The 72,089-nt window shown below is 38.6% G+C and overlaps 1 protein-coding gene across 1 annotated transcript; it reads right to left on the bottom strand.

Annotated features, from left to right (window-relative positions):
* Positions 1-34,449: 34,449 nt before the first annotated feature.
* On the bottom strand, positions 34,450-71,771 carry aldh1a2 (aldehyde dehydrogenase 1 family, member A2). Its single transcript, XM_084717775.1, has 13 exons — positions 71,491-71,771; positions 58,324-58,428; positions 56,681-56,821; positions 56,159-56,288; positions 53,125-53,186; positions 51,157-51,285; positions 48,136-48,249; positions 41,433-41,535; positions 40,058-40,242; positions 39,774-39,938; positions 38,169-38,326; positions 35,632-35,706; positions 34,450-35,412 (listed from the first exon to the last, which is right to left on the bottom strand). Exons 1-13 carry the CDS (start codon positions 71,605-71,607, stop codon positions 35,340-35,342), a joined length of 1,557 nt encoding a protein of 518 aa, XP_084573901.1. The 5' UTR covers positions 71,608-71,771; the 3' UTR covers positions 34,450-35,339.
* Between the last annotated feature and the right edge of the window lie 318 nt (positions 71,772-72,089).

The raw sequence follows: 72,089 nt of genomic DNA, 5'->3' as shown, positions 1-72,089 counted from the left end.
GAACCAGAACTGGGAATGTCGAGCCAGAATCAAAACCTGCTACGGACATCATGGCAGAGGTGAAGAGGCTGAGGAGGACACTGACGGAGGAATCTAAGAAGAGAAAAAGAGAGAGTGACTGAGCCGGAGGATGCTGGACAAAAGCAAACGTCGGACTGGATTTTAGTCATTGGTGAGAGCTCTGTGAAATAAAAGACTGCCAGACGGACGCCAAACTTGCTGTTGGACAAGTAAATAATATTAGCTGGCTTGCTGAGTCTTCTGTTATTGCAGTTGCTTGATGTTTGGCTGTGTTAGCAAAGTTGTCGCCTCGCTAGTTTTTCGTCATCAGTAATGTAGGCTAATCATAATAAATATACGTGTACAGCTGTCCGTGGCAGCTGTCCAGGGTTTAAGTAAATTTCACACTGAAACTGTAGGGGCGCACAATCGCAAAACTTCCAAATCTTACATAATGTTGCTTTAAATAAATAAAGAGCACTTTGTTCAGAGGGGGCCCATTGTGAGGAATGTATACTGTTGGAAACCTCAAACTCACCCTATCTAATCCTAGTGTGTATCCAGTTTCTCTTTGGCCTTGCAGCAGTGGCCCTCATCACTGCTCACCAGCCTCATATAATGCCTCATCGTGGGTTTGGACATAAGGTGCAAGGTAATTTTCATTATGACTATGTTGCCCGAGCATGATAAAACTAGGGCAGCCATTCTAAACACTCATTCTACGTCAAACTTGCATGTGAAGTGCGGCGAGTACGTGTTTGGAACAGCTCTACTCTGTATACAAGTGGTCCAGCAAACTGCACTCAGCAGTCTGATCTGCACAGTCTCACTTCAGTGGCACACCTAAATACTCACCCAAACTCCCTCAACAAATTATTATATTTCCTTTGGTGTGAGAGACATTGTGAAGGAAATGTTCCTTCAAGTCTCATTGATTAACAGTGATTGTGTTTTTACTTTATCCTTCAGAGAGCTCATAATGTAATCAAACGTAATTCTTTGTTTTGACAGGCAAATGGCATTTAAGATTGCAGTGATATTACAAATGAGGTGAACACATATGGGATGCACTACATTCAGTTACTAATATTTTTAATGGATGTTTCTCACAGCACTACAAATTGTCAAACAGAGGTGTAGTGAATAACATTAAACGATGGCTGCGTTCCATTTAGCTGCTCCAGTGCCAGAGTCTTGCTATTGTGCGTGCTGGCTCACTGGCATGGCTTACTGGGGCACCTAAATGGACCCGAGCCATCGTTAATGTTATTAGTTACACCTGACAATCAGATTGTCTGCTGTGAGAAAGATCTTTATTAGTGGTTGTGATCATTTTCAGTCTGAGCTGAGTGCTCACTTTTGTTTCGGGTGGAATTTACGTCATAATGATCAAAACTGACGTATTTCTCATTTGGACAAATGTGCTACTTCTTCTATAGCTGACAGCAATCCAAAGAAAATAAAACAACAACAACAACAACAATATAACATTGTACTCACTCAAAGTGGCCAAAAACATTGCAGTTATTATCTACCTAACCCTCAGTTCTATGAAGTAGTTTAGTCTTATTCAGCTGTTTGTTTTGTTTTTTCACCCACAACTTTACTGTTTTGGTCCCTTCACTGTTCCCATCAGTGCAGTTTTAGGTCCTAAACTTGAAAAAAAATCAACAACTACACACTACCTGCTTAGCATCAAACTGCAGACGGATGAGATAGTGAAAACAGTGAAGTAGCAGCTAAAGAAACAGAGGCAGTCATTTACCTTCATGAGCTAAAAGAAGAGTAAATATTGGCCAAACTCTGAATGCTCTGTATCGGCTGGATGTGTAAACAATGCAAATCAATTTAAAAGGTGACAGCATGTCACAATAGGTGTTATGTTCACGGCTTGATCAAAAAACTCAAAGAAACAATTATTATACAGCTTTGGAGTCTTAAATGTTTTTGATTGGGATGAAATGATAAATTCCTTTTTAACTCTTTTAGGTCTCATCCCTGGTCATTCAGTATTGTGCTTCCATGTCAAAAGAAATATTTCAAAAGAAATACAAAAACAATTTGTTTGTATCTAAAAATCTAATCTGCTTGTTTCCTGTAGAACAAAATATGATGTGTGTTTACTTAGGCTTGAACCAGCCAGTGTGAACCAATAATATCATGACATCCGTTCATCAATCAATCATCATGTTTTAGTGGCCAGAGATGAGATTCATTAGGTAGCTAGCTACCAGCAGCATCGTACATCAAGCATGCCCACTTTTCAATGTTTAAATCAAATTCCTCCCAATGTTGAACCAGTGAACCAGTGAAATGTCACTGCGCTTCGGCGTCTGATACTGAGGCAGAAGGTATCTTTCGGCTGCTGTATCTGATGTGGTCAGACAGCCGTATTTAACATGTGATTAATGCCGTGAAATGGCCTTTTAACATGTCATTAGCAAAGTGAAAAGGTTGCAGTTTGGGTTAGTGGGACCATGGCTATGAAAATCACTAAAATGACACACAACAGAAAGGCCACGTGTTGGGCGGTGAAATTTAGACAGTATCTGACGAGTAGGAAGAAAGACCGGGCTGGTCAGACAATCAGACATGTTGTAAACAAGAGAAAAGCTTCCTGAGATTAGCGTTACTTAGATATAAATCTGAAAGTGAGCACTCCCATTATTTCGTTAATAATCTCTCATCGCATTGGAAAACCATGAGTGTGCACAAGCATGGCTAATAGGGTTGGTCAAAGATGAACCAGGAAGTTGGTCTGTAAACTACAGCGGATGTTGAATCTGTATTATCCTCTGACAGTGTTCTGTCTGAATTATTTTTAGAGGTGCTGCTACTTTTCAAGATCTCAACAACTAGTTTGGCGAGTACAGTTTTATCATAAATGATAGGACTGTTCGCCCAGGGTACGAAAATAAAACCAAAGTTGTAATGAACGATATATTCCCTTTAAGAAACTGTCATTGGAAGAAACAGTTGAGCTTTTGGGGAGACGTTCTGATACATCGAAAACACATGGTTCAGTCTCAACGATGCCAGCCAGCGCATTGGGCACCATAATCACATAAAGACAACAATGATCCACTCTTAATTTTGTCGTCTCTCTGCTGAGAAGTGGCAGGTATTTATTGGTTCCAGAAATACTGGCACAGGGTAATTCTGGTTCTCAGAAAAATTAAAGTTACATACTGTTCACTGACAGCAGGCAGATATGCTAAACACCCTGGGATGTTTTTTTATTCATGAGCTTAAAGGACTCTATAGAATACAGTATGTCAAAGCAGTTATGGCAGCGCTCCATGTACTGTAGTCTCAACTCTCTGGAGGTCGGCCATTCGTCCAACCCCAGCACTGGTACTACACTACAAGACCATCACACTAAACAGAAAACAAATGGTAATAAAGGAGCTGGCAAAAGGAGAGAAGCAGCTGTGACTGTGTCTGTGGCCCAAAGTCCTCTGAGAGTATTCTTTAATCCTGACACCTGCAAGCCATTTCATCATGATTTACAGTGGGGAAAATGCAGGCTGGGGGCAGGGAGGCCACCAGAGGGACTGTTTTCACAACAAATGATGAGGAACACACTGTTGTTTCTGCAGCCCAGGCATTTGTAGTTTGTTGTTCACAAACATGTGGATAGCTTAATCTCACAATGAAAGCACTGACAGAAAATAGGCCTCTCAAGAGACCGAATGAATGCTTGGTGTATTTGTGTATGCACGCGCTGTCTCATGTTTGAGAGACGAGATCGTAACTGAATGTGTGTGTGTGTGTGTGTGTGTGTGTGTGTGTGAGACCACCTAAAGATAAATAGGCTGGAGGTTTTGGGACAGGATATGGAGTTCACATGAATGATCATTAGCTGAATCTCTGCAGACCAGAGCAGCACCGTTTAGTCGCCCAGCTGCTCACCCAGAATGTCCTGATATCACAGTATTGTTTACATCCTCTCACTTTCTCATGTCATTACGTGTGTGAGCTTGCCACATGTTGGATTACTTTAGGTTTGGACATATTGAACGTGTTGTATTGTGTAATGTAGCAGCAGTAATTATCTGTGACAAACACTGTTCACATGTGGTGTGAGGATTTAGCTGAGTTGTCCTACCTAGACACATTCTGGAGTTTGTGTCTGCACATTACAAACAAAGTTATTTCCTTCGTCTGTAATGACTGCATGAGGCAGTGGGTGGGGGGGCCCAGTCATATGACTTGACTAGAGTTGTAAATTTGGGGATTTGAGATTTGCTCAACTAACACTGATAAAAGACTCAACTATTTGACTATTTTCATCAAATATCGGTATTTTTCTAGATACTAATAGAAGTTTGTTTGTTTTTGAAACATGATTGAATGCAATGTGTGCAGACATGGCAACCCAGTAGGATGCTGCAGACCGGTGAAGGCCAAAGGGTGTGCCTGATGCACGTTCTTGACACAGGCTTTGCGTTGTCTCGTCACTTATGATTTTGGTGAGACGATCACCACACCATCCGGCCTTGTCCGTCACTAAAAACCACACAAAGAAAGGTAGGTAAATATCTCTTTTAAGCTTACTTTCAGACATTAGCTAGAAAGCTAACTGTAAGTTTAAGCTATGTTACATTAACAATATATCTTCCTAATGAAGGGCACAGTTGGGGGACTGATTTTGGACAACATATCATAAACTATGCAGGCATGTTACTAGCTAAAACAGCTGCATTTGATTTTAATGTGGAAACTGGAGTAGATCATCAGAATTCTGTACGACATGACTTATGACTCGTTTGACCTCAGCAATGACTTGACCTGACTTATAGCGGGGACTCGACTTAACTTACTCAATTCTCACAACAAGAATTTAGGATTTTCTTGAGACTTGAATATTAAGACTTGCTTGTGACTTGCACATGTGTGACTTACGGCCACCTCTGTTTATAAGTGAAGAATTTATTGTGGAATTAAGCTGTTATCAACATACACTATTAATCTTAATCACTGTCTCATTCATTGAAGCAATACAATAAGTTGAAATACTTGTTATTAATGTATCATTATTATTATTCCTGCTCTGTTATGAAAGCTACTGTTCAGTGTACTCTTAAAATTACCATTTTTCACTCACATACTCCCTCACAGGTTTTCAGCCTCTCTGTCCATTAGAACAGAAAAAAGATAACAATAAGGGAAACAAAAACACACTAAGAAACTGAATTAAGAGTTTTTCTCTCTCAGCAGAGTGCCATTTAATAGAAATCCCCAACTGTTACATTGACTCCTCCAAGTCTGCCCAGAAAAACACATCATGTGCAGAATCTTTTCTTTGCCCCTCAGCTCTCTCGATCCAGGGAGGTGTGGAGGAAAGAATTATGCTGAAAGTGAGATCCTCAGGTTCCAGTGGCATCACCACCTGTGGAGTACACTGAGTGTGCGCGGCTCATTGTGCGTCCTGCATGCTGCCAACTTCTTCAAACTCATCTGCCCCAAAAACCACCACCTCTAAAGTTATAAAAAAAAAACACACACACACACACACTCGCAAACAATGGCTATGACAAACCCATTTTCATTTATCAAGACCTTCTGACATGTGCAAATCAGTGCAACGAGCACCAGAAATGGGATTCAGTTTACCTCCACTGGCATGGCACACGTAAGTGATGAAAGATGTGTTGTTGCTTTTTTTCCTTTGGACTAACTCTTCTTGTTGTTGCTTTTTTCCTTTGGACTAACTCTTCTTGCATAGGCACAAGTGGGATTACACTGCAGTCTCATAAAAAATACTTATATTGTTTTATCAAACTTTAATTTTCTTCCATCCTTGCATTGTCTTTACATGTGCAAGTATCCTGGTTGTGATCAAGTTTGTGGAGCATCCTGTTTATGTTTTACACATGTAAATATTACACTACCCTGGTTTCAGAAAACTTTATACGCTACATGAAGTTTTAAATTCTTTTTGTTTTTAATTTGGATTCCAGGATAGCAACTACTCTTCTTGGAGTCCACACAAATCCACAGACATAACATAATATAAAGCAATTAAAAATCCAAAGCAAAGGGAAACAACAGAATAACAACAACAATGACAAAACTTGAAAAAAACAAAACAACAACAAATCAGTATAAAACTGCTAATGATGATAATGATAACAAGAACACCAATAATAAGGTCCTATATATCTCAAAATAGTCAGTAAAACATTTGATACTACCCAAAAATAACAAAACAATGTATACAGTGACTGAGAAAATGAAATGAAATAAAATCATATATGACCAAGAAATTTCCCCATTAATGATCATTAGCCTGAAATTAGGTCACAAAACATGTCCTATTTGGAGAGCTGCTAGATAGATCTTAAATAAAACTAGATATTTCTTTACTTTACTGGTACTCTGACAGAACCAGGATACTGTGGCATGTAAACACCTTATCGTGGTTTCTGTACATTATTTGATTGGTTGAGACGGTGACAGATCAAGATACAGCTGCACACAGGATACTGAAGTGCATGTAAATGCAGTGACAGATGATCAGAGGCCTGGATACTGTTCAAGTCAAGTACACAGAGATGTGAATAACCATGTAAACATAATATCATGAATAATATCAAAACCAGGCTGCACATGTAATTCTGGCTGTCAGAAAGGATGCAGTCACTTCTTTGTGTTAACTGATCTTTAAGCCTGTAACCTCCTCTAACTCATAACAGAAGTTAGATGCATCTGTGGCATAAATATCAGTTAGATAGAAAACAAGAATATTGTTGTATGCAGATGATGTTTCTTTTTCTGTGTTTGTGCAGTGTACCACTAGAAAATTTTGCCAAAGCTGTGAGATTTAAAATTGAAACATAAATGTCAAGTAAGGCGTCTTAGATAAGATTAAAATACTGTAGCTTTCAGGGCTGTAATATTGGCTACATCTCATCAGATATTTTCCTTTTGTTCAGCTCAGTTTAATTCACATGCAGTTGAGATATTGCACAAGATCACATTTCCTGTCCTTATTAATACATTTGATTTAAAAGCATAATTACTGTGTTGCAATCCAAAATCGCACAGATTTATAGTTCCAGACACTGCCCCAAAAATACTTAAAAAAAAGTATCCTCTGCCATATGTTGTATGTAACAGACATTGAATTTAGCTCATGTAGTGTTTTTTTTCACTGGTGTAAATATATCTATAAATTGCACAATACTTTAGTGTAAGATGATTTCACCACGAAAACAAAGGGTTTTACAATATAGGCCTGTTTCTACAACAAGTTACTGTAAGCTGTTTGATCACTACAGCAGACTACATCTTTTTTTCATTATCTGTTTGTCAGACAAATTATTAATTACATTGTGTTTTGCAGCTGATCCAGTTAGTGGTGTGAAGTTAAAGCCAGTGCAGTCAGTTATTAATTGTAGCATTGTCCCTGACCCTCCTATTTGCACATTATTTTTATTAAGTCATTGTTCATTTCTCTTGGAATAGTAACTGCATCTGACTGCACTGCAGTCAGTGTGCCAGGTAAATGGGTGTGCTCTTGGCTTCCAGTTACAACTATTATGTTTGGATGTCAAGATTTAAAGTCTTCAGAGTGAGGAGAAGATAAGAACGGTAGGAGTAGAACTACATTGTCTTTTGGTATGAAAGGTATTGGTGCAGTATTGGCATTAGGTCCAGGGTCATATGGAAATGCACTGTTTTGTGCAAAAAAATCTAAAGGCAAAAGTGTTCTGATAGCAGTTCTGAATGGCTGAATGAAGACAGAGTAAGACAGCCTGCTGTGGTAGATGCAGTGAACTGTACAAATGTGAACTGTGGCACACACTGTTGAACAGTCTTTCCTCAAAGGCATTCGTGGTGTTGCACTTGTTTCAGAAGTTGTATTACAAATTAAAAAGAGTTGGTATGAAAGTAATGGTTGTGCTTGTAAGATTATGGTTTCTGGAGAGTCACAAAGTTGGGGCACCCTAATTCTGACATCGGAGCAGTGCGAGAGGAGACATGTTTAGCTGCTGTTCACTCATCTGATGGTTTTGTTTGGTCCAAAATGATACTGATATCCTCCACAGAGTGGCTATTACCTATCATGAGTTTTTTTAAAGGTGTACCAACACAGAGTATGTTACTACAAATCACAAAAACTCCAGGACATTAACTTTTAAAGCAATTAAAATGCCTTTTTTGTCAGGGTATTAGACCTTGAGATAAACTGCGAAGTATTTTGGCATCAGGCCTTCGTAAGGGAGTCAAAACAGAGAAGACTTGATGCCAAAATGCATTGGAGTTTGTTTTAAGGCCTAACATGGCCATGCCATGTCAAGAAAGACATTTTAATTGTTTTTAAAGAGAATGCCTTGGAGTTTTTGTGATTTTTGTGTGTACACGTGTCCTTTTTCAAAACAACCTCAAACAAACTCAATTTGATTCCAGGAAGCGCTCCTACCAAAACATTTTTTGATTTCTACAAGCACAGAGTATCTGTTGTCTATTTCCTCTGACCTCTGGATTACAGGTGAGGAGTCAGTCTGTTATATACCTCGTTCCCACATCTGAAATTCCATACCCGATTTTGTCTTTCATCTTTGGCAAGAAAATATTCCCCTGAGACAGATAAACTGTGCCAAAAATCAAAACTTTATACATCTTATTCCCCTCAATGCTGCCATTTTGGCCCATTGTTTTGGATCAAATTCCTCAAAATCTGTGTTTTATAAAAGATCAATTTATTGTATTGAAGTGCTCACAAACACTGAACAAAAAAGGACCCACTTCAAATTAATTCACATTATTTTTTTTTTAAAACATATTCCCAAGGATTTTACATGAACCAACAAGAAGATTCAGTAGAGTGTAGATCCGCTTCACACAAGAGATGGTGAAGCACCTATTGCAATGCTACCACAACTGTCACATACAACCAGTGGAGTTTTTTGTGTAGTATAGGGTTAGTTTTCTTATCTAGATGTATGCAAAGTTTTTAATTCAGTGTCTCATTTCCTGTAAGTTGCATAGAATAGTGTAATGGTAAGTAGGAAACAATAAGTCCCAACTGCTCAGACTAAACCTCGTTTTTTATTTAAAACTGATGGAGATAAATATCAAACAAAATATGAAAATGACAAGGCTGCAAACAAATGCTCACATGGTATCATAAAGCCAAATGAGTCACTGAGGACTGGTAATAGTTATGAGTGTGATGTGTACACTTCACAGACGTACAATGCAACTTCAGCTGTAAAAATGAGAGAAAAGCCTTTCAACGCAACACTGGAGCTCAGATGGCGAGTCGCCCTGCAGATCATGTGTTTCCACCACTCTTATCTTTCCATGCCATAACGCAGTGTTACGTAAATCACAGAGGTGGGCTGGTATCAATCAGTCCAAAAAAACGTTTATCTAACACAAAACACGTTCAGGACACTGGATATCTATCTTATAAAATGGAGATCTTTATCTTGCAAATTATAAATGAGCCTGATGGCAGTGAAGGTTATTTAATATCCATCAATTGGCAAATAAATCATCCAAAAACAACCACAAAGGAGCACAAAACACACTGGAATCACTACAAAAATAATAAATTGCAAAAATGTGTGACAGAGCACCACAAATTTTACATATTGAGCTCACATCACTCTCTGTTTTATGTCTTTCTGACAATTTGTGATTGTAAATCTGTTATATAATATACTCTTAGTATTCTGATCTAAACTTTTAGAGGATTCTTTGTTGTTCTCTGGCGTAGAATCAATAATAAATTCATGATGAATTACACTTGCATAGAAAAATTGGTTGCAAAACTGTTTTTGGCATTTAGCAATGAGTCATGTTTCATATCTTCATTGGCAGTTGCTCGTGTTTGTTTTGAAAGCAAAATGTGATTATCTCACCCACACATATTAGTTAATGCTTCTTTTCTTGGTGTCTTTTCAATACTTTGCTTTATTTATTGAAGCAACCAAATAAGAAACAACATGACCTTCTCTGGTCATAAATAAGTAATAAATAAAAGTGAAATACATTAAATTTAACATCTTCTTGATGGATTCTCTACTTTGCTCTTAAATGCAAATACTGCTGCGTCTTTCACATCAAAACAATAACAAAAGATGTATTTTGATGAAATCATAAAATAGCATGGGATCATGGGGGATGTTGTCTTCATTGTTTAGCAGGCACCATTTTATTTTACCGTTTTATTCACCTCATGATAAATTTCGTTTGTAGACGTCCTTCCTCACTCTCTGATGTATCCTGTGTGTCCCTGGCACAGCTAGTAGAAAACGCACCATAAACTTGAATAAAATAGGAATTCCTCTGCATTTGTCCATTGTTAGAAACATTTGAGATAATGTAAGTACACAATTCAACAAAATATGTAATGTAACCCTCTTTTCTTGGTTGTTAGTGTTTATCAGTTCTTCCAGGCTGTGTGTAACAAGCGAGCTCCAACTTCTGTTTCTTTGTCTTCTTTTATTCTTTTTAATCAACAGCAAAACGGTAAGACAGTACAACACACTCAACGTCGGGGTTTAAAGCAAACTGCTTCCTCTACTGTTTGCACTATAATCTGTCTATAGTCTCATACCTGTCCCCACAAAACAATGGCAGGTGGGAACTAATTAATTCATAGTCAAGGAGACATGACAAATTTTCTTAAATACTGCACATGAAAATATATAAAAGAAGTAATATTTAAGATGCTATAACTGACAACGAACTAATAAGATAACTCAAAATGTAAATGGTTATGATAACATTAGTCTATTGTTTGTGGACATTTTAATGCTGAAATGTTACATATTATAGCTTTATATATGTGTTTAAAGGGACAGTTCACCCCAAAACCAAGCATACACATTTTTCGTTTGGCCTGCAGTGCTGTTTATGTGTCTGCACTGTTTTGGTGTGAATTGCCTGGTTTGGGAGATATCACCATAGAGTTATCTCTTTTCTCTCCTTTCTGTGGTGTTGTTAGCATTTTAATGTAGGATCTATTTTCTTTTTACAGTAAAATCAATGGGAACTACTTTAGAATCTACCAATATACCACATTTTTCCTTTAAAAAGAAAGTAGTTCCAACATGAAACAGCTCACAACAAGGTCTGTAGATTATCTTGAGTAACTGGGTCATGATTTTTGGAAAGAGACACTGGTTTTGAATTTTTCAGATGTATCTTTTGGTGCACTGAGCAGCACAAGCCGAGTGACGTCTAGTTCCATTATACTGGAGAGGAGGCAGACATCTCTATAGTCGATATCTCCAAAACTCGGCAACTCACACCAAAAAACTCTAGATGGATAAGTAGCACTAAATACCTGGGGGAAAATATGTATTTTTGATTTTGGAGTGAACTATCCCTTTGATATTTTCATTTCATTACTTAAAAGGTTGAAATTCGCCTTCCAGCAGCACTGAACTTACCTCAGGCTCTGCTTGGTTTATTGCTTTTCTTCACACACTTTTTTCCCCTCCACTTTGTTTCCCTTTTCTCTCCTCTGCTGCGCTCCCTTCCCAGAGATGACACTGTCATATTTTGAAACATCTCTCTCTTGGTTGGCAGTGCTGTGCTTCCCTCTGTCTCTCTGTTTCTCTTTTGTTAAGGACCACACAGAGGGATGACATGTTGGAGGCACATCCAGGCTGGGTGGCCCGGCTGCAGGAAAGATGTGGGTGACAGGATCAGCCTTCAACAGACTATGGGAGTAATGCGTGTAGACAGTGTAAAACCAGTCTTTTGGAGACCTGTAGAAAGAGCAACGCTGGCAATTCTGAATAAATGCACTTTGAAAAAAAGAACAGAAAAAAACGTTCTTTGGGAGCCTTGTTTTAGCTGCAGCACTCTGCACTGGACTCTCATGCACTACTAATGTCTTTTAGCATCCAGGGCAATAGAAGTAACTCTAATCTATCTAACTTTCAATTCCCACCAGTTTAGTAATTGAAATTAAGCCTGTATAGATTTCGGAGGTTAAAAAACATAAATGCATAAAGCTTGGGAAAGTTTTATTTTTTACAAAAATGGACATTTATGTTTAAGTTTTTACCCCAGTAGTACTGTTTAACACTAACATTTGTTGAATGAATGAAGTGTCAATTATTCTTAAAGTTACATTATATTCTAATTTATTTTTTTAAAGCAATTTTTTGAAGTTTTAAAAATGTACATCATGAAAATCTTTGGAACTGTAATGTGCAGCTTTCTTAAGCATGATTTTTAAAGTTTGTTTACAGGTGAAATTTTTTAGTATTACTACACTGGTCTAAATGAAAGCTTAAAGCTTATATTTGTATTATATTGACTGAAATCTATCATAGAATGAGCAGGAGATGCCATCAGAAATTAAGGAAACATGCTTAGTTGAAATACTCGCTTCTTTGACAACAATGCTACACTGTAAAAAATATAGTTGAGACAACTGAAACATTTCAAGGCGACGTACTGCAATAGATTTTTGAGTCTGGAGCCCAGCTCAGACTCCTAAATTTTGAAATAAAAATTTTCACCATTTTATAATCTGTGATTGAGATAATTTTCTTTTCTTCTATAGATAAACTTATATTTTGAGTTTTAGAAACTCTTATTTTGGTGGAAAGAAGAAGAAGATTGAAGGTTTTGACAATAATTCACTTAAACTACTTAATAATTTTTAATTCAATTTTGGGGGGTTTCTAAAACACAAAGATTTAAATTTATCTAAAGAAGATAAGTAAATTATCTCAACAAAAGATTAGCAGTTGTAAAAACTTTTTCAAAATTTAAGAATTTGAGTTGTGTTCAAAGTCAAAAATCTATTGCAGTACATTGATTTTGAGTTTCTCAACTTTTAAATTTTACAGTGTACAGCTATGGTGTCCAACCTTTGAAATTTCTAGCCTGACTAGACTTTAATTAGAGTTCAAATTAATGCTGTATGTTCACAGAATGAGTTAGTGACTGTTGTTGATGTTCAGAAGCTTGAAAAGTATTTTTCCCTTCTTACCTTTTCCTAAGTTACTGAATATAAATGTTGATTTAGACCATCTAATGGGTGTTTTTTTCTTTGTGTATGTGTGTTTGTGTATGTGTCGGGGTCGAGCTAGTTCTGAGAAAAATATGATCATATTTGTCAGTCTGCTGGCTGTAGATTACTATTTAACTGTAAGCAGACAACAGCATGTACTCATGAAATTGGATGAAAGAAGTGATGATGCATTCAGATTTAGAGAAAATAAAACTTTTATTAAAAAACGGGAGGTTAATATTTACTTCTAGTTTTCTACTTACTGTTTGGTCACATTCGATTTCAGAAACCAAATACAGACAGACCCTCTACAGATACACCAACTGGTCCACTGATACTGTAAGGGTTATACCCCCTTTTTTATTTGCATCTATTTCATTTTTACTTGAATTTCAATTTTATTCAGTGTAAAATATAAATAAATAAAGTGAAATAAATAAATTAGTTGTCATTTTATTTGTCTCTGCTAGTAAGACATCGCTCTCCTGTGTACTGTAAACTTTTTAAAAGACATATATTGTCTATTACAAATGTATAATTCTAAATGTTATACTTTCTATGGCCTCTCATGTGGAGAGTTGTGGTTTGCAAGTTGCAACTGTTAAAATCACAGTAAAAACAGTGTTAAAAAATGCACATATGCCATTGACATGTATAAAGCATTTTCTGACTCACTGGTGGTCTCATCAACCATTGAACCACTTCTGTGAAGTTCAAGGAGGCCTGAGAACTCATCGACCCGAGGTGTTTCCTCACAGATTATTAAAACACTTTGGTTCCAGCAGAAAACGGAGAAGATCACCCCCTTTCCTGATAATCACCTTGTAGCATTTAGCACGTACTTAACAAAACAAATGGCCCCTGTGTGTGTGTGTGTGTCTGTGTGTGTGTGCTCCACTGATGCTGGACTTTGTCAAGGTTGAGAGGCTGCAGAAAAAATAGATCAGAAGTGTCATCACTAACAGGCCCCTGGATCCCAGCCGCTCGACAGCTTCTGCATTCTTGCTCGGGATAAAGAATGGTGTGACCGCTGATTGTTTATTTTGTTTCTCTATCTTGTCTTCTACCCCTTTTTTAATGAGCATGTGCAGTTGCACATTAAGCTCTGATCTGCCCTCCTTTATTGTTAACTGTTTTTGGGGCAATGAGAGAAAGATGAACATAGAAAACACTCTGGTTTTTGGATCAGCGCAGCTGTGGAAATGTGGGAAGCTGGAAATCTCATGCAATAAAAAAAAACAAAACTTAAACCACTTCATTAAAATCACTAAGTTCTTTATCCAGGTCTAAAAGTCTGTGACTTTGCACATTAACTTGAAAATCTGTTTTGATGTTTTTCTTAACAACTGCAGAGATAACATGATTCATGAATATCCCAATTGTAAACAAACCAGCATGAAACTTGTACACCCACAGGCTGCTCGTATCCAACAGACCAACACACAAAACATTTACTGATTATGGAAACATGTTAGATCAGGTGGATAGACATTTAAGGGTGGGTAAGCCTATGAATGGAAAAAAGAGGGACAATTAAAGGTCCAGTGCGTAAGATTTACAGAGAATGGGATCATGATGTGAGCTGCAGTGAGAAACACAAGGGACTGTGGGATTTTATGGCAGAGAAGCTAGAGACCAAGTAGTAGTAGTAGAGGTAGATGTTGTGGTGGTGTTTATATCTTATCCAACTTAAAAACACACTGGAATGATGAACACCTGATGTTTTATCAACTTTCATAACATAACTAGTCTGGTGTGGGTAACGGACCACTATTGACGTGAGATTTACCTCACAGAGTTAATGAAGACCGAGCAAATGGCACGCATAGAAGTTGTAACACGACCAAACATCTCCTTTGGCAACATGTCTTGAGTCATGTTTGTGTGTTCACGGTATTTTTACACAGGTGAGTTACAATCAAAACACATTTAACTTATTATGTGGTTATACCACTAGCTCTGCACACATGGCATAGGGTAGTCAGGCTGTTGTTTGTTGTTGGGTTGTTGCTGCACAGCTAAGTTTGCACAAGCAGCTTCCTGCATAACTTCACACTAATCAAACAAATTCTTCATTTTTTTCCAGACAAACCAATGCTAAGTGCTAATGTGTCATCCTGAAGAAGGAAAAGGACATGATTTTCCTTGACAGATATATTGTGTCTGTGCTCTGTTATGAAAACCACTTAGCTAGTAATTAAAGTATGGTGCAGCCAATCAGATGCTAACAGACACTTGTGTGGCTTTAGTTGTGATGACAGCAAGAAGTGTCCATGGAAGTGACTTATCTCAAACAAACAATAGCAGCTCCTGAAGAGGTTAGCGTAGATACTGTGATAGTACCACTTATAACAGAACTGGTTAGTATTTCTTTCTTGAAAGAAGACCAAACAAGGAAAGAAGGATTTTGCCTGACCAGCTTCGGAATGACTTTGATCTGATCGGTTGAAGGTATCCCATGTAAGATGTGACAGACAGATGGTTCATCCAATCACCTGTGTGATTTTTGAAAGTGCCTGCCCTTTTCCAAAAAGTTTCTAAGGGTGACTTCTACTGTAACGAACCACCTGGCGTGTCAGGATACTTAATACCTACCACTGGATCAGATTCTCTGTGAAATCAGATGAAATGAGCCTGTGTTTATCTATTCCCAGGCAAACTTACAGTGAGTCATACATTAGCCAGTTTAAATGAAGCAGGAAGAGATTTTCTGTCTGTAATTTTATTTGTGATGTTATATTTTGTGAACATTACAGAGGAAACACTTCCACTTTTAACCAAAGGGGCTGCAAAATCAACAACATATGGAAGTTAATTGCAGTACCTTCTGGTAACTAAACCCCCAAACCACTTTTTTCAGCTGAAAACTAATGCATATGGGCATTTAATAGTGTTGTGGACTGATTCAGGTCCAAATCATTTGCAATCTTTAGTGCAAAGTATTTGAATTCTACATATTGTGTTATACATTTTCATAGGGACTGCCCTCCACTGACTGAAACCTGGGTATTGCAATTGGATTTTGCTTTTGGTGGATCTGGAGGCATGTGACGCATATAGTGGCAGCTTTTTGTCACCAGCCAAACCCTCCTCTTCACTCACCCAGTGGTTACCAAAAAAACAAAAAATGTCTCCCATCTCTGCTGTCTAATCAGTAATACTCCAGCCCCCAAGTGTGAGTCTGTGAAACAGCCTCATTTTCAAATATATAGTTTTCAAGACTCACCATTCACAGGACCTGCACTGTTTTTTGTTAATCTGCACTGCAGTACAGTTAGTTTTAAGTTGGATATTCAACAGTGAGATCCAGCGGTGTATTCAACTTACGGTGGCTATGGCTACATATTGACACTCCCGCACAGACACACACAGATAACAGAGAGCCGCCCTCTTAGCGTCTCTGAGCTGCTAACAGTTAGCTCGGCTACAACACAGATTACCTCAGAGACATTTCAAAGGGCCATGACTGTGCTTTATAGTAATTGTCAAATCTCCAGCAGACTCTGTGTTAGCAGCGCAGACACAGACAGACTGATAAGGCTGCTCATGGCTGGTTAGCTCTGTCAGCGTTGGCTCTGAATACCAGCTATCTCACTTCACACACTGTGGAGCCAAGAGGCCATGCCCCCTACAGTGTTGTCATGGTACCCCCGCTCCACCACCCTCTTCTGTTCTTTGCCATTTTTTTTTTAGCATTTTTCAAAATTATGCAGTGGGTGGAGTAAGGCTGAAACCTGGGGCTGAAGATGCACTTTAAGTAAATATAGGACATGTATTCTAAAGTGTGGTGACCTCAACCTAGAATGCAACGCGACATGGTGTTGTTGTCTATTCTCTACTGGCAGAATATGACATATTTGGAATGTAATATTGATAAGTATGTTTTGATTAGTGTACAATCACCTGAAAATAAGAAGAAATAAGAATCAGAATGAGCCGTTTACATCTGCAAACGGTGCAGGTCCTCTGTCCTCTGCCAACATGTTGCACCACCATGTTTCAACAGTAGCCTGTAACTGACAAACAAAGCACTGGCTTCAAGTACGGTCTTTGCATTTTATGTGAGTTTCGTAGCAACCGTAGGTTCTCCTGCATGCTTGGAAGGGAAGAGTGCGACAAAGTGTTTGCAATGTGAGAGCTCACCGCTAGATGCCACTAAATATTACACACTGGTCCTTTAATGAACATAACACAGACTTAATAATGGCTACAGTTTTATCGTTTCGACAAAACTGAGAAAGAAGTCTGTTCGTTAGTGCTTTAATTAATCCTCTGAGCAAGCAGCAGCCTATTACACACCATGGTGTCTGTGGTTTGGTATGTCAAAGTAGAATAAAGCACGTTAACTCACTCTATAGGAGTGGGAGGAGAAATAAAGAAACATTCAAACAAATCTGCTGTCACTAGACAGATAAAGACACAATCAGCGGTGTGTGTGTGTGTATGCGTGTGTTTGTGTGTGAGATCCGCAGGCACCAGTAGGTGGTCAGGTGGTCCTCTGTGCTCTCCAGTCAAGCGTCTCACCACCCCACCACACACCCCGATGCCATTGTGTGCCGCAGAAGCTGCATGACTGATGCGACAAAAGAGGAGACATTGATCTTCCAAGACAAGCTCTGCTCTCAGCGCACTGTGCTGTGTGGTAAGGGAAATGAGCTGATCCTCTCGAGCAGACCGCAACTAAGCTTTGGCTTTTTTTTTTTCAACCGTAGTAGCACTTAATCCACAGCTCCGGGAGGAGGGAAAACTAGGGAACAAAATGAATTTGTGTAACAGGCCTTGTAAGATCCAAGCAGACTGTGGTAATAGTCTTTAATAAAGACTAATAAGGAAATCCCAAGCTTTAACAAACTCAACTTCAGGGAACTGAAATATGAATCTCAAAGGCCAGATTTATGTTTTGTTAGAATATTTGACTTGATATGAGGAGAAAGCTATCATAACATGCAGCCAAACCCATCCAGCACACAGCACTGACAGGTGTGGCATTTCTAGTGCACCCTTGAGCATGGTACTTCAGCTCACTTATCACAGCTTAATTCAATTGCTACAATAAAACAATCCAGCTGCATAAACATGTTACAGAATGTGTGAAATCTAAAACAGAGAGCATCTTTAATGCTCCCTGGATGACGCTGTCTGCTACAGGGGCCAATAAATCATTTCGCTCCGTAATTTAATGATTTAAGAGCTCACTATTTGTCACATTGTGGCACCATGCTGGGCCGAGGTGTCGCTTTCTTAAGTGTCCATTACTGTGAAAGTCCACTCTCCCAAATGGCAGAATGGGAGGCCCCATTTGGGGTGGCTGGTTGAAGCTGTGACAGCATGAATCTGTGTTAAAGGACTGGGCTTTTACACCTGTGTGTGACACAGGGGAGGCTCAGCAGTGAGTGGGAGAGTCAGCCAGCTGTGCTCTCTTGTGGTAGCTCCAGGGATAGCCTGGAAAACGTCAAATGTGAAATCCCTTTTCTGTAAGCCACTAAAGTCACTCTGTCTGCTCCTAATTCTCTAAACTTATGTAAAAAAACTTCACACTGTAAAAATCATACAGGAATTCAGTGGGATCAACTAACCTTTTCTCATTAAGAACACTTAAAACCTTATTATTAATATGAGCTCTTATAACTTGAAATCTTTTGACTTTGAAACAAGTTGAGTGAATGTACTGTACAGAGTTTTCAGTCAATTCATTAAATTAAGTTACTAAAAAAACATGATCTGCATATTAGCAGACATCCCAGCATGCATTGTTTGAGAGTTAAAACTTGTTTAACCTGATTAACTTGTTGGGCAAATTAATCAGGAAATGTAATAAGTTACCTGCTACTTATTACTCCACTAAAAAGTAATATTAATACTTACTTATTTCTTGGCATCAAAAGTATTTAGTTACATTACCTCATTACTTTTGTACCTTGTTGGCGGCCTTGTTGCATTGTTGATCCAGTGAACTGTTAACACCCAGAAAGCTTTTGTTGTGAGATGTCCAGATGTTGGCTGCGGCGGTAACAAAAAGCGACCTCTTAGTGATGCACAGACTCAGTTACATCAGCAGACACTGCAGTTAATCCTCATAAAAAATTAGCAATCTGATTAGTAGCTGATGGGTTGCGTGTGGTTGCATGTGCATCCACCCAGAGAGAGAGAGGCTGTTTCCTCAGTCCTTTCAGCACTGCAGCAACATTACTGCACACATGGAAGCAAAACTGAAAGCAGCCTCTCTAATCATTCAAGTCAGCTGTTAAAAAAAACACTCATACATCACTACAACATATAATAAATAATCACCTGGAAAGCAACATTTTTAAAAGGTAGAATAACCAACAGATGAGTAGAGGTGTGGCTGCAGACCTCTAAATTGGAGAAAATAATATAATCGGGTGGGTGATTTATGTCGACATGCAGACTCAGATAAACTCAGAGCTCATCCATGCATACAAACCATGAGATACAGTAACAAAGAGTTACGTAGATTGTTTGGTATTTCTTGGATTGTAATATAAGTGCTATTTTGGAAATTGTAATCCCTTATACTTTTCATTAGTGGAAAATGTAATACTATTACATTAACAAGTTACTGAGTAATTGGTTACTGGCCTTCAATTTAAGAAATGAAAAAATATCAAATGAAATCAAATTTGTTTGTAATGTTTATCTGTGTGACTGAACAGTTGTTGGTTCAACTTAATATCTTAAGATTAATAAACATGTTTTCTCAAGCACAAGAGAATTAATATCAAGTTTATTTGACAAGAAAAGTTTATTTTTGAATCATTGCAAAATTTTCCTCTTTTCAAAATCAGTTGATTTAGAAATTAAAGGCAACCCAAACACTAACTTTTTTTAAAAGTTATACCATATTTTTACAGTGTACAACTTCTAAATCAAACATGTTGTTGTGACTTGGTTGTCCTGATTTAGTTGCATTTGTGCTTTTTTTTTTATGTTGCTGCAGATGTATGATGAGTTTTCTTTGCACTTTACAGGCAAAACTTCACTTGTTGAGATGAGGTCACAAGACGAACACTGCAGCCAGCATTTTTGTGAGGGGGTGGGGCTCATTGTTTCGTTCAGTGCTGTGAGATGTAATTGCTCACTAAATAACCATCTCTCAGGGGTGGTCAGCCTGCCATTCAGCACAGGTCTGCACAGTGTCCTCTCCTGCTCTGAGGCCAGTCCAACACGTACAGTGGCTTTCCTTTGTCTCCCAGGGACAGCTCCACCAGCAGCTTCATCAAGGCTGATTGCTGGAGACATTCCTCTCCCAGTGATACATCCACCTGATGTGAAGCAGACCTGTGTGTCCTGAACACTTACAGAGGCAGGGAAACAAGAGGAGGCTCTCTGCTGCAGACAACAAGACTTCTGCAGCGATCAACACACACTTGCACCCGCAATTACACATGACAAACTTTTTTGTTGATAGGTTTATTGAGTTTTACAACAAGACATTCCAGCAGCAAAACAGAAAAGTGGAAAACAAAACAGAAAATAAAACAAAACAAAACAAAGACAGGCAGGTAAACAGACACTGGCAGTTGTTTCGTTACAATAATACGGCGGTTTAGGGGATAACTCATCCCACTTTGATGCTTTATGAAACGTTGTTTCTTGAGGAAAGTGAACTTTCCCCTTAAAGGTGCTAAAAACAACATTCAACCTCATCAGATGTCAGCAACCAACTACTTGCATTGTAAAGATGTAATGGAGTAATGCCTTCCTGAGCAGAGAATGACGTCACACTCCCTGTGATTTTGTTGTTATTTATAGTCTTGGACCCTGAGTCTTGTCCATGAGAGTCCCTCTCGGTCTACCTGGCGTCCATTTTCAACATGGCAGCCTGGTGAGTAACTTTATCATATTACTGCTAAACTCTAACTAAGACATTTGTGAAAGCTTTGCTTGAGAAATAAGCATTGTAGTAGAGGAATATTGAGCCATTTCTGAACAACACTGCTTAATTTCACATTTTGATCTGAGTTTCAGGAGTCTGAAATGGTCATGTCTAAAAGGAAACCCTAGATTTATTAATATTTTGTGAGATTTGCATGTGTTGTTTGTTCATTAAGGATGTTGTACAAACTAATTATGTTTTACAATGCGACAATGCTTTGTTAAAGATTTGGTTTGGTCCAGAGACTGTTTAATAGTACTTAACAGTCTGGATCAAAATTATCACTCTAACAAGATCTTTTGCAGGTCTGGCATTCCCATCTGGTTACAATCTTTTCTTCTCCTATATTTCTGAAAACATCTTAAGTGAGAAATAGACAACGTAGTAACATAATATTTTCATTCTTTATTTGATCAGAACTGCCTTGTTTGACAGTTTAATCAAAGTTTTTTGAGCAGTGAGTTAAGACAGCCCTTTTCCCTCCTGACTTTATTGAAAAAATTAAATGTGAGACATACTGGTGCTCTACATCAACCTCTAGGGTAAATATCACCTTTAAGACAGTGTATAATTTCTAAATATTTCCAGACTGAATTCTGTTATACTGTTTTTACACCAAAATTTTAAAAAGAATAGGCAATTTACGCTTTTCCATTGCCAGGAGATGAATTTGCTTTTTTGTTGTGTTTTTTCTGATTTGTGCTCGAAAGCCGAGACTAAACTCATGTCTGTGCAAGAGAGCAGAGAGAAAGATGTTTTTAAAATGTGTTTTCAGCTCTCAGTACTTTTGTAGCTTCTGACTGAATCTCTGTTGTCTGAAGTTTAGTTTCTCTCCTGCCTTATATGCTTTATAATGAAAGCTGGCACTTTTATTGTGAAGAGTTTATAGGTGATGAAGAAAAAACTTCTTCTCCGTTAAGACTTTACTTTGATGAACACAAGAATAAACTTGTGGAGCTCAGTTGATCTTACTTGAATATATGAGCTTAATACAAAACATATTTGTGCATAGAGAAGATCTTGGTACAATGTGCACACATGGATACAGTTCATGCCAAAAGCTTAAAAATACAATAGAAAGACTCAGTTTTATACAGTATTATATTCAAAATCACATGCCATCAAGACTAGACGTGAAGATGCTATGTTATATGAGCAGTAATATCAATGTCACCAAAGCTGTTATGACTTTGTCCAGGGCCTGAGATATCTGTGTCTCCAGACACACAGTCTACATAGTAAGTGCCCCATAAGTGAAGGACAGTAAAATTTTCCAGCAATAGGGAATTAAGTGTTTATCCATTGTTTTATAGAGACAAAAACACACCTTCAAGTGGGTGCAAACTCTGCACCAAGTCAAATTGAATCAACAAGCCCTAATTGATTCCACTAAAAGGGGCATAAGTTAAAGTGTTATAGTAAAAGAAATTACGCTCTTTGACTCTTAACCACTATGCACAATAAATGATCTGTTTATTAACAATTTCATTTTGGGGTTGGTACCTTATGGATGCATTTTTTTGATTATTATGAGAGATAATTTCTAATGTACTTCTTGCCAGACTCTTTTCTAAAAGGGATTCATCATATTATTTTCACCCCTTCTCTTTAAAGATTACTTTTTGCCTTTATTTGATGGGGACAGATGACAGGAAAGTGGTAGAGAGAGAGGGGATGACATGCAACAAACGAGTTAAACCAGCGGCCGCTGTGGAGGACTGGTAGCCTCGGTACATGAGGCAGATGCTCTACCAACTGAGCTACTGGAGCAACTCAATTTTTCTCCCTTTTTAATGTTTATGCTATAGGTTCTCTATAGGTTTAAAATGAGAAGTAAGTTCCTGTTCAGGAACCAATACACACTACAAGCTTACATATACTGAACCCACGGTGGCACACAAGTCCTGTCGGCCTCTGTTGAGCTAATCCTCAGCCTTGTCACTGTGAAGTTATACAAGCACCCCTGCCAGCTGGCAGCACAGACACAACACTCTTTTTGGTTGATATGAAGGCAAATTTTTGTGGTTCTCATAAAAATATTTGACCCCAGAGTGAGGCCTCTTCTTGTTTACACAACACCTAAAGTTGCTGTAGTGTTATTTATACAGAAACTGTTTCATGAGAGGAAAAAAAAAAATCTTTATTTATGACCCCGACAATGACACAAGAATAGGTTCAAGCCCTTCTCCATCTGTTTGCAATCCCAGTGTAATGCTATCATCACCTGTTTCCATGGTCCCGGTCACATCTGGCTTGCATTACATACAAAAAAAAAAAAAAAAAAAAGAAGAAGAAAAAAAAATCTCACACAAGGTGCATTTTTTTCCCTCCCTCTTTGTGTGTGTGCTTTACTTTAGTATTTGGCTTATATGTCTGAAATAGGCTACAATAACTAATTAAGATCTGAGACATGCTTATATCGAGCGGTGATTTGCTTTAAATTTTAGAAGCAGACTCCCTGGGGGTCTGAACATATTAAACACAGGACTTTAAAAGCTCTGTAAGGTTTATTGCAATGTAAAGCTAGCTTACAGAGATAACAGAGGGTTCAGCTCTCAAAGCTGGCAAGGAATCACTTCAATTTGTTTGTAGTTGAACCAATTTACTTGTAAATAAAGTGGAATCCCTTCAAATGTGTGCCTAATTTTAAGCTATAGCAAGCAGTAGTCCCAATATATCTATTTGTAGAAGTGAAATGCATTGTAATTAACATTGTGGGAATGCATAAGTCTTCAGATCTAGTCTTAAATCTATATATTCAGCTTCATGTTTGATGGTCTTATATAGCTGCATGTCTGTGGTTTAGGAGGGGGTAACTTGTGCCATATGATACCATAATAGTAAGGACACACACTATAGGGTAATGTACTGTAAGCGAAATCTTGCCCAAGGAAATGTATTTCCCTGCCTCATAACAGTCTGGAATTTGTGTATCCGTTCTGTCTCTCCCATGGACACCAGCTGTGCAGCTGGTGCTCGCTGGAAACTGCAGTTAGCCTGTAGTCGTGAGGGATTTTTAACACAATTCTCCCCTGTGCATTCAAGGAAGCAGTAATGTCATGCAATCGGGGCCATGTTATCATTGTGTGAATCCTGGAGAGTGATGTCAGAGGAAAAAGGAAACTCGCTAACTCCCAAACTAAAAGAGCAAAGGTTAGAGGCAGGTTGGCAGAGACCCAGATTGGCTTAAAGACTTTCCTTATTCTTGTTCCCCTTTGCTTTCCTTAAAAGCATAGTCACTTCGTCCAAATTGCTTGCATGGACAGGATGCTGCTTCCTTTGGCATATCTGGTTATGAGCTGTGATTTATCATAATGGAGTAATAGTTGTCATTTTGGGGTTAAAGATAACAGCTTTTTTAAATGGAACATCCGGTGAGATGGCTCTGCACTGATGGAATACTCTGTTGGAAATGGCTGAAACTGAGACAAATGGACGGATGACAAACTAATTCATTCGCCACATTAACGTGAGCTTTTCATCATCTGTAATGAAAAATCAACATCAGCCAATCTATTATGTGAAAAATCATTTTGTGTCCTTTTGATGTTCATGTTGTATCACTCCTCTCAGTGGTGGACCCAGGCTGTGTGAGGGGCAGAGGGAGGCAGGGAACTATCTAACCATTTAGAGCCGCATAGAGGCCATATGGCACTGCATCATGTTTTCTTCACTGGAAGATCACTTTAAGGAGCACTTTAAAATGTTATGTCCACAAGAAGGCCACCCTAGAGGGCACTGCATCATGTTTTCTCCACGGAAAGGCAACCTACAGGGTACTTGACCACATTTTATGCCCTCCAAGGGTGCCCTGGTGGGCACTTGATCATGTTTTGTCCACTGAAAGGTCACCCTACAGGGTACTTGATCACATTTTCTTCACGGGAATGCATCATAGAGGGAACCTGATCACGTTTTCTCCACTGGAAGGCACCCCTGAGGGCACATTTTTTAGTCCACCGAGTCTCTTGTGGAGAGAAGGATCAAAGCAGACTTAAAACTAAAGCCTCAGTCTTGTGGATGGAGTGTGTGGAACATTAATGCATTTGACAGAGTTTGCTACTATAAAATGTGTCACATGTCACAGTACAGATTACAACAGCAGCTCCTTGATCGCTGGAAAAAACATGTATGATGTACCAAACCTTGCATTTTTTCCATTCCATTTACCAGCTTAAATATTTGGTTGCTATATTGTGGTTGTATGATGACTCATCCCTGCTCCTTGACGGTGACAGATAACCATTTATGTTGGAATACGTTTTCTGGCACACCTACATTGCACCAAGTTCAGACGAGCCCTTATTATGGGAAAATGAAGTAATGTTCTTACGAGAAGAGAAATTTTAGTGATTCCAAAAGTGTGTGTGTGTGTGTAGGAAGGGGTATCTTACTTCAGCTGGGCTGGTGTTAACTTCCAGACAGCAGCAACTGTACAGTATGTCCAGTCTTGCATCACACATATCCACATCTCACTCCCTTGAGGTTTACCAAATATTTGTTATCTGTGAATACTGATAACAACACTCTGACACACAGAAAAAACCCTCAAATCATCACAGTGATATTCTCCTCCTTTTATAGAAAATAAGCAGTTGTAGAAAGAAACTAAGTATATTTATTTAAGTCCTGTAGTTAAGTACAGTTCTTAGACTTGACAAAATCAAAAAAGAGTAAGTCTGAATCCACAAATCAATTCATGTCCCCTCATTTCCTGAATCAACTTAACTCTAGTCATTCTCTGCAAGTCGACACTTAATTCCCCAGAACCAGTCCACCTGTATCCTGTCAGGAGAAAACCCTGAAAACCTAATGCTTCTTTACTGAGCTCCAGTTGGAAAAAGTTGTATCATTATTTGTTTGCATACAAAAACTGTGGTTTTCTACAAAAAGCAAATTGCAGCACGCAAAACATGCAGGCCAAAAATGACAACTCCCAGCTTGTTTGACATATGTAGTTGCACAAAGTATGTTGAGGTTCTGTGACATGACATTGCATTTGGTCAGAAGTGCATTCTGACTTGTTTAGGACTCGAAACTCAAAGTTTCTGACTTGGCACTTGACAGTCCTGACTTGGGAGTTGAGTTCAAAGACTTGAGTCTTATTTGTGGCTTGCAAAACAATGACTTGGTGTGTGTCAACATAAGAAATACAGAAATAAAATACTAAACTGAATGTTTTTATTGCAGGTAATAAGTTGTTAGCTCAGAGGAAGTGCACCTGTGTTGCACTGAATGTACCAAGACTACATTACTGATGGTTCCAGATGGCCCCAAAGGTTCCTGGTTGGCCATGTTGTTTGTCAATTGGGGTAATTTGATTACATGCAAATTAGTTTGGAAAATCTTTTCAGCTGATGTGAAATCAACTGAAAAGATAGGAGCCATCCAGCAGTTAATATTCTGGCAGAGGGTTAATGTTTGGTTCCTGTCAACCTGGAGGCAGAATATACTGTAATCTGGCCCTGTTCTTATCTGAGTCTTGTCCCATAAAAGGCCTCGGATGCCGTGCAAACAAGTAATGATTAACTACATGCACTGTGCACAGAGTAGTGGCGAGGTAGGGGTAATGGGAGCTGTGTAGGAGTTCTTATGTAACTTATGTCAGGCTCTGCAGAGACTTGATAACATAGATTTTAATTGCTTCCTGCAGCCCTGTCCCTAAGTTGTAAACGTATGTCATTAAAAAGACATTTTTTGTGAAAACCGCGGCTTTGTTTTGCTAATTTGAGGTCTTGCTAGAAGTCTGGTGTTGCCAGTGAAGCTGACAACAGATAGTGGTGTGTTTCTGTTTCAGTACAGGATGCAGCCTGTTCAGGGATCACACACAAGAATCATCTTAGCAGGCTTTCTTGGCCAAGTCCACGTCCAGTAGTCCTCGCTGATGCTCTCTTGTGTTTCCAGTTTCCCTGACTTGGAAATTCAACAGACATACACAGGATGAAAGTTAGAGGCTGGTGAGAGACAGCAAGCCCCCTTCCTATTCACTGTATGAATTTCACTTAATGAAAGTTGTTAATAAAGTGAGTGCGTGTTGCAGGCTGCAGAAAACTACCTCTCATTCAATCATTATTGTTCTTCAAGGGTCTACTATGCTGTGTGCATCAAATCCCTGAAAGGTAAGCAGATAATGTTGACACATGTCAGCTTTGTAGCCAACTAGACTTCCCTTATTTGGTTTTGATGGCTCACAGTTTGTTCTTCTGCTATCCTGTCTGCAAACAGAAGGATTTTGACTCACAATTACAGCACCCTTATTTCCTTTGTGGGAAACCCTGTAGATGTGAATCTACGTTTCAGCACATACTTAGATTGGTTCCCTAATGGCTTCACTTTCACTATGAAACACTTTGTTGCACTTTATGTTCTGGTACATGTCCTCGGAGCAGTTGAAGATTTAACCAATACAACAATACACAAGTACATGTGCATGCGTGTTAGGGTACAACAAGCATGTTTGTTTTCTTATTTTACATAAGAACTTCTGTTATGATGCCCTGGAAGCTTTGTGTTGGCAGCACACAGCCTGTATAGTTTGTATTTCTAACATTTTATATGTAGCACTAAATGTGTTGAAATAACATCATTGTGTAGATCACATTTCACCTACCAGTGAAATATATGACTTTGGATTCCTTAAAACTTATCAGTATTGTCTCTCTGTAAACCTACAACTGAACAAGTTATCAAAATGATCAAACACGTGTTTTTTGACACACTGATGTTGTATCAGTTGTTTGAAAAGTGGATGAAAAGAGGGTTTAGACGTTCAGACCGAACATCAGACAGTTTTACTAGATATCAGTGTTGAAATCCCTGTTGTGCTCACTGGTAATGTTTTGTCATGCATCATGGAAACCACAAGCACGAGAGAACAAGACGCTGAATTAAAACTAAAAACTGAAACTTCAAGCCGGACTGCAGTAAAATTTCTCAAACAAAGGTGCCACATCCACTCTCCTATTCCGGGAACATAGTTAAATGGACCAAATGGCGTTTTTCAGACCAGCATCAGTTGAACTTCCAAATGGTTTCTGTTATTCTGTTTGTAAAACCATTCATGGCTCTATAATACACTCCAGTAGTGCAGTATTATGAGTAGAAACAAATAGTGGTGTGTACTGTACAGTAAAAGCTCCACTGGAGATCAGCTCCTACATGCTGCCTGTTGCAACATCCAAACATGTAAACAACACTAATTTGTTGTAAACATTTAGAAGTTTCCGTAGGGGTTCAGTGTTTGTATACTCTGGTTTGCAGAGTAATTCTTTAGGTCCAGAGGAAAGATTCATTTCTTTTCACTTCCAGAATTAGATGCTGCTTTTTCTGGGCTGTTTGAAAACTGTCACAAACATTTTTTCTACAGTTTTTTGTAATATTGCAGCACATGTTGTATGCTGCTTTTGGCTGTGGATGCCTTCATAAAACATATTTAATGGGCTGATGGAGACTGTTATCTTGTGTATGATGTTTTTAAAATGTTGATAATACTACATAACAAAGTCTTTTCATGACATATACGCTACACCTCTTTGTCAACATTTTTTAGTCTTAGGTGTCTTTCCTAATGTTTTATCTGTGTGTGTGTTTTGTTTCACCTTTTGCCTCCATATTTTGGAGCTATGCACTAGAGGAATGGGCGTTGAGCATTTTCCAGTCACTCCTATGAGCAAAAGAGTTATTGTAACTCCTGTATTACTTTTCCCCTCGTACCCACAAGTAGATACCTACGAGTCTGTTCACTCTAATTTGCAGCTGTCATTTAAAACATTACAGAGAAAGAGAGAAAGAAAAGATCAGTAGCTTACATCACGTCCATATGTGTCATACTTGATCGTATGGACAGATGGAAACTATTTCGACATCATTAGTGACTGTGAGCATCATGATCATTACGCTGACATCACTCTGGACTCAGACTCGTGGCTATTTTTGGGTGTTCTTTGTGAACAAATTGACACCCCTCCCAGCTTTCATAAATAGTTCCTGATGATGTATATGATGAATTTGCTGTTAGATTCACCAGTTGGAGAAGTTGTTAAATTTCCAAGTAAGCTAAGCCTTCACAATTACATGTAGGTGTCTCCGACTTGATTACTGAAACCTCCCTTCGGGTCAGTTTGACAGACATCATCTTCTATCTCTCTGCACTCATTGTATTGAAGAAAGCACTACTCAAGCTCGGCCATAGAGACGTCAAGCACAAATTTTATGATGACATTCAAAGCTGCAATGTCACCATCTCATTTAAGTCCTTTAGGTACAAATGAGCCACTTCATTAGTCCCAGAATGAATTTGGCACACCATGGAAAACCAATAGATCACCCCAGTAATTCTGTTCTTAAGGAAGTTATTGAATCTAAGAAACTGTGCTGCAGAAATGAACCTTTGAGGCTTTTGAGCAGAAGGAGAGATTAGCATGCAAATGGCTGCCATAGATCATCTTTCTGAGCATAGGGTAATGGCAGGTGAATGATACTTATCAAGCTCCATAAGTGCTCCTTCCAATAAATACATAGTCCAGGTCATTTGTATCGGGATTCAAGTGTTGATGGATATGGGATTACCACTTAACCTTGGAGTAATTCCAAGACACCGCTTAAATCATCCAATACATTATCTCTCACATAACGGCTTGACCAGTCTTTAAGGATATCACTTCTTAATGCAAAATGTGTTTTATGTGATAAATTAAACTGGAGGTGTTAGTGACCTATTAATCACAGACATGCACATGTGACAGGGCATCACTATCCTTTTATTTTCATAATGTGGGTATCTTTTATGTATACCTATGGTCCTGTGATTGAAATGATTTTGACCTCAACAGCATTCCACACACGGACCACCACACGATAGTGAAACTTATGTTGTCTGTTCAGGAAGCAGAATGAATACAGCAATAAATTAAAAACAACTTATCAACATGTTAAATCTCCAGGTGAAGCAGGTTTGAATCTGCCTACTAACCAAGCAGGACACTGATATATGAAGGTTGATTATAATCATGTGCTTCTTGTTGGAGGCTGGCTCTCATTTCCCAACCAACACTTGACCCTGACCCTGCCTGCCATGATTATATCTGAAGGGTTTCATTCCAAAACACTGTAGAACCAGTTTGGGGGGGAAAAAAAAGTTTGGTCTCACATATGATCCCTCAGGAACATAACTGTTTTTTATGTGAACATCTAAAGCTGTGTTGTTACTTCAATAGTTGCTCACAACTGACTTAAGGTGGGTTTTATCTTTCTTGAGTGTACAGTGTATCTTGTTCTTACTCCTATTACATGCTCACATGTATATTGAGAGAGTTATTGGTCGCTGTAGTCGTCCCTCCTCTCCATACTGGCCACGAATGGTGTTAGAGAAGGGAGAAAAAAATCCACAGTCCTTATTCTGTGCAAAAATGCATTTGGCCATAAAAATACAGTAAGACAAGTCAAGAGATTGACAAAGACTGTATGATAGATTATATCCTCTGGGCATGGGCACTGATTAGTAATACATGGATGTTCTCTGAGGTCATCCAGATTCATCCAAACATATTATTTTCTCCAATTTAGAGACCTGTCATTTCAGTAAATATTGTAGGAAATTTAAGTAGCCAAACTAAAAACTATGCTAACCGAAACTTGTTGTAACACCCCAGAGGTAACAGAATTAAGTAATCAAAGAAGCTGTGCTGAGCGTGGCTTGTGTGTAAATGGGCACACAGCAGCTCTCTTACTTGAGAGACGCACCTAGGTCTATAAAAACTTTTTTTTTGCCAGTCAAGTCATGTTGAGATATTAGCAGTGTTAAAAATACCAACATCGAACATTGCAATTATTGTCTTGTTTTGCATTGGCTGAATGTGTAAAGCATTTTTGCACAGAACAAAGATTAATAGCTATTTCTCCCAATCCTTTACACTGGATTCGCACTGGAAAAAGATCTGCTGTTGTAAACATCGTCTCAGCATCACTGCGTGGATGTGTGGAGGAGTCTCTGCTCTGCTGATCTGTTCACTCACTGAGTCCTGACTCACACTACACTGGAATGAGAAGCATGTAAAGAGACGCTTGCACAACAGTTAGTGAAGAGAATCAGACCTCTCCTGTGTGCAGGCACGCACACACACACATACATGCACACACGCACACACACACACCGTCCCACAATGCAATACATGTCTGTAAAATGTCTGAAAACAAAACAAACAAGAAAAAAACAGCTTTTAGTGACAAATGAAGAGGACCAGACAACATCACACGTGATCAGCAGACACAGAGAGACATCCCTGTTTTGTCAGTTAACTTCTGTGAGAAAATATTATGAAAGAACAGATAATAGGAAAAGCAGCAGCGCTATCTTGCTGGAATATTAACTGAAGCTATAAACATGGCTTTTGAAGGATAAGGGTCCATCTGGACAAAGGGTGAATGTCCCTGTCAGTGTGTGGTCTGTTTCCAAGCTGATGTCCTTAACTGCGGGGTTATGCTTGTACACACTAAGAAAATAAGACTTTCTAAAGGGTTCCCACTGTGGAGACATGGACCTGACTGCATCTTTTTTTTTCTCAAAGTGATTTTCCAGACAAGTTTAATTTCCACTGCTAACTAAGAACTGATATGTTCTGATAATGTACTCTTAAATTAGTCTTTTACTATTATTCTGATAACTTTAAACCTTTCTAATGAATGAAGTTTCAGTGTCTGTGATATGTTTATGATATGTTTTAAATAAGTTGTGTATATTTGAATTAATAGGTGAAAACTATATATACAATTTAATTATATTGTGGGCTTTCTTGTGCATAAAACATTCTTGTTAATATTATAAATATGAGACCAAATTCAGCTTTGTTTCATTGGTTCTCCTGCTAGAAGACACATAAAGGTTCACTTCTAACTTGAAAGTATGTGTCTGTAGTCTGCACACTGACATTCCCTGTTGTGTTAACAGAGTGCTGCAATAAGGAGATCACTTTTTCATCTACTCTTTGGAAAGGCTGCAGATACCAACTGGGACGGGAATTGTGGGAAAATGTACCCCGATAACTCAAAAGCTGATTTCCAAAGAAACGCTCCAGTCTTTACATCTGTTCATCTGAACACCAACACCAGCCAAACTCATGTGTCTGTTGTTTTAGCCCCTCTCACATGTCCTCATCTCTCTCTCTTTTAATATACCAAAAATTTCACTGGCTAAATGTGGCTGTGTGAGCTGTTTGTTCAGGAACAACTCAAACTGTAACATTCATGTGGAGGTCAGTCCTGAATGATCCTTTTATATAACATACCGAAGAAAAGTGATTATTTGACTTTAAACTGGTGTTATTTTCTATGTTGCCTCTTTCCTTTAATTTCAACAGCCTGATCCATGCTTTTATTTTTACAGTTTGAAATCTGCATGTTTCTGACTTTAAAAAAAGTAATTTCTTGTTTTTCTCAGTAAGACTTTTTCACGGGCAAGAGAAATGTCACAGTAGGAAAATGTGTAAATAAAATGATAAATGGATTAATTCCATTTAGCTACTTCAGTTTCAGGCCCTGGTATTGTTCATGCTGGCTCACTGTCACACTGTCATGGCTTCGGGGTTTGACAAAGACTAAACGTGAAGACAGCAGTGCAGTTAAGTAACAAGGCTTTAGGTCATGCTTGTAATTCTTAGATGTTGTTATGAAGTAACCACTGTCCTTGGAAGTTGCTTGTCTCACCCCCCCCCCCGTCCCTCTGTTGGTCATGACCTTCTGCAGCTTGTGATCTATCTTAAGTAAATGGCAACATGTGCTGAAGAACCAACTAAATTACATTAAGAAAATGCCCATGTTTCCAAAAGCATCTATTCTGATGCATGTTTAGCTTTTGATTTTATTTTGGTTTGTTTTTGTTTATTATGTTGCTGCTGTTTCGACCTCTATCTGCATCAACAATGTTAGGACCCTGAAATTGGTGCATCTAAATAAAATACAGCCACCATTAATTTTAATATTTATAGCTGTGCTTTTGTATGAGGAGCCATACGAGCAATAATCAATTCTGCTCCTCTCTCAAACATACATCCTTCTTTCACATTCATATATTTTTACTCACACACACACAATCATTCTCCTTTAACTGACATATATTTTGACTTTCACATATGTATATACTTGACACTCATATTTTTGGTATCCTAAACATGGGAGAAATTAGTCTTCAGGGCTTTCTGCCAGAAAGGCTTTACAGTCTAATTTAACCCAAATTATGATGCTTTTCCAAATCTAACCATATTTTTGTTGCCTAAACCTAACCAAATAATAATAATTAAACTTAATCAACTAATGCTCAAAATAATTCAATATTATACCTCACATGGGAATTAAGCTCCAGTGTCCTGGGTGAAATTCACGTGCTGAACTCATTCATCCACCACTACATGCTCTTACTCGGCACTTTGCTGCTATTTATATTATGTCAGCTGACTTCATACAGTGTTTCCACCAGAAAGCCCTTTCCAGCAAAAAGTTTTCTGGACAGAAAGGGTTTTTTGTAGGGTACCTTATCTAATGTGTTGGTATCCATTACTGTCATTGACACAGGAAGTTGCTTCAGGAGCAGGAGCAGGAGCAGTTAAGGTGAAAATTAAGGGAAGCTTAATCCATTTTTTCACCTCTTACCAAAATGTTCTACAATCGTAAGCAATGGATAAGTGCCCAAGAGGAACACTGTTTGAGAATTTATAACTAACTAACTATAACTACTTACAAATGGTACAGAGAAGTGTAGGGAAAAAATATGAGAGGAGAAAGATTCATTTTTCTAATTTTGCATTTCGAGTTGAAATGTTGAGAATAGAGTTAAAATAAGATTTCAACTTTATTCTCAAAATATACAGTAAGTGGTGACATCTCTGGTGTGATGAGGATGATTCAACCTTGCAAAGTGAAGCGATGTGGTTTCTACACAAAAAACAATAGTCTTCTGAGTTATTTATTTTTGAAAGATACTATTTGCACCCATGGTGGAATAGTCTATGTGGCTATTGCTATTTACATCGGGGTGTACAAATCCTAGCATAGCAGAGACAAGCACCCAGGTATCCTTAGTTAACAATGCTATTTATACCCAGGGTGTAAAAACCTACATGACAGAGACACAATGATCTTTTCCTAAACTTAACCAAGTAGTTTTGTTGCCTAAACCTGACAAAACAGCAAATGAAAACGGAAAATAATCATTTACACTTGCTTCTAATTTCACACTATCCTCCTCTCCCAGGAAATAACTACAACCCCACTCTCCCACAGGAAAGACAAACACTTAACCCAGTCGCTCACTGCAGCCTGTTGTTACCAGCAAATTTCTCACTACTTATAGCTTGATGAAGAGGGTAGAGTATGAAGAACCAAATAAGTTGTCGTGTGCCTTTTCACACTGGGGTGCAAATAGCCACCCTGTTTTTACCTTATGCCTGGCACTAATACTGATTCTCTTCCTCTTAAATCTAACTCATCTCATTTTTTTAGGCCTGGCTCTTGAGCAGACTGTGGACTCTGAGTCCTGATAATGTAGTGAACACTCAGGGAAAAACAGCACTCCAGTAAAAAAAAAGTTTTTACTGAAAAAAAAACTATGGTCATTTTATAATTTCATAGCATATGATTGTATAAACATAAACATAGATGGACATCAATGAAAATCAGTTACATAATGTTTAAAATACATCTACTCCTCTTTTAGCAGGTGAGAGTAAAATGCTTTTAAAGAGGTTAAAATCTTCACGTTTACATCAGTCAAAGGTTGACATACAGTGTTAAGTCATACAAGCTAAAATATAAACAAAGACAATTAGAAATCAATTTTAATTCTGAATTAACATTTCATCCATTCATATCTGAAGCTGACAACATCAGTGGTCTTGAATGAGCTGACATGCTTGCATAAATTCTACCAAGACAATGACACATGAGGTTTTTGACGATCATACCGCACAGTACAAAGAAAAACTGCCTCCCAGCGCATGACAAGTTGCTAGTAAAGGGTCGATTGCAAGTGCGGCGACTGAGTCTCTGAGCATCCAGCATCTGGGGGTTTGGGGGGGGGTGAGGATCAGGGTGTAGCGGCTGGGAGGGGGGTTGTTATTGGGGTTTGCAGTCAGAACAGCCTCCCCCATCGTCTCTGTGAGTGCTTTAGTGTAGTTAGTGGAGGAGGTATACATTATGGGGGTAGTTCAGTGGTCGTCAGTTAGACTAGTGACAGTCCACAAACTCATAGATAGCTGGACAGGGATTGGCTGACTGTCCGTGGCGAGTGATGCAGAGTTGATGGAGGAACTGGGAGGGCAGCGAGTGGTCACAGCCTGTAGTTACCATGGAGATAACTCGTTTTGATGGTTAATGTGGTTTGCCACCATGGACGGACCGACGAGAGGCGGTGTCAGTGATGAGGAAGACGCTACCTTCTCCCAAACAACGAGTGTGGCTGCCTTAAGAGTTCTTGGCGACCATCTTCATCGTGATGGTCTTCACCTCTGAGTACTCCTTCAAACCGCTTTCTCCCCTGAAAAAACACAACAGGAAATAGTTACAATGCTGCTCATTTGTTTAAACTGTCATGAAATATGGTGTATACACTGCCGGAGGGTCCTGATGCAGAAATACTGCAGTATCCTCTTAGATAAAGATTTATGTGATGTTAAGCAATTTTGGAAAGTAGGTTTTCAAAACACAAAGTCAGTATCAGTAATATTCAGTGGGCATGCGACCAAGTCATACTCACAATTCACGTCCATTGCCAGACATTTTATATCCGCCAAATGGACACTGTGTGCTCAGAGCGTTGAAGCAGTTTATCCTGGGAAATACACAAAACACTGATCACTCTTGTGTGTTTGACTCATGTGGTTTGCCATTATAAAACGGTGCATAACTTTGTCCAAAGCAGTAGTATAACAGCTGCTTTCAGTAAAAATGTATTGTCATGGCTATTTTTGAAACCCTCTGGATTTAACAACATAATTCCATTATTATTTAGCAAACACAGCTGAAAGTTGTCAGGTTGTATATTTGTGAATTTACTAACTGTGGCAGCCTGGGATGGAAAGAGTGAATGGATGCTCAGAAGATTGAAGTTGAAGTAGAGTAGAAACACTTTGGGAGTTCAGGAAAGACAAAGACAAAGTCTGAGAAAAATGGGGCAAACTGGACAAAACTCTGAGAAGATCCTGGGAGGGATGGCAGTGCTGTGATACATGAATGACTGGTCAATTTACCGCAACAGATTAAGTCAAAGCATTCTTTTATAGTAACCCATTAAAGGGGGACTCCATCTGCATTTTTTCCCAGGTTTTTCAAGTAAAACTCCCACTCAGCTTTTAGCAAAAAGCAGTGACGTAGGTTACAGCACTGGTGCACTTCATCAACCAATGTTGCGACATTATCATCAGAAATCTATGTCAGGTTTCGTGAGAAAATGGGTTTTGAAAGGCTTGGGAAAATAGCATTTTTATGCTAAAATATATGTACTTCATCCAATATTTAATTGTTCAGATTTTAATACAGAAGAAGCTACAGAATGATACAAAAACCTCAAAAAAGAAACAAAAACATGGATCTACCCTTTAATATAGGGAGACAGAAGATTCAAAAATGATTATGATGAGTAAACATGGCTATTTGGATACAGTTTACAGAAGAGAGCAGATATTAAGGGATGAAAGAGAAACATTTGCTGCTTTTATTGTCTAACATTTGTAGATTTGTACAGTATATGTGACAATATTGCCAACAGCCGTTAGCTTGGATTAACAGACAGATTAAAAGACTGGAAACATGAGGAAACAACTAATATATTATATCCAGTTTGTTTAATCTGTACAAAAACCAAAGAGGAAAACAAAGAGGAGTAAATATTGGATTTTACTAAAAAAAGGAAAATGGAAGAGATAGGAAGTGTCTTACATATGAGTTTACCCAGTATGGTATTATAGAAGCAAATCCTAACTAACTTGATGTATGATATCTTACATCATCCCATTTTATCTGAAGTGAGGAAATCCTAAACACACGATCCAAAATCACTGATCAGCTTTCCCCCTCTGTTACCCAGCAACCAACAATAATTTTCTCATCTCACTGAGCTAAACAACTTTGTAACCGTTGATTTTTTTGTATTGAAAAGAAAAACATAGAGCAAGCAAAAATAACAATGGGATAAGACAGATAAGTCAGAAGTGTTGGTAACATCTGCAGAGAATTTCAAAGATGTTCTTTTTGGGAAATTTACAGCAACACTAACTTGGTAAATAAAAGAAAGAGAGTGGGCTAAGCAGACAGAGTCGATTAAGTTAGCTAACATTACCTGGTGGAAAAGTTACCTTAAAGTTAGGTGGGTTTGGGTTCTTGTATAATATACTTTTCTTAGTTTAAGTTAAGACATGAATGTTGACTTAGAAACTGTTCTGCAATAATGATTTTTTTCAGTTAAGTGTTAAGTGAATGTTAAGTGAATAAAGCATGGCGTACTGGAAAAGGTCAGTGTGGTTTCGTGAGGCTGTAAAAGCCAAATCATCTGAATCTGAGTCAACAGCTACTGCAAGAGTCATATCTATAAGATCAGGGGACAACTAGAGACACAGCTAGTTGTCTGCAGTCACACCCAAATATCTTTACATTGTAAGAAGCGGTTGTTGTCAGCAGTGTCAGAATATTGTTTGAAAGAGGCAGGATTTGTCAACAAAGAAAAAATGGTAAGAAAGTTTTAAAAGTACCAAACAAAATCCTCAACAGAGGAAGAGAAGTGGGATGGTGATTGAGCGGTATCAAGAAGGAAGGACAAAGTAGAAAAATGTTTCCTCAGCTTGCAGAGGATTGCAGTCAAGTATGACAAGTGGTGAAAAATTCTTGGCAGATGCTGTATGTTAGCTATACTTCCACCCCTACTTATAGCCATCTGCAGCTAATTACAAAAAGAAACAAAACAATTCTAGGTGAACTCAAGAACAAACATTTTATGACCATTTGATTTATACAAATTATAAAATGAGGGTGTCAGTTTACATTTACAATCTAAGTTTTGCATTGTTGTCTTGCACTGGCATGTTGGTTTGATATTTTTATATCTTGAATGTCTGAGCTGTGGGGAAAAAAGTGAAAAAAAAGGAAGGAAAACATTTCTTTGCGGCTTGTGTAATGATAGTGAGGTGGCACATTGCCAGTTTACAGTTTCTGGATGCCAGAGTCTGAAATGGTTGATACTTCCCACATGAAAAATATTACTGATTGCAGCTAAAGAAACACACAGCAGATGAAACTTACCAGACAGTGCCAGCCTGCATGGCTGTGGATATGGTCATGGCTTTGTTGATGTCACTGGTGAAAACAGCCGCAACCAAACCATAATCTGTGTTGTTGGCTCTTTCTATCACTTCCTCGATAGTTTTGAACTTCATGATCTGCTGGACTGGGCCAAAAATCTGTAAAAAGAGAAAAATATAAAGGTTGGATACAGATATCAAAACCTGTCAGGCATTCAGCTTATTACTTCTTCCAAGGAAGTTTGGTTTTCAGTGACAGTTCTTGATCTGTTTGTCTTTTTATTTGCCTGTTTGTTAGCGGGATTACAGAAGAATGTATAGCCTGAAAATGGATCCAAATCACAGGACAGATAAACAAATTATTTTTCACTCCTGTTAAGTGCCCAACACCATTGTAATTAAAGTCAATGGTGTGACACAACTAAACATAAAATAAAACATAACAGCCACCTCAGGAGGGTATTTGGCCTTCGTGGAGGTCTGCACTCTCTGAGCTCCCTTCTCGCTTGTATATATTTACTACTACTCATACATAAAGAGACATGGAGGGTTAAGGATAGGGTTACCACCAATCATCTCTCATTACAATTTTATCCAGTATTTTCACCTATGGTGGGAAGTGACATAAGTACATTTACTTAAGTACTGTACTTACATACAATTTGAGGTACGTTACTTGATTTCCATTTCATGCTTCTTTTTGTCTCACAGTTCAAAGGGAATTATTGTACTTCTTTTACACTTACTTCACAATTTTAATCACTAATTTCTCTGCAGGTTCAAGTTTTAGATACAAGGCATAAGACCAACAAAAAAATGAGAAAGCATTTTTAGAGATTGTTAAACTACTCAACAGAATATAAAGTGGTTAATATTTGTTCCACCTCAGGCAACTACAACATTAAATGCTGCTGGTGCTTAATTATTAATGTCTAATGTTTTACTTTTGGTACTTTCAGTATATTTAGCTAATAACACTTTCACTTATATTTATACACAGGGCACTGACTTTCAGAGGTGGTATGTAACAGTACAGTGTAGTGCTGTACTTAAATACAAATTTGAGGTACTTGTACTTTACTTGAGTATTTCTTTTTTAAGCAACCTCATCCCACTAAATCACAGTGGCAAATATTGTAATGTTTATTCAACAGCTTTAGTCGTAGAGTTTTAGAGTACAATTTTTCATTACTTTCCCTTCCAGTGAAAATCATAAACTAAACAAGCTATTTAAAAACCCTCTTGGATTTGTTGCAAAAAGCACAGTCAGAAATCAGTAAAATCATGGCAAGGGACCAAAATATGACAAGAACATGCAGGCAGATGTACCCTGATGAACAGAGCTGTTTTTCTGAGCTCATGAGAAGTTGACTTTATAGAGATATGTGGACAGTGACAGGACAGCAACATGACAAACACAGAATGACATTATAGAATACAATGCATAGCTGTAGATTAAACTGTTGACTTGAATGAAGTATTTTTATATTGTGGTATTACTACTTGAACTTGAGTAAAGATTACTTCTTCCACCACTGCTTTTCACACAGTACACATGCATTAGTTGTGGTGGAGTTACCAAAATCCCTGTTCTTTATCATCTTACCTCCTCTCTGGCGATGCGCATGTCATCTCGCACATTAGAGAAAACAGTGGGTTCAATGAAGAACCCTTTCAAGCCCAGAGCTTTGCCTCCACACTCCAGCTTGGCCCCTTCACTGATGCCGCTTTGGATGAACTCCAACACACGATTCTGCTGCTCCCGGCTGATCTGTGGGGGAGGAGGCCATACATTATATGAGAGGCCGGAAAAGAGAAGACAATTAAATAGAGGTAGAGAAACAAACATTTTGAAAGCGAAGGAAAAGATAAAGCAGCTGTTGAGCTCACCTGTGGACCCTGCTCAGTCGTGGGATCAAAGGGGCTGCCAACTATCCTCCTCTTGGCTCTCTCCACACTCCTTCGAACAAACTCATCATATATGGGCTCCTCCACAAAGATGCGAGAGCCTGCCGTGCAGCACTGGCCTGCGTTGAAAAACACACCCTGATGGGCCTGTTCTACAGCCAGATCCACTGTGGAAGTAAGAGATTTTGGTTAATCGATAGTTAGATAAAAAAAAAATTCTATTAAAAATACTACAGTGGGAGAATATATATTTAAATAATAAATATTAAAGGACAAATCTGTAATATATTTACTATAATAAACCATAAAATGACCATGATATGTCATCAGAAATTTCAGAAACATGCAAAGTAAAAATACTGTTACCATTTCATGTTAATTAGAGGTCAGATTAAGTGTCTGCTCATGAGTTGTAAGAAATCATTAAAAATCTTTTAGAAGGAGTAGATATTTATAATGGTGTAACTGAGCAATATGTAAATGAAGTCTGGCAGACAGTAAGGCAGGCAGTCACTGAACTCCAACTTCAGAGTGTGTATTTTCAGAACAGTGGGCTTTTGTTTTCAGGATAACAGCCTGAGCTTTACATCGACAGATAACTGACAGTTATAAACAGCTGATCAACTTATCTTGTGCCCCCGCACCTTCCTGCAGCCTGCCTAAGCTTCCTTGAGTCTGGAGAGGAGGGGGCAGGGGGAAATAACTTGCTTTAACCATAGACTGTGTATTCAAAAGGATTTCAACCTTTTTAATAAAGAATCTTTGGCTCCAACTCATTATTTGGACTGCTGTACTCCTTTTTAAATGTGCAAATGTTACACATTGTGCCTTTAAGTCTTATTTCACAGCCAGAATTTTAATGTTAAAATAAATTATTATCAGCATATCTGCATTCAAAAACATCATTTTGTTTTTTAACAAAAGTATGTAGTAGTATTTGTCCCAATATTTATTGGAGCTATCCTGTGCAAATCTGATACCTGACACCTGAGAGACAGGACCCTGCTGTTGCGCACGAAGGGTTAACGGACCCCCGTGATTTATGGGTCTCGGCTAAAGCACCCGATTGAGTCAGGGTCCATTCTCCTGATTTACAGGCCTTGGGGAGCCCCTCTCACGGCTGCTGAAAGCATTTGAAAGCCTCGGCACCCCCAGTTTGGTGAGCCACTTAGAATTTATATGGAAGCCATCCATCCACTGGTTTTCATAGCACTACAAAGCTTGTGAGCATTTTAAGATTGTCAGTCCATGTGTGTTTATCCACTGACAGTGGAACTTAAACAAAACAACAATAGTGACGGGCCACATGGTGAGGATGACAGGTAACTGGAGCACTGAATAAAACATTTAAACTTACAATCAGCGTCTGCAAAGATGATGTTGGGGTTCTTTCCTCCCAGCTCCAGCGTCACTCTCTTCAGGTTACTCTTCCCAGCTGCTTCTTGGATCAGCTTGCCGACCTAGCAGAGGAAACAGATCAGGGGTTTACTCACAGCGATGCAGGCCCGCGGCCAGATCAGTAAATCAGCTGGAGCCATTAAATAGCTTAAAGAGGTTGGTGAGCTCCAAACAGGGAATGCACCGGTAGGCCAGCTGAAACGTGAGTTCTGCAAACACACAGGATCTATTACAGGTTTCTGGAGACAACAACAGGAAAATAAAATAATGTTTCTGATGTCTAATGAAGGGCAGGAAGAAGCGACCACAAGGTGTGTGGGTGGTGTCCTCTGATCTGACTATCTGAGATAGAGAGGGGGGGTTGGTATGAAGAGAGTCTTGTGTGTCAATATACAAGACAGCGAGGGATTTTCTGTGGCTTTTCTTATCATCCCCATTTCCTCTTTACTCCTTATCAAGAGTGATAATATCACATAACAAAATGAAAAACAATAAATAAAACATTTAAGAAGACTGCGTGATAAGGTCACAAAATAAAATCACATGTGACCCATCCTCAAGGACCACACCAATGTCTTTGCAAGTTTTAACTCTTTAAAGTTGGGTTAGGCAGTTTATTTTTTGGATAACTGGGCAACAAGCTTTAAGCATATTGAAATTCAGGTGGTCTGAGAGAAAACTAGACTGTTGCTCTGTTTTCATGCTCTACAAAATCTAGCCCTGGACAGGAGACTTTGACCAACTTACAGGTCGATAAAAATCTGATTATTGAGCCTCATTCCCAGTTTGTCAAATACCAGTGCTATGGGTCGGTGGCTCTGTCCCAAAGCATCTGTATTTGATGACTTGGGAATGAGACTCAACAATCAACTATCTGTCTCTAGAATGACTTGCTGCACCTTTAGCTGTAACCCATGTGTACTTTACATTTTTAAACACAAGCTATAAAGTTTAGATTTTTTTAAATGTATTTCTTCCTGGCAGCCATTGATTTTCATTCTTTTTCTTATGGTATGAAAATAGACTAGCAGTCACTCAAAACTTTTGTAATAACTCACAGTGAACATCACGTCTGCATTCATTTTTGAATTTTGCGTTACCATGTTATGACATTTGTATCATAATGAAGCAGTTTAAGATTGATTTACTGCATATTTCATTTCATCACACTAATAGCACCTAAACAAAACAAGTTTACTCTGATTCATAGTCTCCGGTGACAGATTTTAATGACAAGCGACAAAGATTGCAAACTTGTTAGTTAGCTATGATGTAAAGTAGAACTCATTTGTTGCACCACCATCTATAGCTATAGCTTTAACAACCAGTCTCTGTGAGTATTCTTTGTCTGTACACATTAATAAGAGGCATGATGAGAACATACATACATTGCTGCTTCTGTAAACACAAACACTAAGCTACACTTGAGTCTCTGATCACAGTGCAGCATTAACCAGTCCCTGTTGTTTGGTGGACTAGACTAGAACCAGCAGTTAACTTAGCACAAAGACTGGAGACAGTGTGAAACAGCTAGCCTGGCTCTATCCAAACCACTGACATATATACATAAACGCTGCAACGGCCTTTGGATGGTATGTCAACATCGTGCCACACAGGGCAGGGCAAGACTGCAGACAAATACAAGTAAATGGGGGATTTGCCATTTTTCTGGATGAACAGCACTATAATGTTTACCCTTCTCAACTGATTTCGGTTAGTTGTTCTTATTTTCAAGGGTTCTACATGGAGTTTGTTAGGAAAAAAAAAGTTTCCTTGTTCCATGTAGATCATAAACCATTGAAAGAAAAAAACAACTAATTGAAATTGAGAGATGTTAACATTTTAGTGCTTTTTATCCAGAAAAAACTGCATGCCTTTGTTCACAGGTGAGTCTTGCTCAGTCCGACAATGTTGACATTGCAGCAAGCGTTCAATGCGGCATCTACATATATGTGTTTATGGTCCAAACCAGCACCTCTTCACCTACCAGCACCTCTACAACTCCCTGATTGCACACAACCCCCACTAAAACCATATCTGCTTTTATATGAATTGCAACATTACCGAGAATAAGAGGTGCTTTTCCCATTTCTCGTTTCTTGTCTTCATGCTAATATCTAATGTACAGATGTGAGATCAAAGTCTCAGCAAGAAAGAAAATGCATGTATTTCCCAACATTTCAAACTATCCCTTAATAGTAAAAGAATATGGCCATCATGGTAATGATGTGGTCGTTACAGTACAGTAAAAAGTCTCAACAGTGGAATAATTTTGCTGCTTTAACTGATATCTTTTCCACGTTACGACACATTGTAGATACCGACAAGATAACAAGCCTGAGAAACCCAACAAACCTCCCTCACAGCCTTACACCCTAAACAAGAATTCATCTTCCTGTTACTCACTCAATCTGTTTTATTTTCCAAGAGAACTGACCGATAAAATGGAAAAATACCCTCTCAATGTCCAACCAAAAAACCCCCACCTCTAACATGGAAAAGACTCATCTCACTATCTTCTCTTGTGTATGAGTCGCTTTAAGACGCTAAGATATAATAGAAAACAATAGAATAGAGCAGAATCACCCCCCCCCCCCCAGCTGTGGCTGGTACCGAGGCTGTATAAAAACAACACAATCCTTGGCTGAGCTTCTTGTTTCTGATGTGTTTTGTCTGTCTTTGATCAGAAACACAAAGAGGCTGACTAAGGGGAGGTTAGCGTGTGTTTATTCAGGGGTAAAGGAAACACGCTGGGCTGCGAGAGACTCCTCTGTGTGGAGTCACAGTCACATGTGAGTCAGTACAAGGATGAGCTGTAGTCCTAAAATCCACCTGTAGCTACGCCACCACCTTCCACCCTGTGAGGAGATGCTGTGGTCGCCAGCATACCCCCACCCCTGCTACTACAGTGCAGTGACTCACTGTCTGGGCATCAGCCGTTTCTTACAGCACTGGCTCGTTCTCGCAGTAATTGACTCCAGATCACATGAAACAACAGGAAAACTAGTAAAAAAAAAAAAACTGGGCCACTCACAAAGGAAATGTTCAATCAGGACGAGATGATAAAACAAAGAAGATGTTTGTGTTAGAAGGTGCATTTATGCGAGCTCGCGTGCACGCACTGATTGGGTGTGTCTGTGTCTGTGTGTGTGTGGGAAAAAGGATATTTTATGCTCTAGTGTGCTGGAAAATCATATAGACTCAATGTTAAAGCCTGTCATACACTTGAATGTTTGTAAATGCTTCATATTTTCTACTATTTAATTTTCTATTGTTAAGTAGGTCAGTATTTCAGATATAGTTTATGTGGATCAATAGCAGCCACGATTAGTTCTGATTAGTCTGTTGGGCAGTTTAGATGAAGCTATAGAGCCAAGAGAGAGTTCAGAAATCTTTGAGGGTGTTTTACATGTTTTGTTACCATATTTCAACTTGTGTTTTTGAATCTGAAGTTGTGAATAACTGGTTAAAACAATGAAACGATTGTATCTTAAGCAGGCATATTTAAGAAACAGACATAGCCAAACTAACACCACAAGAAAACAAGTAGATGGAAAAAAAAACTGGAAAATTAAAAGAATTTACTGGGATATTCAAGTTTGGAAATTAAGGAAACTGGGGTAAGAACAGGTTGTGTCTAGATTTTTGCCCTAGATTTCTATGTGTTGTTTCTTCATTGTGCACATTATACAAACTAATTATTACTAATAATGTGATAATGATTTTGTTAAAATCTGCTTATGTTTAAGGACAAAAAAAGACACTTGGATAAGGTTAGGGACAGGGAAAGGTTTGAGTTAAAATGATCACTCTTGTGAGGTCTTTCACAGATCTGGGGTTGCCTTCTAAACACGACCTAACCCTAACCCTAACAGCCTTGCAACAGCCTTGATCTTTTGACCTCATTTGCCATTGATCATTCAATGTGCAACCAATGAGATAACAGCTGTATGTGACGATGCAGCTAGAAGAGATTTATGAAAGCGACATGCACAGAGGAGAGAGAGACCGATGGTCGAGGATGTACTGGTTGTAGTGCTGTGCATTGCCTCTCTGCACCTTACCTCACAGTGAACCCAGAACAAAGTTCTTATCATGTGAGGGCACCTTTAGGTATATCCATGCTTTGAGCTGAATGCTAACATCTGCATACTAACACACTTGCAATGGCAGTGCTAACATGCTAATGTTTAAGAAGCTGCTTAGAATCTCGCAAGTTTTTCAAGGCCTTTTCACATGGCTGCATGGTAACTTGCCACCTCCAGTCAATGCGGTGGTTTCGATCACAGTGGGAGGTGTAAGAAATAGCAGACATCACGTGTCGGAAAGAGGCAAACATGAAGGAGCTGGAGCAACACAGCGCTATTCATATACAAAGGACAAAACAATACATTCTACTTGATCATTGTGGAACCAATGATTGAAACTGTTTTTTGGAAGAATTATTTATGCGATGACGCCATTTTGTTTTTCCCTAACTTAACTGTACACATGTTCATACAAAGATATTTGCAAGGAATTATATGTGTTGTGGACTTTTGGGTTGGTTGTACCAATGCTATGACAAAACAAAACACCTGTCAGTTATCATAGCCTCAGACCACAGCGACCACGGCCACTTTTTAAGAATGCATTACTGTTCAGAGGAATGCTCTTGCAGGTAGGTGGTTGTCAGGGTGGCAACCCTGCAGCAGATTGAAAGGGTCTTAACGAAAGTTGGTGAATTAGAGAAATTAAAAATTTGGCCATATGTTAAATAAAAAGTCAAAGACCATAAAAGTTATGACAGTTCATTCTGAAGTGTGCGTGACTGTCGGTAATGTGAATGGAAATCCATCTAATAGTCAAAACATCTGAATAAAAAACAAAAATATGAACTTCATGTTGGTGCTAAGGGAAAAGTTAGTGGATCACCAAAGTCTTATTATTATTATCTGGGGATCATGATAGTTATTAAGACATTTTGCTTTAGACAAAAATGGTAGAGTAACAGACTGACCAGATTCTGTCTCAGAACCATGCTTCTAGCATGTCTAAAAATCTTCTTCATTCACATTTATTAGTTTATGAATTACTTAAATTATCACCCCGACACTTGACATGTTTTCTTCTTCAAATTATATTCATGCACTAAACAGATGGAAATATTGGAAAACAAACAGTGTCATTAAAGAACACTGCTTCCTCAGTCTGATGTTTGCATATATCTCTCATCAAACTGTCTAATTTTGCTTTGTTTGGCTATGATGTCTATACCTGTGTGGGCTTATCGGAGGTTGTTAAAAACACATATACACAGTGTTTCTCCAACACACCACCAGAGTCAAAACAGACATCTCCAGAAACCACAAGTCTAATCCGAACATTACATAAACCTGGCTCATGTACTACAGATACATGTGAAATACAGGCTGGTCCCATCAAAACATAAATTTTATGTTAGGTTGGCTGTAAATGGTTTTAGCAGAGGGCTTAGTTTGCAGTTAGAAATAACAGATGTTTATAAATGAACTGCAGAGAAGGAATCTGCTGTCACTCTGGATGTTCCCTCCAGCCCGGGGAATGCGTTCAGACCGCAACACCTCAGAGCGCTCATCACCTAACATGGTATGTCCCGATGATTTAGCTTTCCATTAACTGTTCCACTGTTCTGCAACACTACAAGGGTTTGTCCTGCGTGTATCCTGATGGTACACTCTTAGAAATAAAGGTGCTAAGAAGAACCATGAAGGGTTCTTTAGCTTGTTAACATAGGAGAACCCTTTTTGGTTTCTATTAGAAGCTTTTAAAAGGGTTCCACCTTTCCAGAGAGTTCTACCAAGAACCAACATAAAGGGTTACATCTGGAACTATCTGTGAAAGGTTTCACCCACAACCCCTGAGAAGGGTTCTACAGAGAACCCTTCTATGGTGTATTGGTTAAACTCAAAACCCTTTCTGGGAGTTCTATTCAGAACCTTTCTATTTAAGGGTGCCAAAAAACTTGAACACGCTCGTGGGGCTCTACCGGGAACATTTTTCTATTCCAAAGATTTATCTAGAATCCACCAAGGTGGGTTCTCCTGAAAACCTTTTTTTATCCCAAGTGCATAGTCTGGGTTCTATTGAGATCCTCTCTATATTTGGATGGTTTTATCCAGAAGCCACCCAGACGGTTCTACTGAGAACCCTTTTATATTATGGTACAAACATCCCTTGATAAAAGAGTTTCATCAATTTTGAAGCGAATCTTTGAAAGAACCTTTAACAAACCCTTTCTTCAAAAAAGGGTTCTTCAGAGGCAAATGGCTCCAGGTGCAACCTCTGTCCCTCAGGAAGAACACGTTCGTAACCTTATTTTGGAGAGAGCATTTTAATAGAGCAGAGACTACAGAAGAGAAACAGAAGAGAGGGAGTGTGTTTGTACTCTTGACAGTGTAAATATGTGCGTGTGTGTGAGATAAAATCAGACCCCCCTGTCAGGAGAAGTAATGACAGGGCATGCAGCAGCAGCAGCAGCTTAAGTAAGATGTTTGTCATTTAGACTTCAATACAGGCACACAACGTCCCCTCATTACCCATCTAGCTCTTATGCTCTGCACATGTTGGTCACAGTGTCACTTGCTGTCAAAAGCGAGCATTAAGCAGCTGGTGATCTGAGCCACTCTATTAGAGAAAAGTACCTCGGTTGATCCTGTGAAAGCCACTTTGTCTATGCCCATGTGCGAAGCAATCGCAGCTCCTGCCGTTGGCCCGAATCCTGGCAAAATATTGATGACTCCCGGTGGAAACCCAGCCTGTCAAAACAATATGAGAGGAAACAAGCTTTAGCGGAGATGACAGCAGAGCCAAGCAAAACCACAGGCGGTGTGGGGGAATCCGGACCCAACCCAACCTCCCTACCAGCAGAGAACGGAGAGAACATCAAAAAGGAGAAGGCAACAGACAGATAGTCTCCAAAAAGAGGCGAGGCCAGGGAGGGCAGGGGGAAGACAGGGAGGATGTGGACACTGAGATTTGTACAGTGTGATTAGGTTTCTGTACATGAACATGTGATGCTGCATTGTTCCTGTCCTCTTTAACTTACTCATGTGTTTACCCCTACTGTACACAACTGCACTCACTAACTGTGTTGCTACCAAACAATGGACTGCTGCACAGATACCACACTTTGGATTTGAATGACCTATACACTTGAATTATTCATACTTTATGTTTGACCTTAGCTGCACTGTATGCGAAGCTCTGTTAGTTTTGTCCCTGGCTTTGTGCTCTTTTCTGATATCTTTAAACTGATACTTCCTATTGAGTTTCAACTTGCTGATTCCAATTTTTTCATTCAGTTTAAAGATGCAAAGTCACAAACTAAGAAGCTTGATCACTTTTTTCCAAGCTAAGCTATCATAACTGTTTAAATGCGCCTCGGTATGTACGTAATTAAAGGGCAGGCCCATTTGTTGTTTTCTGGGATTTTTATATTATTTCATATTCTGTAGCTTCCTAGCTGTGTTCCTTGAAATTCAAATTTGAGTCAAAGCAAATATGTTCTGCCATCAAAATGCTATTTTCCCAGGGCCATCTAAAAACGTTTTCCCCCATGACCTGACGTAGGTTTCTGCTTGATGATGCTAATATATAAACCCCCCAGGTTGAGCGAGGAGAGGGAGGGCATCAGTGCTCTTCCCCTGGTCACTGCTTTCTACTAATAGCTGAGTGGAATTTTTTGTTTGACCTTTAAGTGAAGACGTCACTGTTTATACCCTCGCTACACTCAGCAGCACTAAAGCCTTGATTCCACTGGGCATGTCGTGTTGGTGACACACTTTTGATCCGTCCTCCATGTGGCTTCATGTACCCACTACGAACATTTCAGAAGCAAAGCCTTTTACTCACATGAGTTTGTTGACTTGCTCAGATGTGATTGATTTTCGTCCTTCTATCATGGACACATAGGTTAAGTAGTTTATTTTTTGTCCTTTTTTTGATCACAAGTCCACATATGATCTTTTATTTTGAAAACTGACTGGAGGGTTGGCAGTGTGATCTCCACTTGCTGCTGTCAACATGTCAAGGTATCCTTGAGCTTAGCCAGTAGGGATGCACAAGCCTTAATTAATTGCAAGTCCCAAGCACAGATAAATGTAAATGTAAATCTATACCAAATCAAATATACAGATCATAAAATGAGATTCCCATGCCAGGTTGGGCAGGACTGGACTGACAGATCATTCACTGTGGCATTCTCATATTGTGGAACAGATGAAAAAATATTTTGATTTAACAATGGGAGTGCATTTTCAGTTGCTCTGCCAACAGTTTGTTGACATGTTTGTAGCTTTCTCACCAAGTAGGAGACATTGTCGGTGTCCCCATATCTTAAGATGGCTGACGTGAACATTTTTTCCCATTCTGGTGCTTAAGCGATATGATGGGAAAGCAGCATAATAGCTCAGCAGCCAACTATTTGCAACACAAATAACATTATGATTGTTTCTGTGGAATTTGCGTTCTTTAAATAAGCTTGTAACAAGGAAGTATTGGTGCTCTAAGTCGCCAGTGAGAAGCTCCACAACTTAAAGCTACTAAACTCGGTGCATGAAAATGGTGATTCTGTGTTAAAGATTTGTTTTGTAGGTGTACTTGACATCCCTTTTTATCTCAGTCCCTGTGAAAACTGCTCATGGAGAAGTGTGTGGTTTACCCTGAGCATTATTTATTATTATTTACTATTTATATCCAGAATATTGTTTCACTAAAGACATGTTGCTATTGACATTTTAAAGTGGATTTTTTGAATGCTTTAAAGGGATAGTTCACCCAAATATGAAAATTCAGTCATTACCTACTCACCCTCATGTCCACTAAGGGCTGTGTTTATTTTTTTTAGTCCACATTACACTGTGTGTAACATTAACTGGTCCACATTACACTGTGTGTCATTTACAAAGACATGTACACCATGTTTTTAGTCTGAATCTTGACCGTAGATCCTTAACTTGGAGCCACTTTCACATGTGCGTGCACACCGTCTAAACTGTGCATGTGAACGGCATGTTGGGGCTTTAGGAGACTTAGATAATTCCAGACAAGCAGTATGGAGCCATTTTATGTTTTGTTTTGTTTTATATTATGTTGTTTTTTGATGTTTGAACACTGATCACCATTCACTTCCATTGTTTGGGAGATTTTACAACACTGCTTTCCTGTGAAACTCCAGCAGTGTTTTGTGGACTAAAAAACTAAACCCAACCTTCAATCGGCTTGAGGGTGAGTAGATAATGTCTGAATTTTCATTTTTGGGTGAACTATCTCTTTAAGGACAACAGTCGAACTTCTGTTGAAGTTCTATTGATTTCATGGCTACATTCTACCATGAGCATGTGATAAAATATGTTTAGTTGTGATTTAGATGAACTGACCCTTTAACTTGTTGGCTGCTGTAAACTAAGGGTGGAAGTGAGGATTACAGACTCTGAAAAGATGCACCAGATAGACAAGTGACACTCTTTTAAACATCTGCTTTTTGTCGCCTCATGGTTACACTAACATTTGTCTATCCAAATAAAGTGTTTGCCAGATTCACAGTGAACACTGTGTTCTTGGCAAACTGGAACCTGTAAGTGATTCTGATTCAGTTATTATTCAGTATTAATTCTGGACTCGTACAAACACAGTGTGGTTGGCATGGTGATTCTGTCAGTTACCTCCTTGACGAGAGCTGCGATGTAAAGGCAGGTGAGTGGCGTCTGTTCAGCGGGTTTGAGGACAACAGTGTTCCCACATGCGAGTGCTGGACCCAGCTTCCATGCTGTCATCATCAGAGGGAAGTTCCACTGTGCATGACACACACACACACACACACACACACACACACACACACACACACACACACACACACACACGCCGGAAAAAGACATCATGCATCTGACTGACACACTGGGTGGTCACAAGTCAAGCTCAATAACTCATCGCTCTTAAGTCACTTACTCTCATTTTCACTCTGTCTAAACAAAGTCAAGTGAGAAAATGTTCTCGGCACTTGTACAGTATTTTCTCTTCCCACAGTATTCTGAGAAAGCCGGGAAATTGCAACACATGTGCAATAAACCCATATCACTGTACTACACACAGCCCTGTGTTATTTCTGCTTTGCACAGGAGCCCATGGGGCTGAACGCAGAACCACACGCTTTCTGCACTCTTGCACAATCAACAGTGTCTCTTTCTCCTTGATCTTTTCCTCCTTTCTCACCAGTCTTCTGTGTTAAATCCCTTAGCTGACTGCCTTTCATTTCTCGCTCTCGATTACTCAAGCTCACTGGCACCGTTATTTTTGGGGCTTACCAGCAGGCCTTATCCGAATAAACAGTGACTGTCAGGGAATTACTGGAAAATGCAGAATGTGATTCAACAAACAGGCCAGAGTAACAGTCACCCAGGGTTGGGACAGTTACTTTAAAAATGTATTCTGATACAGTTACCTGCTTATAAAAAATAGTCAGTAAGCTAACCCATGTATTACCATGTTAAAGTAATGTAACTTGATTACTTTTGAATTTCACTTTTGGATTACTACAATACCAAATGTGGTGAAATAGTTTAGCTTAATGTAATATTTTATGTTTGTTGTAGGTTTATTAATTGTTTGTCCAGATATTCCTTTCTGTATTATATGTGAATGCACATTTAGATTAATAACGGTAATTATGCGCATTTGAATGTACTTTGTTAAGTAACATTATGTTTCATATTACAACTTCAAGTAAGCTGACACGGTCTTACACCAGTCTGGTGCTTGTGTTTCCAGTTCAGTCCCAAAAGGTTAGCTAACTAACAGGATTTCTGTGTATCTAACGTTAGTGGTTGGTCTGTGTAGCTATCCTTAGTAGTTGATGTTTGTAGCTAACATTAATGGTTGGTCTATGCAGCTAACGTTAGCGGTTGGTCTATGCAGCTAATGTTGATCTGTGTAGCTTCTGTGTAGCCAGTGTTAGTGGTAGTTCTGTGTTGCTAATGTTAATGGATAGTCTGTGTAGCTAATGGTAATGGTTGTTTTTTGTATCTTATATTAGCGGTCACGCTGTTTATCTAATGTTAGGGATTGGTCTGTGTAGCTAACATTAGTGGTTGTTATATGTAGCTAATATTAGCAGTTGATCTGTTTAGCTATTGTTAGAAGTTGTTCTGTGTTGCTAATGTTAACGGTTGTTCAGTGTAGCTAATGTTAGCAGTTGGTCATTGTAGCTAACATCAAAAATTATTCTTTGTAGCTAATTCTAGCGATTGGTCTGTTTATCTAATGTTAGTCATTGTTTTTTGTGGCATTTGGTCTGTGTAGCTAATGTTAGTAATTAGCTGTAAACAAGTGGTGTTGTGAGACTCGTGTAGTGTTGTAATGTGTGAACACTGTGCATGGTGGTATATTGTTCTTTATGCTAAAATCTATTTTAAAATCGTGATCCTGTTAATAATCCCCATTTTTAATAAATGCGTCTGGAACCTGATTACATCTTTTGTTTTGTACATTAATGTTAGATGTAATCCATTACTCCCAAAGCCTACAACCACCGGAATCTCTTTTAAACTCAGCCAAGTCACTCTTATCTGTTTTTCAAGCTTCTATGTCCATTTGTATTCATCATGCATGTCACTTGTAGGAACTTTAATACTCACAGGGATAATTTGTCCACAAACTCCAATGGGCTCATATCTGGTAAATGTCAGATATTCTCCATCTGTGAAGGGACACACACACACACACACACACACACACACACACACACACACACAAAGAGAAAACAGTGTAAGTCGATGAAAAATGTCAACATCTGATACCAGCAATGTTGTTGACTCAACATGTTAATTTGTAAATGAACCCACACGCAACATTCCTGCTTACTTTTACCCTGGTGAGAGATTACATTTCGTTTGGAGCCTCCTACAGCACAGGCATGTGTGTAACTGTTTTAGGTCATGGAGATGGGTGTTATGCTGGAAAGGTTTGCTCATTCTTCTTGCATTACTTAAGTAAAAGGAGGTACTTGCTGAGGGTGTGCCATGCTTGTTCATTCTCCACAAAAACAATTGATATTGAGAAATGTGTGCATGAATTTGTTTCAACAGTTGTCAGCTGATGAAACATTGCTCATGTTGCATTTGGACAAGGATGATCAATCGTAGATGACAAGCCAGATAATAATGTTCAGTGGGATAGAGTGAAAATACAATAATGGACACAAAACTATAGAAAAGATTCTTGTATGTCCTTTTTCCAAGTGGGTGTTGGGTCTTTCAGAAATGTTTTTGTTTGGAGAATAAAAAACTATAAACCTATTAGACATGAGATTTTCATGAAGAACTCAAGTATCTGCAAGGTTTGTTTGAAAGTATGACTTATATTTCAATTTGGAACAAGCAATGTAAACTATACCACAGTGTGTAGCCAATGGTGCTCCACACAGTGACACTCCCCATTCATTTCACCCTGTCTGTGATACAACTCTAACACAATAAGCTCTGCACAACATACAAGTCAGATAGATGCTGAGGGGTTTCTGTCCTGCATCTCATCCTGACAGGTGAATAAACAGGGTTACTGACAGCCTTGCATCATACAGGCTGCAGGAATACCCTTGTTTATTCTCTCTGACAGTCTACCAGAGCAATAAAGCTTAAAGCAAAGCCCTGGGAAAATGCTCACCGTGGTTGGTTTGGCAGCAGCTTACAAGAGAAGCTTTGAGAGGGACAATACAGTGGTATCAGGAGGTTTCTCATGTCCTCTCTCTTATTCTACTTCCTCTTTGTGCTTCCTGTTGAAACAGACAGCCAATTTTCCCCTCTTCCACCCCCAAATTCAATTGCCTCAGAGGGGCGACACTGGTGGCAGGCTCCCCAGGACAATAAATGTTAGTGTTTGATTTGATACCTTACTTTGCTGAGTGTAGACCTCCTTTTCTATGAAATCTTTTGTTTTCATTCCACTATATACATACACCTAACCTCTCATGGACAATATGAGCCATGTGTGCCAGATGAAATTACAATACATAATCTAAAAAGAGCTGCTCCACAGTGCATTTTTGCATCTTTCAGCTTGTTGTTTTGTCAGCTGTTTTCAGAAAAAAAACCCTCAAAGTTACAAACTAGCTAGTGAACACATTGGACCATCTAGCTGCAAAAGAGAAAGATGTTTCCCTCAGTAGTTAAAATGAGAGTTAACATTGAACTCAGGTGGCCAGAAACAGCGCACCAAATAACTAACTAATGTTGCTCTATAACAGCTGGATGCGTTAATAGCAAGACTTTGCTAACAAATTCATCTTCTCAAAAGTTGATGATACTTCAGTGTTGTCTACGGCTCAATTGTCAGCATGATAGTGTGTGACTTCTGTGCAAGATCCTGTCATGAAACTTTACAGGCTAATTTAAAGATAGTTACTACTTTGTTTGTTGCCTAATGATTTTTAATTTGACAGGCAAAGACATTGTCCAGACTGCCAGCCCACAGTTGTTTTCAGGCGTATCTAGATTAATTTTAGAAAGGAAGCGATAAAACAGAAATTTTTGCAACTTAGACCTCAGCCATATTTGGAGGTGGTTTGAAATGAAATTCCAATCTGATTTTGCCAGATGTGTCTTGCCAGATGTCCAGCTACTCTGGCTGCTCAAATTGGATTCCCAAGCGTCTCACAATGCAACACAATGACAATGTCAAATCCAGAGTGACCTAAGTGCATCACAGCAGCTGTTCAGAATCCATGGTTATATCTAGATGGGAACCCTGGACCCGCCAGATCTTGTGAGTAATCATTTTAACCCTAACCACAAGTTAGTAAGACCACAGTGTCATCACATCTTAAAACATAATTAGTTTGTACAATGAATGCATAAATCTTGCAAGAGTTCTGCAAATAAAGGGTTCCCTTCTATACGCAATCAGAATTCATGCTGCTACTGGTAGATCGGTATGGAGGAGTCTGTCTGTTCTGCACCATGACTTGATAATGTGATTGTTTGGAGGATGAGATGATGGATCTTCATTTCTGATGTTTCCATGTTGGAAAGCTGCATTACTAGTATATGAAGTTACTGATGCCTGTTGTTACCACTGCAACCCATGCAGGTAGGTTGGTGACGTCCGGAAACACAAAGCCAATGAGAATATTTGTAAACAACAGTGTGGACAGTCTGTCTTAAAGATCTGATTTGAGGAACAAATCTTATTTTCTTGCGGCTGAATAAAAAGCTGTGTTTTGCAGAGAAAAGGAAGCAACGGTCCAGTAGAGAGAGGCACTCCGCACAGAATACACACACACACTCCCAGAGACAAGGGACAAGAGACAAGTGTAGAAATTGGGCTAAGGACTGTGGAATAAAAATGACTTTCACACACCAAGGTACATACTATTATTATACTGTTGTACTATCAGTCAAACAGCTCTTCTCTCACCACGTCTGAACTGTACAGAACTACAGTTTTCAGTACTTTCTGAAGACACAGTTCAGTTGATACTCTAAATATTTTGGTTCGCTGCCCAGCTCCAATAAAAATGAGGCAGGGATTTCACCTGAACAGCACTATGTTCGTCTCTAAAAAGTCCCCAGAGACAAACATGATCCTAAAAATCCAGTGTTTTACCTCAAATCTCTGACTACTTCCTGTCCATTTCAGTTAAACTGTGCTGCAGTACTAAGAGAAGGATTTTACCCATTGGAATGGAAGTGCCGTGGATCTTGTCTGCATATCCAGCAAAGTATCTCAGTGTCTTTATGGTTCCTTGGAGGTCCACAAACAGGGTGGGCAGGAAAGGCTTCCCACTGTTCAGTGACTCAATAGTCTGAAGAGAGACAGGGGAGACGTTGGAGAAATATGTGATATAACCTTATGATCCTCACATAATTCCATACTGTTCCAGCCTTTACACTCTCCCGGGGGTGAAATGTGACACTAAGATAACACTAAACTACAAATACAGCCCCTAAGTTACAGTTATATGCTCTCTTTAAGGCAAAGCATATTTATTTGTATTTCTAAAACACAGAGGTAACCCAAAGTGCTTTGCAGGAGGCACAAAGGGGCATTAAAACCAGGAAATTAAACATATTAAACATGTCAATAAGATAAAATGAAATGTGGAGTAATATGTGAGTAACAGGACTTTTGTTATTGCACATATGCACGTTGTGTCAGTAACTGATTAAGAAAAATGTGAATATCGGGTTAACTTACAGCTAGATAGACACTGTCTCTCTCCACCAGGTCAGCCAGTTTGGACAGCAGACGACCCCTCTCTGAGGCGTCCATCCTTCTCCATACGGAGCCCAGAGAAAAAGCGAGACGAGCTGCCTGTACAGCTTTATCAACATCAGCCTGTGAGACAAGAAGGAAATATACTGATTATACAACCCAATCCAGTAAACTGATGTATTTTAACGTTCCCTCAGACTGATGAAATCAGACTTTTCATATCTGAATATTTTCTGCAATTCTGTTTTTTCTCAACATTGAGGAAAAGTTATGGAAGGAAGGGCCAGAACAAGTGCAAACAGTTCACACAACTGAATTTTCATTGTCAAACTACCCAGAGGTAGAAAGTAACTAAGTAGATTTACCCCTTTGTGTAGTACAATTTACAATACTCTCTACTTCCACTTCACTACATTTCAATAGGAAATATTATACTTTTTACTCATATTCATTTGTTAATAGTTTAAGTAACAAGTTACTGCATAATGAGTACTTTTGCTTCTTATACTTTAAAAGGGTAGTTTTGACTATTTGAAGTGGGGTTGTATGAGGTACTTATCCATATTCAGCGTATTACATATAGTTGCTGTTGGTCGCCACCCCCTTCATTTGGATAAGCAGCAGGAGCACCAGCACTGAAGTTAAGTAATGTACTGCTGTGGACAGGGTCAGCATTAAAAGGTATTTGATCAGTATAAAATGTAAGCTGTCTTTAGAACATTTTCATCACTTTACCTTACTTTCACACAGCCAGTTCCAGTGGGAAACTGCCGTTATATATCGCTTTCTCCAGAGCCACCAGACAAAAAAACCCCAGAAATTTTATGTTGCAGGAGATTAGAAGAAGTGGACTACCGCTGCCTTGATCCGTTAGTTAGTTTGTGTTGTTCTGAGACTTCAGTATTTTAAAGTGTTAGTTCAGATTCACCAAAGGTTAACAATAACAAAAAGAAACTAACCGATCCAGGCAGCGGTAGATTAGTAACTCTTATCACCTGCAACATAAAATTTATGTTTTTGCAAAAGGAGTCTGGTGGCCTTGAAAAGAGTGATATTTGGTTTATAGAATGGTGCCTGCTGCTTCTCCAAACTGGCAATAATAATAATAATAATAATAAGAAGAAGAAGAAGAAGAAGAAGAAGAAGAATATTGTCATGAGAAGAAGAAGAAAAATAATAAGAAATGTTATTTGTCTAGCAACTTCTCCAGCAAAATCTACCAACCTACTTTAAGATCTACCAGAAAAAAATTTCTCTTCTACTAGAAAGAAAATAGTTCCTACATGAAACTGCTCACAACAAAGTTTGTGGATTATCTTGAGAAACAAGATGATCTTTAGAAAGAGACACTGATTTTGAAGTTTTTCAAATGGGGGTGTCTCTTTAAGTCTGCCTTTTTAACCTACTGTAGGTAATACACGGACTAGGGATAAGTACTTTATACAACTCCACTTCAAAAAATCCAAACTATGCCTTTTAGCGCATTTTGTTGCCAATACTTCTACTTATCTTGAATGCAGGACTTTGATGGTAGTAAGTAAATGATTCTTCCTTCAAAGTATTAGGAGTAAGGTAACCCTGTTTTCAACTGAAAAGACAGATGGAAGATGCCGTAAAGTATTTACCTTATCTGCCTCCTGGACCTCACAGATCTGCTCTCCAGTAGCCGGGTTGTATGCAGGGAAGACCTTCCCACTAACAGAGTCCTGCCATTCATTGTTGATGAAAATCTGCATGGAAAAAAATCTGATTTTAATACTTAAGCAAAAAGATGCAATGCATTGGTGTCATGAACATTAAGTTATGCTTTAGTTTCTTTGCATGAATTAAACTTAATTCAAACTGACTTCATCTGCAGCCGAGCTGAGTTTGAGTGGGAGATGATGACAACCTTTTTTTTTTTTTTTTTTTTTTAAATATTTACATTATGTTAAGCAGTCATTTCATTACACCATGTTGGCTGCAGTGATGTGCTTGTAGATGAGGCTGTGAAAGGCTTACAGCTCTCATGCAGACTCTTGTGTAAGGGATATGGGAGAATCTCTGGAAATCTGGACAGAGATTCCTGCCTGTCCAGCATTGCTCTCTGGGGAGTGCTCCACCATCCAGACAAAGGGGTGGGTTTGAAGGGGGGGGGGCAGATAAATCCCTATCAGACACCAGACCCCCACCCACCTACCCTCAAACACACAGACACACGTTTCACAACATCACTGCTCGTTTACGAGATCATAAAACACGTGCCGCGCTTGGTTTCTGTGATGCGTTAAAGGGAGTCTTCCGTTAAACAACCGCCTGGGAACCTGGACACATTCAACATCTATTAAGACCAAAAGAGACAAGAACAAGAAGAATAAATGTTTATATAGTCACAAAGCTGAGAATTATGTCACTGAAGTACAAGCTTCATAAGCTGATGAAAAGTGGAACAAAATGTGAGGTGTGATTTGAAATTACACACGTTAAAGAAAAAGAAAAGCTCCTTCCTCGCTGACATGTTTAGATCCATTAGTCTGACTACTCACACACTGTTTTTAATGGCTGTCAGTCTGCCTGATAGATAGAGTGCAGGGAGAACATCTGCTGGCACAAATCTATCTTTGTGTATACATATGCTCTTACCGGCCTCCTACTTTAGAGTAGTTCAGATGCACCGAGAGCAAACCTGAGAGCAGGGTTCAAGTGTCCCACTGGCTTGAGCCTCCCTAAACTCTCCACCATGTTTACCTCCATAAACGCTGGCCTGTAAGTACTATTTAATTGGCTGTAAACTGTTAGCCGTGTTTACTTTAAAGTTGGTATAAAATGCCAGGGAGTCTGAAAACTGTTGGAGCAAACACATCACTCTGCTGTCTCCCTCCTCCTCCTCCTCCTCCTCTTCATTCCCACGGTTCACAGGCTCATAATGTGGACGCTGCGTATGAATAACTCACATGCAGGCGTTTAAGGTGTTCGGTATCTGTGTGTACCACCCTGCAAGAGCCATACGTTACACACTCATTCCTCTATATAGTTCTTTTGTGCCCACACTGTACCCCACACACCTTAACACACACACAAAAACACAGGCTGGGTTCCAGTTAAATCAGGTTTAATTTAGGATTATGTTGTGACAAACTTTAAAACTAGCGTAAAAAAACATTTAAATTTAAACCTCTTAAACTCCAATTTAAAATGTCCCAAGTTTTAACTTTAAACTTACACTTCAGGAGGTTTAACCTCTTTTTTGAGACCAACTGAGCAAAATAGTCCAGGTCCTTGGAGAAAGCTTTATGTTGTGTCTATTCTTTCTTTCACTCCATCTGATAATTCAGCCCACACGTTTTTCTTAAGGAAGGAGAAATTAGAGTTTCTGTGCTGAGCCATCATGAGTAGGCTAGTTAGGCTAACTAACTTTTTATCTAGCTAACAAACAATGTAACATTTTTTTGTGTTACTTTGTAGCTAGCTAGCAAACAATGGAACTTTTTGTTAAATGTTTAGTTAGCTAAAAAGTAATGTAATGTTTTTTGTTTAGTTTTTTTAATTTTATTTAAATTTTTACCTAGCTGGCAAACGATGTAACATTTAAGGAATACATAGCAGCTGAAAGTTACTGGTCAAACTGAGTTCTGGTGCACAATTAAAAGCTAATCACAGTTAATCCAAGTTTATTGATGTAAAGTGAAAAAATAAATACAGTTTAATCATTGCTTGCTGGCTAGCTAAAAAGTTAAGTAAATGTTATGCTGTTCACTAGCTGGCAAAGTTAGGTAGCCTGTTTTGCATAATGGCTCAAAATGGCTTCTTTGAGAAAAACTTGTTGGCCGAATTATCGACTGGTGAGAAAGAAAGAAAAACACATTATAAAACACAGTTGGGTTAAATCCTTTAACTTTCTTCATGGTATGTGGTTGTTTTGCTCACTCAATCTCAAAAAGGCAGCCATTCTAAAGGGTAAGCCTCTTCAAGTGCAATGTTAATGCTGAATCACAGTTTTTAACTTGGAGTTTAAAGCTTTGGTGCAACAGAATTTAATTTATTCTAGGTATAGAGTAGAAACTGAACCAAGGTTTAAAGAGAGCTTTAAATGTAATCTTAATTTTAAGATAGTTTTAAAGTTTGGTGCAACATAATTTCAAAATAAACCATAATATAATAAGGTTTAAAAGTGAGTCCTTGTTGGAGGATCCCAGACATAGAGATAGACCAGACTGCAGTGGCCTCCCTCCACAGTCTTCTCAGGGGCCACCTTTAATCTGACGCTCATTAAGAGCACTTCATAAAATTGTCAGTAACGATAAGGAGCAGAGGGCCAGCTACAAAAACAGAAAGTCCTGTAGAGCACTGAATTAGTTTTTAAATTTATAGGGGCCACTGAAGTGGGGCGCCTTAAATCAAGAGGAGCCCCCTGACAGCCTCAACAGTCCGAGCAAGAATGCAGACCGTGGGTAGCTTTATGCATGGCGTAACCCCTCTCACAAGACGCTGCTAAAGGAGGACGGATGAAGCAGGAGAACAGTGGAGCAGGCCGCCACCTAAATCACGGCCAGAAAAGGACAACTGTCAGCCGCCGCTTGGCTCGGCCCTCTCTCTGGGCTCGGACTGGTGTTCAACTTTTGTCTCGTTCCATTGAGAGACTTGATTAAGATGACAGGACTGAGGCGTAAATCAACTCTCAAGGTTTCTTAAAATTGCTTTTAGGATCATTTGGACGAGGGGCAAAGAAAAAAAAACATTTTCAAATGACAAATAGTGTTTTTCTTTCCCATTCCCCGCGGGGTCGTTGTTATCACTTCACATGATGGTTTCATGTTTATAAAAATCAATGACCAGCCTACTTAGAGTACTTAGCATTAACCAGTGCTGGAATGTAACTCAAGTACTGTACTTAAGTGCAAATTTGAGGTACTTGTATGAGTATTTCCATTTTATATAATTTTATACCTCTACTTCACTATATCTCTTAAGCAAATATTGAACTTTTACCAGTTACAGAGTTACAGTTTGTCATACACCTCCTTTCTAGTAAAATCTGTGTATCCCCAAATGATTGATTTTGAATATCTGTGATAAACTGAAGGATGATTTGATCCTTTGTGGGTTAAGAGAATTTCCCTATTTCTTAAGCTAAATAAACTATTTAAAAAACCTTCTTGGATTAGTTGGAAAATGCATTGTCACGAAGCTGAAACCAGAGCTGTTTTCCTCATGAAAAGTTGATGTTTTAGAGATATATGGTTCTCACAGAGCAGCAATGCTGCAAACATATGATGATCTTATAAATTATTTTGCATTGCTATAGATTAACTATTCAACAGCCAACATTCAAATGCCACCTACATATAACTGCAGCTGTAATATTCATCCAAAAATATCAAATATGATAGTAAAACACTGACAGGGACCATTTTACTGCAGAATAAGTACATTTACTTTTGATAGTTTTACTGCATTTTGCTGATAATACGTACTGTTAGTATCAAAGTAAAAACTTCTGTACTGTATTTAAGTAGAGTTTTCAGGTATCTATATTTATTTTTATGACAACGTTTTGCTTTTACTCCCTACATTTTAACACAGATATCTATTTTCTAGTCTCATTTGAGGGGAATTGTTGATTATATTTATTTTTTAATGAAGAAATATAATGTATTATAATATATTATATATTTTTTTGGTGTATCCACAAGTGACTTTCAAGCTCAGGCTCGGACTTAGTTGTATACAAAAATGCTATCTTTAAAATCATGTGCTCTAGTCACACGTTCCTACCAGACACGCGACATGCATGTTATTTTTATTTTGCATCATTGCATGCTGCCTTCCCAACATCACGACAGATTTCAACCTAAATAGATGGGACGACAACACACTAAAAAAGATGATTCATAGGTGTATCCATCAGTGCATATCGACAGATGTAACAGGATGAAAACGGACAAGAGAGGGAAACTCAACCACACAGAAAAGGTGAGGTTCAGTTAGCTTTATCAAGACACAAACAGTAGAAATGTACTTAAAGTACATTTCAAAGCCTGTATTTTCTCACTTTTACTTGAGTAATGAATCAATACTTCTACTTTTATCTGTACTTATACTTGAGTAAAGAATGTAGGTACTTTTGCCACTTATGTTACCTCTGTCCTCTCAAGTGCAGTTTTGAATGCAGGACTTTTACTTCTTCCACCTTCAGTTAACTTGGTGTTCGAGTGACTGCAAAGATGATGACAACATTTTCTAAATACAAAAAACTTCTGCTCTTGCGACTTTTAAATGATCAATAACTGACAAAAAATCTGTGGTATCTAATGCCTGATGCATAACGAGGATGCCTGACATGGATTTGAGCTAAGCAGTAAGCATATAGGTCAAGACTTTATGCATGGGCCACAGGGCAGCTGCAAAACATTTAGCAACTCTCATGCTCATCTGCAAAAGCTGTCAATCACATCATCTAGAGAGAGAAAGACAGCCTGCACGGCCATGGGGGTAATAAAAAGATGACATATGATGTTCAAAACATGTTTTTAGTACAAATTGATGCCTGTTTGTTGATTTTATTGTATTTTAACTTTCGATGCAGGTGTCTTATTGTCATCCGTTTAAAAAAGAATTGCACACGCCAAATAAAAATCTTTCTTCACCTTGTAAAACACAAGGACGTTAAAATTCTTCATTTTTTCACGTTCACAAAACTTTGCGTGATTTTTTGTGATAATTCATTTTTTAGGAGTGAACTGTAATGGGAAGTAAGAAATGCCAAAATATTTTCTGCAGCCAACAAAACATCTGTTTGGCTCTTTGCTTCTTCTCACAGCTCAGATGCTAACGGCTGAAGGAACATGTACTCAGTTTTTTTTTAAAAGGGGGGAGGGTGAGGAGGGGAGGTGGAGTGGGTTGGTGTGAGGGGGGGTTTAGGGAGGGTGGGGGAGTGAGGGTTTATGTATATGTGTGTGTTTATACACAACACGCCAAGATTCCACAGCCAGACGACGAATCCTACCCGCCCGGGCACCTGCAACCCTCGTCTGCGCAGGAAGTTTCATATCCTCCCCTATCACAGGACCTCTATTTCCTCTCTGGTCCTGGATGGGTTTCAAAAGTCTTATAATTGCTGCTGTTACAAGTGAGTGGAGAGCATGTGAAAGTGGAGACCAGCTGGTGTTTTTTCTCCTGCTCCTCTCCACATGTCTGACACCACGGAGCCTTCATGTTTTTCATTCACACACCCACAGACAATGCCACCCTGCGCTCCCGGGTTTTGGCGAATGCGACCTCGCTGTCACTGGCTGGCAAATGTCTTTGTCTCGTCTGTGTGTGTGGGCAAGTGGTTCAAGTTGCTCAGAAGTTATGTGAGAAACACTAATTTGACATGCAGCTGTAATTACAACAAACAACTTCTTGTTCACTTTTTCAGTTGAATCACTCGTTTGCTGCATTTCTTCCAGTAGTCAGAGACCACAGAAGACTGTGCACATCACTGCAGCAGCAGACAGTTTAGATTAAAGGCATTTTCAGGCTTGTATGACACTATTTTCGTAATACTTTTTTTAAAAAAACGCAAGAGAGTATCAGATTTTGTTTTTCACAGCTGAATGCAACTGCTTGACAAAAATTTCTAGGCAGATTCTCGTCCATTTAATGCATATTTTATACCAATAATTTATCTAATCTGCACACATGAATCCCAAAACTTATGCCTCCAGGTTGTCAAAAGTACCCCAATACCAATACTTTTCAATTCAATGTAACACTGTACAAATAATGTATTGCATTGAAAGAATCAAAGCTATTTATAAAATGATCCAAGTGCTAATTTAAGACCTCAGTTTAGTTCATTCTTTATTGTCAATTGACAAGGTTCAGTTTTCTGTCTCAGCAGCAATGTGTGCAGGTTGTTAATTTAAAAATCTAAAAAACTATATGCCTAGGATTTTTTTCCTTTTTGTTGTGACATCAAAAGGAGTGAAGTATCATTTTTTTTCTTTCTTTTTTTTATAATGGTGTTAAATCAAAGTTCTGGTATTGTGACAAGGAATGCACCCGAATCCAAATACAGTATTTGGAAAAGCACAAATAATGCGATGGAAATAGAAATAGATTATTCTTCTATCTGAAGTTGCTCAATATTATTTGGAAAGAGTCTGCCCAATGATTACCTTGGCACTGGTTTAAAAAAATGGTTAACAGGGAGGTGGTGGCGGGCTTCAGATGGTTCATAAAACTTAATTTAGTAAGAAAATGTAATAGAAATAGATAAATGAAAGTACAGTATGACAATGTATATTACTTATTTCATAATTAATTATATGATGCTTTGTTGGGAAAACAATTTCCCTGCCAATGAATATTAGAATAGAACAGAATATAAAACATTTGTCTGATTTAATGTGACCTCCATTATAAACCACACCCACTTATGGTTTTCTATTCTAATACAGATAAAGCGACAGATAATTTTGTTGGTTGAAAAGAACGGATACAAATCATGATGTTTCTGTGCATATCTTATTGTGATAACACTAGTCTTCATTTCAAAAAAATCTCAGTAGAACAAAATGGCAGTAAACTTGTTATCACCCAACAAAAATATATCATCTTTCAGACTTAATATAAATATTATTCACCACACAAAATATAGCAGAACTCAGTAATCTTGATGAAATGAAGTGATGAAGGGTTGCAGAGAGCAAAAAACAAAGGCATGCGGTTTGATTTTCATGAATCAACATTAAAATTGACCTCTCCTCTCACTGCTTTCCTTTGAACATCTGAGGTTTTGATGGGTTTCCTGTGTACTTAACCATTTTTTCAAATCTTAGGTCAAGGAAATGTTTAAAAAACAGTAGTTTTACTCATGGGATCAGCGGACAAAGAGGAAGTAATTTTTAAAGAAATGTGACACTTTTCGACAGACAAATAAACATGTAGAAAAAGCACTTGTGTTTGTGCTGCTGTGTCCCGTTGCTCGCTGGAGAAAAAAGGCTCTTCCAACAGATTTATGAAGCCGCGTGTTTTTCATAATGACACCGTAAGGATTTACACGTTGCTTGTCAGGAGGGCCTGCAGACTGAAGGTATGGGAAGTTAACAGGGTAACCTCGCTGTCACTACTCTTCCTTAAACAGTGATTAAGAGACAGGGGACATGATGTTGACGTGTCTGCTAAGATGGTAATTTACACTCACTGCACAAGTAGGCATTTCACACCAACGGACATATTAATGGCGGTGCACACTTACCCTGTCACAATCAAAGAGATGTGTTTTAGAGAGTATGTGGCCATGTGTGTGCGAGCAGGGAGATTGTGTAAGCAAAGACTGAGAGAGGAGGGGGAGTTCTCGCTGTGCTCGTTGTGATAAATCATTTAGTTGCACAGTATCCCCTAACTTTGGCTCTGTTTGATCTTGATCGCGGTAAGATGGCGGTTTTGAAGTGAAAAACTCCAGAACTGCAGGTCAGGCTCTGGCGAGGCAGGGCCACTAACCCACACAGTGAGACAGGGCCATAATTTACACCCCGGTGGACAGCACCTAGCATCGGGGAGCCCCAAGCCTCCATCTGTGCTATCTCAATCAGTGACAGATTGATGGAGCCTCTTATTCATCCGAACTGAGCGGATGTCTGAGCACAGACTGATTCACAAACACATGGGTCTGCAGCAGACAGGTTCTGCACAGGTTCCTACGGTGAGAGCGCACTAATGCCACCATGAGCAAAGCAACAAAGAAAATTTATAACTGTTGATTAGATTAAGAGATCTGTAACTCAGTCAATGAACGAGGAGGCCACTGAATCTTATCACTCAACCTGTTCCTTGTTAGAGAATCATGCAGGAATTTAGTGGATCGACTCATGTTTTCTCATTAACTTAATGTAAATGTACAAGCTGTACTTAGTCAAGTTAATTAAACTTAAAAAATGAGCTCATTGAACATGTTTCCTCAAGTACATCTGAATTACTATCAAGTTTACTTGACTAGAAAAGTTTGTTTGTTTTAAATCATTAAAAAATCACCTCAACTTGTCTTTTCCAACTGAGTCAACTTAAAATTTCTATTTATTTTCTAAACACTTCAAAACTTAAAAAAAAAACCTAAGTTCTTCTATCTTGAAGTCTTCTGCCTTGAAATGATGAGTTGAATGAATGTGCTGTACAGAATTCAATCAACTCATTGAATTAAGTTTCTAAAGAAACTACTACATACATTCTGAGATAAAACTCTCCTGTGACCTGAAAACAACTATGATAAAAAAAAAACAAAAAAACAACTTTGTTTCTGTCTTTGATTCACTGTAAGATAAATCATGGCTACATTCTTTGTCTGAAATGAAGACCTGACCTGACCGGAAGAAAATGTTAAAAAAAAATTGATTTGTAATGTTGGTAATGTTTTGTTTGTTTGTTTGTTTGTTTGTTTGTTTGTTTTTTGTTTTTGACAGATTTTCTGTTATTACCCTATTAAGAGAATTAGTTTTCCCTGTATTGAGGATGGGTTTGATTATATAACTTTTCAAGGGAGATGCTGTTGATTGAAGCACTGTTGATTACATGTTATTTTATATGGTACTTAAAAGTAAAATAGAATATTAAAACAAACCAACAAATAAACAAACAAAACAATAAGACCAAACTGGAACTACAAACCACATATTAAATATGCATTTTTTGCATTTACATGCTTATTAATTGGCAAAATTGTGATTATTTGTTAAAGTGAATCGTGTTTTCACACTTTTAAGAGTTTGCAAAAGGCTCAATTATTTCAAAATAAAGGACAAAACAATGAGCTGACCTTTCACTTGCATTCACACACACACACACACACACACACACACACATGCACAAAAAAACATTTTACAGACTGCTCCTTCAAAGTAATGGCAGCAACGTTATTTCCATTCCTGTAAACTTTGTCCCACTAAGTGTCTGGTTTAACAACTCATTATCACTGAACGGTGTAAAAACCACAAAGACCAAAAGTATCACCCACAGAAAAAGAACAGGAAAAGTTTCTCTACTGTTTGCCTTAATTATTCATAAAACAGAGTCTCTCTTCTCCTCTTGTACTACAAGTGGAAAACATCAATAAATACCTATCATGGCACTCTTGTTTATGGCTTCCTTTGTGGTCCTATCAACCTTTAAACTGTTTCTGTCTTGTAACACAGCTGTTGGAGCCTTCTAGTGATAGAAATGTTGGGTTAGGGAATAGGACAGCCTCATGCGTTTAGTTAAAAGAGTGAAAGGGTGTGTAAAAACTACCAGTTCTGTGTATGGGGATATCAAGAGACTAATAACAGCAGTCTAATCTTCGATAAGGATAGCTGTACTGATATAATCAACGTTTCTTTGACGGTGACAAGTTCATGACTCGGTGAAGAGGACAAGGGGCAAACCTTGATTGCAATAACCCTTTTTTATCACATGCTTCCCTGTTATAGAAGCAAACCTCTTAAGTAATGATACTGTATCAGCCGTATCTCTCTTTCCAGGGTCGCTCAGATGTAATCTGTGCCTTGCAAAATGAAGAAAAGTCATGGTGACTTCAGATTTTTATGTAAATTTGATTAATATTGCCTTTACATTGCAGAAAAGTTGAATTTATCTTTAGTAAAAAGAACAATGTCTACGGGGAAATCTGTGCAGCTCCATCCACACACCCTGCAGGCCAGTGAACAGTGTTGCTGGTTGTTTCTCTTGCAGTCAGTGGGGTGGAGAACAGGAACAGGGTGTGAGGAGAGCCCACGCCAGGGGTTCCCATAAATCAGGGCCCTTCTGCCCCCTATGTCCACCAAACCATCAGGGACTGGATGATCCAAATTCCTGGGGGTTAATTCACCAAGTCGCTCCCTAAATTTCCTCCTGTACACATCGTAGTGTCCTCCCCCTTAACAAACTAACACTGCATGGTGAGGGAATGGAAAGCTCACAACATACACAACATGTACGGTCGTCTTTACGGTGCAGCAGCAGCAGCAGCAGTGTGCCCTTTGCACTTAAAACACCGAGGTTTGTGTTAACACAGAGCAGTAATAACACTGACTGAACTTAGAGCATGCTATCATGAATCTGTCCTATAGGAGACGTGTCCTTTCATCTCGCAATCATAAAAACACTTGTTCTGAATCTAAAAGACCAAGTTTGTTCAGTAGCAACAATCCTCAGGCTGATGATGACTGGGGCTGAAAATTAGCTATTTATTTAAACATTGCAGTTTTTTTTTATAATACATGGTACCTGTCAAATACACTTGTAAATACATAAATAAAAATGAGATTGTCAAACGACAGGACCTGATTGTTAGAGGCATAATATGCAACATTATCTTTAAAAAATGCATGGACTCATATGAAATAATCCCTTTTAGTCATCTCTTATGACCCACTACAAATGTGTGGTGGTGTGTGTATCTGCAGAGACTCTGCAGCCCTCTGCCTGTATTTCCTTATTTTCTTACTATTTAGTAGTGCTTGGGATGCTTTACCAACCCAAAACATTGGTATTTGACATCCTGGATACGAGACTCAACAATCAACTATCTTTCTGGTGCGTTTAAGAACAGTTTTGAAAAATCCTACTGATTCTACCTCTAACTAATATCTTAATTTCACTTCAAAGTGTGTCAATGTGTGCCTATATAAATATAAGTATTTAAAAACCTACCAAGACACAATACAAATTGCAGGTACTTGCAGCTGACATTCCTTGAGTATTTCCATTTTATGCCACTTCATACTTCTACTCCACTACATTTTAGAGGAAAATATTGTAGTTTTTACTCCACTATATTTAACTGACAGCTTTAGTTACTTTTTACAAATAAAAACATATAATATATGATATGATGCATTCCTATAATCTACCCGTTAGTATACAAAAAATGTAAAACTGACTGCATGCTATGTGTATGATTCAGTGAAAGGAGCCATTCTACATAATCAGTACTTTTTTGTTTGATACTTTAAGTACATTTAGCTGATACTTCAAAGTAATAGTTGCATATCTTCGGACTACAGTATTTGTACTTTTAATTCTAAGTAAATACTTCATCCACCACTGCATGTGAGAGTTATTTCCAACATGTGTAACTGGGAAATGAGTTAGAATGTGATATATTGATTATTGGTTAAGTTATGCCACAGTATGTTTCATGCTATTTATCTATTATGGCGACAAAATGTTGAAGCCCTTACCAACTGGACTTTCATATAGCATCATCAGTCACCAGATGTTTTAATTCAAATCCCTCTGACAGCAGATTTTTTTTTAACCATATCTGATTTAATTCAGGACTTAAATAAAGTTCTTTGTTTGCCTCCTCTCCTCTCCAGCTCTGTCTGCATCCCTTCTCTCCCACCCACACACTTGTGACTGCAGGGCGATCCAAAAACAGCTCTGATATCACATCTGTTTTTCTGCATTTTAATGATAAACCATTTATCCACTAAACCAACATGCTGACATATAATAATTAGACGACACCTGATTTAAATTACTTCCAATTGCCTGTGTGTAAACTGCTGCGATGTCACTGAAAGTAAAAATACTTTAAGAGCAGGCAGAAAGAATTTGTTTTGTTTACACACAAACTCAGCCTTTGTCACTGATTCCTAATACCACTGTGAGCAATGTAACATTAATTAAATTAACAAGTTTACAACTCACTGAAAACCACAAAAGCACCACTGAAGAGAAATATTATCATCATGATGGAAAAATTAAAATAAAGCGAAGGATTTGGCTCAAATCTAGCAATATTTCAATTTGATACGCATCGCTCTAATTATTTTATCTTTATGCCTTTATTAGGCTACTTTACCTGAAAATTACATTTCATTAATTGGCTTCCCATTCAGTGAGCTGAGAGGATGTTGGCCTGTGTCTTGACTGAGAGTTCACTTCAGGTGCAGTTTAGAATAAAGGAGGTTAAAAAAAAGATCTGGAAAGAATTAAAAGGTTGTAATGCCAAATCATGAGGGATGACAATCGTGTTGTCTTTGAATGTAAAAACACAAATATCTGCCAAAATAGTTTGTTAATCATCCGTCTATGTTTAAACTTATATATGCAGACAGATAAACCCAAGGGTAGTAGGTACACTTTTGAGTAATGTCCTTCCTCTATTTAAATGACCTACTTTGTGATACAGACCTATTTTGGTTGTATAGTTGTTTTATTTTATGTTTGTAATCCACACCACGATGTGTGTAGAGTAAATAAAATCTGAATTTGAAAGTAAATGTAATAATAGTTAAGAATTGTCTGTGTGACTCAGTGTTATGTACATTTTAAGACAGTTTCCTCAGTTTATTCCAAAACAAACTATTAAATTATGACACGCCCTTGTTAATACGTTATTGCGCCTTATAAAGCACTATTAATTTGTGGCATAGACATAACTGGCATCAAATTATATGTGAAATCAATTATCAGCCTTACATAATCCCAGGTTTATGCAATGTAAATATCTATGTTTTTTCTAGCAAAGTGAAAGCAAGAGAATAATAAAATGAATCAAATGTTTTACGTCCATTATCTACTTGTTTAGTGTTAATGTTCCTGTCCGGGGATTATTGATAATTTAATGCAGAGGAACACTGAAAAAAACCTCATCGGGACTTTAACTTCAGGTCTGAAGTGGAAGTTTTGTCCGGAGAAGTCTGTCAGCTGCAGCTCTGTGTGAGCTGAAGCTTCAGCTGCTCTAACACAAAGTTCAGTTCAAGAGAAAGTTTACACGATCACATGTACGAGCACAACAATCTGGCTCTTCTCGCGCAAAGTTAGTTTGGTGCGGTAGAGAAACAGACCTTGGTGTACTTGATCTCCGGGTTGGGCACCGGTGAGGGCATCAGCTGGAGGGATGCCATGAGAGCAGCGGGGTCGCTCTTCACCTCTCCGGGGATCTCGATCTTACTGGAAGTCATCGCGGCCGTGTCTCTCCGTCCACTCGTCTGTCTGTCTGCCTGCTGCTGGCTGCTGCTGCTGCTGCTGCGCCTCTCCGGGGTTTTTTCAGCAGATTTCTGATTAGGACTTTGGGTTCCTTCCTGGGTTTATAGCCAGGTGTCAGCCGCGGTTCATTTTCATTGGGCAAAGAAAAGGGCCGTCCTTTTGAAAATTAAATTCACGCATTTACATAAACGACCTCAGCCATGCGTGTTAAGGAGGAGAAACACATCCACCCCACCCACCACCTCACACACTCCCGGTACTCTCAGTCTTACACTGCTTTCACTCTCAGTTTTCTTCTGTACTTCATAGTTTTACACACAGAGACACACTCATAAAACTTTGATTATCAAAACATGGTGACAATGATTATCAATAGTTTGTAATTGATCTTTATGTTAATACCAGCCACGATTTCTTCTAAATCTCAATGAGTAAGTAAGTTTTAAATGACTTAAGA

This window comes from Lutjanus erythropterus, chromosome 1, assembly GCF_056507025.1.
Source record: "Lutjanus erythropterus isolate fLutEry1 chromosome 1, fLutEry1.hap2, whole genome shotgun sequence".
Lineage (NCBI taxonomy): Eukaryota > Metazoa > Chordata > Actinopteri > Lutjaniformes > Lutjanidae > Lutjanus > Lutjanus erythropterus.
Note: the sequence above shows the minus strand (reverse complement) of the source record. Positions and strands in the feature narration are given on the sequence as shown.

Bases quoted from the DNA above. Each gene is read 5' to 3' on its own strand.
- aldh1a2 (XM_084717775.1), bottom strand. From the start codon at position 71,607: ATGACTTCCAGTAAGATCGAGATCCCCGGAGAGGTGAAGAGCGACCCC. The intron at 56,289-56,680 runs GTAAGTTAACCC...GTCTCTCTTCAG, and splicing joins GAGACAGTGTCTATCTAGCT to ACTATTGAGTCACTGAACAG. The intron at 53,187-56,158 runs GTAAAATCCTTC...GTCCCTTCACAG, and splicing joins CGGCACTTCCATTCCAATGG to ATGGAGAATATCTGACATTT.